General features: G+C 43.7%; 2 protein-coding genes and 1 long non-coding RNA gene across 10 annotated transcripts; 2 read left to right on the forward strand and 1 right to left on the reverse strand.

Moving 5' to 3' along the window:
* Positions 1 to 2,484: 2,484 nt before the first annotated feature.
* On the reverse strand, positions 2,485 to 3,050 carry LOC133710968 (cycloartenol synthase-like). The gene is made up of 2 exons (XM_062137122.1): positions 2,813 to 3,050; positions 2,485 to 2,734 (listed from the first exon to the last, which is right to left on the reverse strand). The coding sequence occupies exons 1-2, from the start codon at positions 3,017 to 3,019 to the stop codon at positions 2,531 to 2,533; spliced, it is 411 nt and encodes a 136-aa protein (XP_061993106.1). The 5' UTR covers positions 3,020 to 3,050; the 3' UTR covers positions 2,485 to 2,530.
* A 12,731-nt stretch (positions 3,051 to 15,781) lies between these two features.
* On the forward strand, positions 15,782 to 22,609 carry LOC133709266 (uncharacterized). Of its 8 annotated transcripts, none has more exons than XR_009846194.1 (7): positions 15,824 to 16,248; positions 16,970 to 17,133; positions 18,655 to 18,735; positions 19,208 to 19,299; positions 19,639 to 19,685; positions 20,931 to 21,129; positions 21,236 to 22,609. It is a non-coding gene; the product is annotated as an uncharacterized LOC133709266 (long non-coding RNA). The 8 variants fall into 8 exon arrangements; XR_009846196.1 differs by having other exon boundaries at positions 18,655 to 18,710; XR_009846193.1 differs by having other exon boundaries at positions 15,818 to 16,248; positions 18,655 to 19,299.
* Positions 22,610 to 31,999: 9,390 nt separating this feature from the next.
* LOC133710761 (probable small nuclear ribonucleoprotein G) lies at positions 32,000 to 32,426 on the forward strand. Its single transcript, XM_062136896.1, has one exon. It carries the CDS (start codon positions 32,051 to 32,053, stop codon positions 32,291 to 32,293), a length of 243 nt encoding a protein of 80 aa, XP_061992880.1. The 5' UTR covers positions 32,000 to 32,050; the 3' UTR covers positions 32,294 to 32,426.
* Positions 32,427 to 72,089: the final 39,663 nt, after the last annotated feature.

A 72,089-nucleotide genomic window follows, 5' to 3' on the forward strand; every position in this document is an offset into this window, starting at 1 on the left:
TTGGATATCGTGATTTGGAAATCCGCCTTTGAGCGTCAAATATGATTTCAAACATTACTTGAAGGGTTTTGTTTTGGACTATGATCATGGATTTGAATGCTGAATTGAGACACGAGCATATAGATTCCTTTATGAGTAATCTTGTTGATACATGCTATTGAAATAAGTGGAATGTTGATGCTGTGAAATATGCTTATTGACTGTTAGGTTGAGAGGACTTAAGCTTGTTGTTCTTGTTGCTAGTTTTTGAGTTACTCATACAAGCTTGCAAAAGCTTACCGGGTTTGTGTTTGCAACCCTGTGCACTATTCCATGGTGTAAGGGTTTATCCTGCAGGTTAGGGTGAGCGTGGTTGAAGTCGTAGATTTTCCTTGCTGTTGCAGTGATAGGTTTACTATCTAATTGTGTTACGCACTTATTAGTCTTCCGCTGTGTAATGAGCGTAGTGTGTGCAGTTACTTATTGAATTGATGTTTCAGTTTAATTTGTAAACTTTGCTTAATGTAATATGTGACTCTAAAGAGCAAGTCTGTATTTACATTGTGGGTTCGAGACATCGTTGATTGCCTTGTTTAAAGGAAAATTTTCTCAACTAATTACTATTGATGTCTGAACCATCACACCCGGTGCTCTGTATTTGATGTAATTGTATTATTATTGTGTTTGAAATTCAGGGCATGACATATTATCACAAAAAAACTTAACAAATCGGAGATGATTTATTCATATGTGCAATTGTATCAAAGAAGTACTGGATGGTTAGTTAAGAGATTATATGTTAATTTTTACTAAAATATACATACATTTGCTAGTTTCTTTTATAAAATGTTTCTTTCGAGAGTTAAGATTTTTCCGTCTCACTAATTGACTAATTAGGTGCACTTCTTTGTTCCTAACTTTCTTTTATAAAAAGTTTCTCACCCGGCCTAATTCGCCTAGCAATTTCAATAATATGTATTTAAATTGTTCTTTCATAGTACATCAATTGATAAACATAAATGTATGTAGGTGCTAAGGACCAAAAAACATTGAGCCTCAAGCTTTTTGAATATAAAACCTTCTTTCATTGATTTCAAAGTTTAGCGAGAAATTTGTCAAAATAATGAAGGAGGATATTAAAAAAGGAAAAGAGAGTAGGAAATAGCCCACATGCATGTCATATCTTCTCACATTTTTCTTTGGACCATCAATAATGTAACCTGTGTTCTATAAAATTATATAGTATTGGTATTAATCATACATACAAACAGACATTTGGTTGGTAGTATGGTATATATATATATAACATATAATACATAAATATTGATAAAGATGAATATGACTACGATATAGAATTCATCCATATATTATCTGTTGGGACCATTAAAATGATAACTGTAAAAGGAACAAAGAAAGGGTTTGCTTTTTCTTTGTAAACATCGATTGATCAGAAACTATATAGTAGATACTTTATTTTTCATCGTACAAATTATACCCATATATAATTTTGATCAAAAATGATTATGACATTAAATGCATGTATCCATTTGACATACACACACACACACACAGTCCTTCTTGGCTAAGGACGTCCTTACCTAAGTTTAGGTACGGATTTCCAGTTTTTGGCCACTTTTTGATCATATATTCACATCTTAACCGTTCAGTTTTTATGTCATAATGTATAGATCATCTCTACAAAATTTCAGCCAAATTGATGATCGTTAATGCATTCAAAACTGCAATTTACGACAATGTACACGAACGGTTCCGAATCGACAGATTCGGTTCGTTCGTGTAAATTGCAGTTTTGGATGTCTTAACGATCATTAATTGGACTGAAATTTTGCAGAGATGATCTATACTGAACGGTTAAGATGTGAATATGTGATCGAAAAATGGCCAAAAACTGAAAATCCGTTCCATAAGCTTAGGTAAGGATATCTGTACCTGAGAAAACATGTATGTATGTATCTATATATATATATCTGTGTGTGTGTGTGTGTGTGTGTGTGTGTGTGTAAAAGATGAAAATGAATTATTCATTTACTTATGTTATGTATATATGTATGTATGCATGAAATGATTCCATCTAATTTCATGGCATATACATGTCAATGACTCGAGGCATAATTCTTGCAAGCTAGAGTTAATCTACAATGTATTAAGATAAATAGTTCAAGCAAATCCTTTCAACACTGGCTGCGTGGATTGAATATCAATGATATTTCGAGATACATATTGTTGACCATTCTCCTAATAGCTTAAGTTTTGGAATAATTTAGTCTACATCTGAGATAGCAATAATTAAAATTTTGTTGGCAATAGAAGTCCAGGATACAAAACCTCCAGTAATCTATTATTCTTTTTATTTTATTTTGCATCTTAGGGTTGTTGGGGTTGTGTGAGTTACAAGCCAAAAATATGAAACGTGGAAGTCCATATATATATATATATATTGATTGGGAAGGACATACACATCCATACCTAATACGTACACTAAAAGGTCTAATTTATTAATTCAACAACATTATTAGACTAGGGTTAAACTTTACATACGTACCAAGCCAGGTAGAAGAAACAAAGGACCGCCATAGTCACCAGGCCAGAAACCATCCTCAACCTGAAGAGTTGAGTAAAATCTCAAGCCCCTCCTCAATGTGGTTGTTACTACTTCTTCATTAATTTCTTCTTCACTTTTTATTTTCACCTGTGCTGGTAGCTCCATTCGATCACTTTCTTTCTCCTTTGCAAACTACATAAACATTTGCACAAATGTAAACAACTTCTCAATGATGAACAATTACTCATTAATACATGAACTTGTACGTACCTGAAGTCTCATTAATAAATCAGAGCTATGTTTGGATCGAAAACGATTGTTATGAAAATCAAGACGTTCTTTTTCCACTTGAGCTCGCTCTTCCGGTGTTCCAAGATTTGGGTCGAACTCCCAGAATTGTCTCCCGATGTGATTATTCACACTTGTGAGCCATGGATTACCATCTCTTCCTCCTTCTGAAACCTTCAGCCTCCACATTTTTTATGGCCAGACAGTATGTTTAGTGTGAGAGATTGTGAATTTGTGAGGATGATAAGTTTATCACACTAGCTTATTTATATACATTTTGCAGGTGATAGGATTACCAAAGTACCCCATGCTATCCATATGTTTTCGGACTGTTGAGTTTTGTTTTGTCCAATGGCACATGATCCTCAATCAATCCATCTGTCCATCCTAATCAGTGGCCCTCCCGCACAGTAATTATGATTAAGGATACACTATTTTTATTGATCCGAAACCTAAAAGGCAACCTTAGAGCATCTCCAACAATGGAGTCAAAAGCCAAAGTCATTTGCAAAATTTGACTCCCCTAGTGTCATCACTGTTTATTCATATTTTGCATCTCCAACCTCCTTTAGTCAAAAGGCAAAATAAAATCATTTTAGACAATTATTTAACTACAATATGAATTAGTAATGCAGTGTGTTTATTGTTATGAATAAAAATGAGATTAAAAATATTTTTCTGATTTTTTAGAAAATTTTCTTTTATTTTGTCAAGGTTTTTTTGGTTTAAAACACAATTACTTCATTATTAACCGTTGATTTTAATCAATGACATTTTTCCACCGTCAGATCAGATATTAGTAAATATATATATATACTTTTTTATTTTTAGAACGAATTAATCTGGGCCTTTCATTTTAAATAGAATTATTGAAGACTGAATCAAGGCCGTTGGTTTTATGACCGTTGGAAGCCACCAACGTCTTTTGTCGCACGTGGGGGCCAGTGTCGGCCACCATTGTCTCCATTCCAATGCGTGTAAGGCGCATTTCATGCCATCATTTCCGTTTTTTTGTCGTGTTGCGCGAGTAAGGGACTTAGCCTCCCTCTGGCGCGTTGCTTCTGACGTCCACTCTCCTTCATGTGCAGCTAGGGCCCATGTATCCTCCATCTGAAGCCAAAATGGTTTTCGTTCTTCATTCCATCGTCAAAATGGCTAAAGTTTTGACTCATAAGTCAAAATGACTACACAAGCTCATTGGTTGGAGATGCTCCCCACAAAAACCAAAGCCAAAATGGCTTATGACTCCACCCGTTGGAGATGCCCTTAGAAAAATTGGCTAAGAAAAAAAAAACATAGAACTCGGTCAACAAAAGTCCTCAATTTTTTTTAAGGGGTGGATTATAACCCTCATAGTCACATAAGCTTTTTCAGAAAACACGAGACAACAATTTCATTAATAACAAGAAAAATTATAAATAACTAGTCTTCCTCCACACATACTTTGCATGTGCAAGTATTTCAATTTTTTTTTTCAAAAAATAAAAAAAGAAAAGACAATGGAAAAAAACGGTTATTGCAGAGAGAAATTAGTGGGAGAGAAAAGTGGGTTGTGGGATTTATTTTGTTTATTTTTCTTAATAAAAAAATAATTTGTAATTGTCATAATTGTCCATGTGATTTAATTAATTCTCAAAGTATTTTAATCTCTTAGGATCATTTCTGTCAAAATTTTTGATTTTGGTTAACAAAATATATTCTCTTAATAATAGTATAGATGATCAACCCGAAAGGAATGTAAGAAAAAAAAATTATCTACCTAATTATTTTCGACACACAACATGGAACAATACAAAGAAATAAAGTAAAGAGAAATCAAATATGGCACGTCTGCTTCAACCTCGTGAAACCCTAGAGACGCCCAACAGTGACGCTGAGCATCATGACGGCTGTCGTCGCCGCCCTCGCACATAGCATCGAGCTTGCCTCAGGATTGGATCCCTTCTCATGCTGCTTATCTACTTTTTTCATTCCTTGGCTCCGACTTCAATTGGATCCCTCAGATTCTTTACGGCTGCTATGCCCCTGATGGAGACTGTTTCCACTAGAGCGTGTCTGTCCTCTAGGGTTGATGACGGCGGGACAAACGTTGGTAGCTCTTGGTGGCCTCCCGGCGGGTTGGTTTGGCGGCGGATGACTAACGAGGTTGGAATCAATCTGTCTCTTCTTGTTCCTATACCAGACGGTGGTTTGAAGAGGTCAGCTGCGGTGCTTGGTATTCGAGCGGTGAGTGGTGGTGGCCCTATGAGGGCGGGACTCGGCTTCTCTGCTAGAATATGACTTGCTATAATATGCTTGAATTTTACTCACAGCCGTCAAATATAGATTTAAGGGCAAGATGATGCCACATCAAGAAGCATCAAGAAGTCACTTCAAGTTCATCCCTTGCAGTTTTTTTTCTAGCAAATTATAGTTCTAGCAGAGAAGCCAAATCCATGAGGGCGAAGCTTTCTAGTGGATGTGTTGGGTACTGTTTTGGTTTTCTGGAGCAGTCAGGGCTGCTTCTGTCGTTGAAACCTTCATGGTTCAGGTACATGGCAGGTGGTCTGCAGGGATCTCATTCGAGTGTGGCAGCGCAATCGAGGTTCACCGAGATCTCAAGCGGATGAAGGGGGCGGAGAGAGACGGCGCTACAAATCTGGCAACCCCAGTCAATTGCTGGTCTTGGGCTTTGTCATGGGGCCACGTTGCAGCCAGGGTTTGGTTATTGGACTTGGGCCCTTCCTCAAGCTTTGGACTTATTTTTTTGGTTCTTGCTGTTATGGCTATTGATGATGTCTCTGGATTTCTTTACTCTTGTAAGATTGCGAGCTCCAATCCCCCTGAAGGGAAAGAGTTCGTAGTTGCCTAGTTGTCTTAGTTAGTTTTTTTCTTAGTCTATGCTAGTAGAAGCTTCTCTAGAAGCCTTTGTAGAAGTATTTGACGTTAGCGTACCACAATTGCGTGCTTGGCATCTAGGGTCAAATAGAATAAATTGCCTACGAGGTGAGGTAATTTTGTTAGTATAGACTACTCTGCGCTGTAATTGTCCAAACAGAGTAGTCCAATTTTTTGTACTATTTAATCTATGAACAAAGGTCATACTTTTGGTATGAACTCTTTATTTCAAAAAAAAAAAAAAAACAAAGAAATAAAGTTGAACCTAGCTAATCCCTGGTCAAGCTTTTATTCATCATAATCAATGTTCTAAAAAACGGCCTAGGCGGCAAGGAACCGCTCCGATTTTGGCCTAGGCGTTTCCCTTAGGCGCTGGGCTACTAGGCGGGCTAGGCAGGGACTAGGCGGGCTAGGCGGTGGTGCTAGGCGGGGACTAGGCGGGGACTAGGCGGTTCTAGGAGGGGCCTAGGCGGTCGTAAACCCTAATTTATTCTATATTTTGACTATTTTTATATTTATAATTAGTTTTTAGACTTTAAATATTGTTATTTATATTATTATATGTCATAAAAATAATTTAAAATTAAAAAAAAAGATTAATTTCAGTTTACCTACCTGAACTTTTACCCATTCTTCATTTTAGTCCCTAAACTTCCAATTTGATCAAGACTACCCCTGAACTCTCAATTTTAATCAACCGTGCCCAATCCTTCACACTCCATCCAAATTATCCGTCAATTGATGACGTGGCAAGAGACATATGGTTAAATTCCTATAATACCCTCGTCAAAATTTTCCACTTTGTTTACATCCTCGTAAAAAAAAAAAAAAGAGCTTTGTTTCCATCGCCCTCTCTTTCTCTCTCTCTCCCTCCTCCCCCTCCCCTCCGATCCCAAACTCAGACAAGCCAATTTCAATAAGAAGAAACCACAAAAACTCCAAGCACAAAATTTCATCTGGGTTTCCTAAGAAGAACCTCAAACTCCGATTTAGGTAGTGAAATCTACCCAATTCCTTATCTGGGTTCTTCTAATTTCTTCACAAAAGCCTCAAATTTGATTTGGTTATCAAATTCTACCTCATATCTATCTCATCTGGGCTCTGCTCATTCTTATGATTTCACGACAGCGACGATGACGATCTCAGCATCGACCCGTTTAGAATTCTCTCTCCCAAGACACCCAAAATTCAATTTCAATTTCAATTTCTCTTCATCACAAGACTCGTCCTCGCAATGGTCGCAGTTTGATTCAGAGCCCTATTCGTTGAAGAGGCCCAATTCGCAAAACGCCGATGTTCAGAGATCGAAGAAGGCCAAGAAGACTCGCAAAAGCTGCGGCGGTGCTGGCGACAGCGACGTTGATGGAGGCACAAGAGATCAAGGAGATGATGGAGCAAGTCGACGGGGTCAATTTCGCTCTGGATGGGCTGATTTGAAGGGTCAACCGGTTCGGATCAGATGACAATGTCTTGGAGCTCGACGACCCGGGAGTTCGAGGCTTCAGGTGGCTGGCTGAGGAGGAGGAGTGGGAGCAGTTTTAAGGATGAGATCTTCGTTAATGCCAGAGCCGCTACGGTAGACGGTGGCAGATTGTCTAGCTTCGTTGGTGGCCTGCTCGCACCATGCCAGCAATTCATCATCTGCTGCTCTCTGAAGCTTCGAGAATTCTGAGGGTGAGTGAATTGTGAGTGTGTGGTTTTGTGGTTAGTGATTTCATTTTTTTGGATCTTTGAAATGCTGGCTTGGTTTGTGGAATCTGGGTCTTACTGTGTGTGTGATGTAGCTTTGAATTGGTGGAATTTGGGGTTGCGGAGCCGAGGATGAGGAGTAGTAGAAGGAGTTTCCAATTGGCGGCATAGTGGTGCTCCTTCATCTGTGAGAGATTTTGATGAATAGGCATGAGAAAGAGAAGGGCGTCAATGTGCAAGTTCTTGTGCATTGCAGGTGAGTCAAGAGTCTGAGTTGGACTCATGGCCGAGTTGAATGAGTTGTTGTTTCGAGTCATAAGCTCATGAATTGATTGAGCTGTGTTGTTTGTTGGAGTTAAAAGATTTCCCGATTTCCCTATCTGTGAGAGGTTTGAAGTTGTTCACCAAAATGATCGAGGCTTTACAAAAACGCAACTGATTTGTTTAAAAAAAAAATGCAAATTGTCTATTTTAGCCCTCTCTGTGGATCCGACGGCTTAAAAATTTGCTTGCTGACTCGCCCCACGTCAGCAGTAAACGGAATTTTTGGACGGCGTTAGGAAAGTTGGACATGGGTGATGGAAATTGAGAGTTCAGGGGTAGTCTTGATCAAATTGGAAGTTTAGGGACTAAAATGAAGAATGGGTAAAAGTTTAGGTAGGTAAACTGGAATTAATTCTTAAAAAAAAAAAAAAACCGCCTAGTCCCCGCCTAGACTCCCGCCTAGGCCCCTAGGCGCTAGTCCCAGGGTCACCTCCCGACTAGTGCGTTTTTTAGAACCTTGATCATAATAGCCTCACTAACTAATTTGATTAGTTAGTTGATATTAGTCGTTCAGTTGATATTAGTGGTGGTTTATTTTTGGGCCTTCATTAAGCCCCGTCATTGATCAGGACACCACTGCTAGAACAACGATGAAATCAATGTTAACTAGTTTGGTTGCTGCGTTCGTACTGGCTAGTTGCATTTGGCTCCTAATTTTTCATTAGGATGTACTTATTGCTGGGTCACTGCCCAGATAATTCAAGCTGGCCAGTCCTTGCACTTTATGAATAACTTTAAAGAAAACAAAAATGAAGAAAAAAATAAAAAATAAAAAAGAGAAGAAGAAGGAGTGGAATCCCTTTGTACTAATACTTTGTTATTATTTTCAACAGCCAAGAAAGATCAAGTCACACCCAAATAGACTTTGTACCTTAAGAAAAGGAGTGAGAGGTAACCTCATTAAATCTTATGTTGTTATGTATGTTTGTTATTCCGTACGTTAATTACTTTCTCGATATTGTGTATTGTTGAACAATTTGTTGCCTGACTCCGAGCACTATTTTGAACAGTGGCGGACCCATGATTTAATTTATATGGGGGCGTAATGAATTTAAACAAGAAAATCAGAGACAATTCGTTGTTTAGCACAACTTGTAAACAACTAAATATTGAAATTCATAACAATTCGAGTAAGTATTTAATAAAAAAAAATACAATCACTTTACAATCTTACAAAAAAAAAAAAAAATCGCTCAAACATTTAAAGATAAATCAACCAGATAATTTTTTGAAGGGGGGGTAGAAGCCCATTAGATGTTATTATTGATGGAATTACTATACCAGATAATAAAAAGAAAGAAATAATTGTAAAATTCAGGGAAGACGAAAATTTCACTATTGTTCATACCGCAAAAGTAAAAACACATACTCACAGAGGAAAAAAAATTTTGCTTTTGATTTTTGTTTTTTAATAGTGCTTCATTTCCACCGGACAAATGAAAATTCTCTTCTGGTATTAACTTTTGTGGCTCCCTATTCTTCTATTTCATTTTGAAAATATGGAAGCCTTTGATAGGTAATAAATATAGTCAAGTTCGTAGGGGGATGAAATCAGCTGTCCCCAATACACTATCCCTATGCTGTCCCCATGCATTCATTGGTCCACAAAGATTAAAAAAATATTTTCTTAATCTTTTTTTTCATTTTTTATTTTTTGTGGACCAATGAATGCATGGGGACAGAATGGGAATAGTGTAATTGGGAACAGCTGATTTTATCCCGTTCGTAGGCCTTATTTGGCCTTCTTCTTTGATTAAATGTTGTTTAATAGCACTTTATTCAAAAGAAAGTCTTTTTGGCTGCTGCAATAATAGCACTTTAAAGAAAGTCTTTTTGGCTGCTGCAAGCCTACAACTTTGGGACTTGTCATATCAATTTGTATTATATATATTAATATATTATTTGAAGCATTGGGGCATATCTCTTTATTTTAGAGTTGAAAGCATTGGGCTGTGGGGGCATCCATACGCTGGATAATCTATATGTGCTAGTATAACTATGCTTATGGGAGTTATGACAAAGAGTCAGTGGGCGCATAAGCCCCCGGTTGTCCTTAATTAGGTCTGTAAATGATTTTGAATACAGGTTAAAGTCCTACAATCTTAATTATATTTATTCAAAACCTAACTATATTGTTATGTATGTCTGTTATTCCGGCTGTATGTTAGTTACTTTCTCGATATTATGTGTTGTTGAACAATTTATTGCCTGACTCCGAACACTCTTTTGAATACAGGTTAAAGTCCTACAATCTTAATTATATTTATTCAAAACCTAACTATTTAAAGGATTCAATCATAAGTCTTGAGTTCATTTAGTTTCTAAAATCTATAATAATAAATTGAATATTAGACAATTGTAAGACCTCAGAAATTTGTTATTAATTCCTAAATATTTTCTGGGATTAATAAAGTGTTCGTTTGTACGATTTCGTGGTTCGAGGGTGGAGTGGAATTATTTTCGGACGAATAATTATTCGAAGTGCGCGTTTTAGGGGGGTTACGAAGTTTGACTTTTCATACTTTAGGATTTTGCGGAAACTTCCTTCACGAAAGTTGTAGAGCGCGTCGATACGAGTTCGTGGACATGTGGAACGCGGAAATCGGAGTTCGTATGAGAAAGTTATGAGCGATTGAAATTTGGGGAAAATTCTATAAATATAAGAAAATTCTGGATTTTTTCATAAATCCCAAAAGTTCCGAAATTCTCATTTTCTCCCCCAGAATTCTCTCTGTTCTCTCTCCTCCGCGCGACCCGACCCGAGACGAAACCCGGTTCCCGACCCGACTCGTTCTCTCTCCTCCGGCCACCTCCGACAACGGGACAAGGCAAGGAACATTCAGACCAGCATCGTGAGCCGCCTTGTGGTGGTGGTTTGCGCCGTGGTTCGCCGGAAACAGCGGATCAGAGCGCCCAAAGTTTATGCTTTCGGGATCCGACCGGTTTTCCTATCTCCGACGACTTCCCGGCCGATTTCTTCACGGTTTTGGAATTTTCTCTTCCTGCTGATCATCCCCATATAGGCCTTGCATCACGATTTGGTGTGTGGAGCAAAAGATCAAGGTGTGAAGCTTTCGACGGCTCTGGTTGAATCTGGAAACGTGATCAGACGACCAAAATTGATCCAACTTCCAAGCTTGATCTAGGACGATCTAGACCGAATCTCACTTAGCTCCAGGTATGAAGGTGGCTCATCTCTTCATTTTGAACATGTTTGTTGTTGACGACTTTTGCAACGGAGGTGGTTGACTCGGCGTTGACCACCGCCGTTGACCGCCTGCTGACCCGTCGCTTGTGGCGGCTCGTCAGACCATATTTTTGTGTTCTGTTTTCAGTTATGCATCTACGCATCGATATGGTCGTTTTGATATATTATAAGGTTATTTTGGAGAAAGTTGATGCATGTTAGGGTTTTAGGGTTTTCGATTCGTTTCGGTTTTCGATCCGTAAGGATTTGGCCGTCCGATCGACTTGTAGTTTGATTTGTTGATCGTAGAAGTGTTCTGAAGACGTTGGATGGTCTCGGATGAGGATCCGACTGTTGGATCGTCGTTTAATTGTGTTTTGTGAATTGTGTGCTTTGTGTTGTATTGAGTGTGGCCTTGATTTGGTTAGGTGATTGATGGTTTGAGTTGGCGGACAATTGTGAATCGTATCTTGGCTGTTAGAGAAGACGCAGCAGGATTTGGAGGTGAGTAAATCTCACGGTGTTTCGGTTGATAAATTAGTTATGTTTAATTTAGTAGATTTAATTGTTAGCATGCAAAATCATATTTATCAAAATAAATTATTTGTTTTAAATTATATGAACTTGATCGACAACGGTTCATGGGTAAGTTAAAACATGGTTTTGATATAAAATGATTTTCGAGTAGTTAATTTATAAAACTATAGTTGGTATTAGTGGTCATTCCTGCGTGAATGAGTACGTATATATATATTTACGTGAAATATATATATAGATGGCGTGACATTGTGATGTGCGTATGAACTGTGAATTATTCAAAATGTGGTTTTGCGCGTTTACTCTTTGTGGAAAATTCGTTATATTAGGGGCTTGTTGATTTGTCGTGTTGATAGAGAAATTGAATTGGGGTAACATTTTGAGTCATGTGGGATTCTTTGTAAATGTTTTCTGATCTTCAGATCTAGAGTCACAGTGGTGACCGTTTTCTGATCTTCGGATCTGGAGTCACAGTGGTGACCGTTTTCTAATCTTCGGATCTGGTGTTTATTGGGAGTTGATGGGTGATCATCTACTTTAGTCTGAGTCGATGGGTGAACATCGACTATCGACTTTAGTTTGGAGTTGATGGGTGATCATTGACTTTAGTGTGAGATGTTGGACTTCTTCATTGATTTTCCTTTTCCTTCTAATTGTTGTTTTTTAAGTAATCTCCTGAACTAAGTCATATGCAGGGATTACTGTCTTTTGAATTGTTTGTTTTAATGTAATCTCCTGAACTAAGTTATATGCAGGGATTACCGCTTTTTGTATTGTTTGTTTTAATGTAAATTCCTGAACTAAACTCTATGCAGGGATTTATATGATTTCTTTTGTTTGTTTTCATGTGATCTCCTGAACTAAGTTTCTATGCAGGGATTGCTGATTTTGCTTAATTCTTATTGTGGGTTGTGATCTGTAGTGATTGGGAAATGAGTTGTGAGGTCATCGATTTGACAAATGCTTTATGTTGAAGGGAAGTGAGTGTGATTTGTCGTTGTGATGATATGATATGAACTTGATGTTTGGTTGTGTTTTGTGGAATTAAATATTGTTGCTTTAATTATCTCACAAGCTGAGAAATTATAAGCATGAGTGACGTGAGTCATTTTAATTGAGTTTACTCATACGGGCTGAAATGCTTACCGGGTTTGTTTTGTTCAATCCCGGTGCACTATTCTATGGTGTAGGGTTTATTGTGCAGGTTTGAATATCGTTTATTCGTTATCAAAGCTGAGGTGTACGTTCGATGGCGTGGACATGGAAGGGTGCTCTTAGTTTTAAGTCTTCTGCTGGGTAGTGAGTTGTGGTGGGTGTGTTTACTTATTGAATTGTCATTCAGTTTGATTTGTAAACTATCTGTAATGTAATATGTGACTCTAAAGAACGAGTCGGTATTGACATTATTAGCTCAGTTTGTTTAGTTGCTTGATTTATTGAAAAATTTTCTCTTTGTGTTTTCTTGTTATTGTTATGTTCTCGCGTTTCAGATTTGAATTTCTTTATTCAAAATTCGGGGCGTGACAACAATAATAGCTCTTTCTCAACAACTAATTTGGGGTCCTAAATCTCCTATCAGAATTCTGAAAGAAAGAGAGCCATCACTTTAATAATAATGGGTGGATGATACCTAGAGGACTTTCAAATGCAATGCACTAGAGTCCTTTTAGGTAAGGCAGATGGTAGAGAGGGAGCATGTGCTATGTTAGAATGCCTAAACTTCTAGAACATTGGGTTCTTCTTCATCCTCTTGTATTTAAATAAGGTCGGCAGTATTGTTAATTGTCCATTACATTTTTGTGGTGAGCGTTGTCATAGACCCTAAAAAAGAAAATTGATTCACATTATTGAGCTTAGGTTATCAGTCCCAAGCTAGAAGCCATCATCGTCATCCACCTTAAGAAAAGGATAGTAGTGCATTGCGTTGAGTGTAGAATTTGTAGAGATATCTATATCTAGTATTGAGAGTGAGCTAAGATGGATGTACTAGGGTTCAAGGGATCGAATTTGAGATATAAACTTGTGTGATACAGTTTGTACTACTACTTTGTTATTATTTTCAACAGCCAAGAAAGATCAGGTCATACCCAAATAGACGTACCTTAAAAAAAGGAGTGAGAGGTAACCTCATTAAATCTTATATTGTTATGTATGTTTGTTATTCCGTATGTTAGTTACTTTCTCGATATTGTATATTGTTGAACAATTTGTTGTCTGACTCTGAGCACTATTTTGAATACAAGTTAAAGTCCTACAATCTTAATTATATTTATTCAAATCCTAACTATATTGTTATGTATGTTTGTTATTCTGTATGTTAGTTACTTTCTCGATATTGTGTATTGTTGAACAATTCATTGCCTGACTCCGAGCACTCTTTTGAATACATTTTTTTTTTTAGGGAAATGGAATTAAGTTCTATTAATATAACGACCTCTCTCGGTCAAGTTAGAGGAATTCGAAAATCCCTCATATTACATCTCGATGACCAAATCAGACTGCATATAGCAGAGCTACCAAAAACAAACAAACCAAACTAAAAAATAAAATGTAAAAAAGAAAAATGTAAAAAATTCCTACACCTATCCAACCCTAAATCAGAGCCACTAACTTAATAAGCGTTGACGCCTAAGACCCTCATGGTGTACATCGTCACTCATCAACCAGCAAATAGCTACAATCGAGGGCAGAACATGGTGAGGATAATTAATTAATTATTCAAAGCAAAAGAACATAATTAGGGCTCTGCCACCCCCAAAAAGACCCCCAGGCCCGATCCAAAGGAAGAAAGAAGGAATAATGGAATGACCCAGAAGGCAAACGACAGGCCTACTGCCCCAGGCCCAGAATACAGGTTAAAGTCCTACAATCTTAATTATATTTAGGGTGGTTCTAGTTAGACCTCCAAATTTGATATTTGAACTTCCAACTTTTTTCAATTATTAATAGACTTTGTCAAATTATATGAAAAAACAAATAAGGACAAAGAGATTAAAAAAAAACAAATACTCTTCTTAGAGCATCTTTAGCAGACTCTCTATTTTGACTCCTTAGCTATTTTGGAGAGCGTGTTTAGCTTTTTATATATTTTAGCAGCTGCACCAGACTCCTAAGTGGCTCTCTATTATAACTTTTAGATATCTCGCTCCTAAATATAGAGAGCGAGATGAGCCTCTCTATAATTTAAAACATTCTATTTGAGTTATCTTATGTAACTTATAAGTATATTTAAACTATTTAATCTTCATTTAAAAAATAATATAAATTCAAAACTAGCTAAAATAGAGAGCACTGGTACAGATGTATTTCTAAAGTGGCTAATCAAAATGACTTTTTAGCTACTTTAGCTAAAATTTGACTAAAAAATAGCTAGCATTGCTAAAGATGCTCTTACCTCCCCAAATATAACATTCAATTAATTTTTTTTTCCGAAATTTCCTTATATTGCCTAAGTAGTTTTATAATTTACCAAAAATAATAATTATAAATGATAAAAGTAAATTAAAAACAATCTGATATAAAATTTCCTTAAACTAAATTCATTCAATATTGTGATATAGTTATTACTCGATCTTTCAACCCAAAACCCTTGAAATCCTTCTTTTAGCAAATTCAAAGGGATTCCAGCAACATATCAAGATCGAGAACCAACTTTCTGATTAATTTTGGTGGAGGAGAGACCTACTCATAAGAGAACAATATCATATGATTTTAATTCATTCTTTTTCTCGTGGTTGAAGATACATATAAAAAGTAGAGTAACAGATTGTTGTATCTCATGTTCAAGGGTGTTTTGGTAAAGATAAAGATGTCTACTTAGCTTTTCAAGTATTCTAAAAAGTAAATTAGAGGTGTACTAAGTATGAGAGGTCCAAATAGAAAATTTAAGAGGTTCGATCATAAGTCCTGAGTTCACTTTGTTTCTAAAATGAGTAAAATCTATAATAATAACTTGAATATTAGACAATATTAGCTAATTCTCAATGACTAATTTGGGGCCCTAAATCTCAGGGTAAATTGAGAAAAATTGAGAAGGCACTAGGTCCAAATCCAGGTGACCCAAGACCACTTTGTGTAGTAGTAAAACCAGGACCCCTGTTTCGTGGGTTAATTGCTTAATACAGAGACAGAAGTTGAATTACTTGTAGCAATTAATAGAAAAAAGACAAGCATAGGTTTAACCTAACTACATGGGATAAATATAATCATACTTGTAGCAATTAATAGGAAAAAGACAAGCATAGGTTTAAACAATTGACAGGTCTACTGCTCCATGCCAGAATATAGGTTAAAGTCCTACAATCTTAATTATATTTATTCAAAACCTAACTATTTAATGCATAAACCCTTGTAGTAATGGGTTGTGTTGCTCGGAGGAGTCTGGAATGAACCAAAAGATTTGTAGACCAACAGATGCCGTCTGCTTTTCCGTTACACTGACCGAGTCAACTCGAATAGGACAAGTTAGATGAAACTGTAAAGTATGAAGTTACAGAGGGGGCTTTTAGGGGAGAAGGAGAAGGCAGCTGCATCGAGGAGGAGATAAGGTTCCAAGACTAAAAACCCTTCTCCGTAGTCCTTCATTTCTACAAAACATAAAATTCCCCTTTGAAGAAAACACAAATTTGCAAACAATAGGTCATTTTGAGAAGGGCGGTTCAAACGAAATTGCGACCTGGAAAGGAAGCGACAGTCCGAGTTTCAGAAGTTGCGAAATAAGGCAAAACTTTTGGTGAGGGTGGAATCAGGAATGGCGTGAAATCCCTAATCAAATCATCTTCCTCACACCGCCAAATGGATGCAGGTTTCTCTTCTCAACTTTACCCAATTGTTTTTCGTTTTACGTATTACAATGATTTACGTTCATCGCTATATTTCGCTTTTCGAATTCAATTCTGCAGAAAAGGGCATAGCTTGTGGGTGATTGATTATATTTGGTTTTTCTGGTTTCCCCCCTATTGAATTCCATTCCGGGGATTTATTCTAGTTGCATAGATTAGTTAACCTTTATTCAGATGCATAAACCAAGGCTTAATATTATTATTATTCATCCCCCATTTATGCTACATGGTTTGCCTTTCAACACAATTTCAGCTATTGTTTGCACCATACAACTACATTGCCCTTGGATGCTATAATCTAGCAATAACAAAGAGGCTTTTCAGGCAATCCAACACACCTACAAATCAATTGAACTCAGATTTTTCGGGAGCATAAGCCAATTAGACTACAATGAGAAACCAAATGTAACACTGTACTAGGTAGCCTGCATTTCAGTCAAGTTCCCTGTCGGTGAAATTCTGACCATATTTTACCAATGAAGACATTGTGTTGGTTCAGATGGTGTTCATCTTGTCATCTTAGCTTTACAGTAATGAGTCTTCTGCATAAGTGAATATGTTCCCTCTTCTTCTTCTTCTTTCACGCTTTTGCACCTTCTTGTTTGCTTTTGATTTTGTCTTGTTTTCCAATATCTTGTTTGGTTGCCGATGAGGAAAATTGAAACGGGGCGTTTTTGTGCTTAGAGTACTTGTAGTATGAGGCTGGCGGGGATGGAGGACACGGCGGAGCTGCTGGAGAAGAAGCAAGCGTCGGAAATTTTGAAGATGAGCTTAGAGGAGGCACTCACTCTCGCTCGTGCTTTCAGCCATTACCTCAAATTGATGGGCATTGCTGAAGTTCATCACAGGTCACTGAACGACTTGGGAAAAAAAAATAGGGTTAAATTTCATATATCTCTTAGTGACATATTTTACAACCAATCGACTCTTGCTTGCTTCATCATCAGTAGTAGCAACTCTTAATCCCCAATCTATGAATTAACTCCTGCTTTCTTCATCATCTGTCAATTTGTTAGTCTATGGTTGGTGAATGAATTTTGGCAGGCAATGTTGTTTTTGTTTTAGAGTTTCTGTCTGAATTGTCTTAGTTTTGTTTGATTTGGAATGTAACTGGAATATTTTCAGCATTGTATTTGATTTTTGATTATCATGGATCTTTGCCTTTTGGTTTTTTATGATGTATTAGCTGATATACTTGATATGCTAAAACAAATTTTGAGGGGATCATGGATCATTTTTTGTTGCAGCTCTTCATGCTTTGTCAAACTTTCATTGTTTATTTATTTATGTGAGTATAGTCAATCTTATTGACTAATTGGAGGTCCTGGATTATGTGTGGTTGCTACAGATAAGAGAGTTGGCTCTTTAATAGATGCATGTGCAATTATTACTTGATCCTTAAAACGCATAGAAGGTTCAAGTATTTCTTTCGGTCAGCATATTATTGGTGTTCCCATTTCTCTTGAATATATATATATAGGTCAATATTCGTTATGGGTTTTACTTCTGTTTGTTATACCGAAGAGGTTGTGATTAACTTCTATGTTTTATTTTCCATGGTTCTGTTTGTTCTGTTGATTTTATATAGTGTTAGAAGGCATGTTTGGAAACACATTACAGTGGTTTAATACAAGTGTTAATGATATTTTGTTATGGTTTCTGCAATAGCTACTGAAATTGTTTCAGTTCATATTAGTTAGTAGTGAGCCACTCATAAACTTTTTTCAATAAATCATTTTCTTGAGATTCATTTTGTCACTTCATGTGTCCAACAATCCAGATAAACTCTGCTTTGTACTGACAACTCACAGGAATTTAGGTAGTGTTTTAAAATGTTTTAGACTGTATAGAGAAGCAGCACTATAGAGTAATCAATGACTATGCAAAGCTGTTTGAGTTTTTATTTCTTATTTGTGTACTTTTGTTGTTCTTGGAATTCAAACAGAGCATGTGAGTTGTGAATTGGCTTTTCTAATTTAGTATTTCATATTTTGCATTGCTTAGGGTTTAGAATAGGAAGTGCTTTACTACATATTTAGCTTTACCAATGTGTACTGGTTTTGTCATGCTGCTGTAGAATATGTACTCCAAAGTGGATCTGATTCTGTTGGTCATGAACAAACTGAAATGTCTTGGGACTGCTATTAGTTTCTTCAAAATATTTTAAGTTTGAATTACTGTACATATATAATTAAACATGCTTTCAATTACTGTCTTCATATGCAAGTTCAATGTTTTACATTATGAGAAGGAGATTTTTTTGGTTTAAAGTATGAGAATGTGAGAATTTTGAAGTAGTTGTCTATTTGCTTATTATTTGCTGTGTTTACCTTGCAACAAATCAGCCATATTTGTTATTGTTGTGACAGAGTTTGTTTGTTGGAATGAAGAAGCAATCACCAGATGCACTTTCTTCTCATCCCAAGTAATATTTGTTCTTTCAAGCAATGGTAGATTTTCTACTCAAGAGTTTTAAATATGTATCTCATTATCTGGTTTACTAGGGGTTGAGGAAATTATTTGGTCAGTATCTTCTAAAGTTGGTATTTTTTCCCCAAGTTTTCTTTTGAACGTTTGCCATTGTTGTCTTTTCAAAATAATGTTGATCTAATATGCTTACTTAGGACTACATGCATATAGCCATGCATATCGCCTGAGCGTAACTAATTAATACAGAGACTTAGAATATTCTTATTCTGGAATAAGCCTTGGCTGGCTAGCTATTCTTCGCATATGTCCTGACCTATAAGGAACCTTATTAAAAAGGAATATGAGGTCTGCTAGCTCCTTCATATCAGCAAAAGTATTGTGTAGGCTTTGTTTCTTCAGTTTCTTTTTGGGTTTAGCTGTCTTCTTCCTGTGCCAAGCTTCTTAACTTTGCTTCGGATTTCCATTTTCATTTGTTTGTTTTATTGTGTTTAGTAACTTTTAAGGAGGTGAATCTCAACTGGATAATCTCATTAGGCACCAGAAGATTGTATCTTTCTGGCGAGTCCCTGTTATCTTTTGTATCGGTATGTATTTGTATTTATATTTTCTGTGCTTATGGCTAGGGGATAAATCGAATAAGTGCTATCTTTGTTTATAGATTGACTGTTTGAAATATGACTCAGTGAAAATGAGGGAGTTGGAAATTAGAAATCGGTATTGTAGACATGTGTCAATGAGCATACTTAAATTGTTTCAATTCACTATCATGCCTTATTTGAGTGATACATGAAATTTGCTTCTGTATGGACTATTTTTTATTACAAATTTCAGTTTATCATTTGATGATTAACATTTTTAGCCTTTTGCTGATTTCTAGCCCTTGCAATTTGATTAATTTGCAATATATTTGCACCCCTTTTCAGTAAGGATCAAAGAACATGCAGTTTTATATCAATCACTTAATCTTCAGGTATATACCCCTTCCATTTATTTCTTTAGATTTTGATTCTTCTTAATGGTACAGGTGCGTAGACTGCATATAGCTGCATTAGGTGCTTTTGATTGATGAGACATGCACTAGAATCTGTATTGTGATGGTATTGCTCTGCTAATGAAAATTAGTTAGCTTGGATTTGATTGATTAGCATTAGAAACTTCATTTGCTATTGGGTTTTTAGTTTCAGTCTCTGCTTCTGACATTGAAGTATTGGGATCATAAATTCTTAATTTTTTGTAAAGAAACAAAGGAGAAGAAATCCTGGAAGGAGTTTGATTATGTAATCCAATAGCAGATATATGAATCTCTGGTTTCTGTGTATGAATGTTGTTTTCTATCAATCTGCAGCTTTGATCTTCAATTAATTGTGAGGACAACAAGCTTCTACAATACATTTTTAAGTGATAGATTATAATATTTAAGTGCAACGTATTTGGTAATGTATGTTTGAATGTATGGCAATACATTATAAGATTTCTAAACTGTGTCCTTACTATTGAATTAGTGCTTTCCCTGTGGTAAGATAAAGATCTTCATGCTGATGCAACTTTATTTCGCATCTTTTACATTGACTCATTTGCTCTTTTTTCATATTTCTTTTGTTTTTTTGTTTTTGATAATCTCTTCTTATCGTGTGTTTCCTCCTGTTTTACAATGAAGGAATTCGATCTAAATACTTTTGCTTGGTCGTTCTTAAAAATTTATTGATTCTTATGTATTCCTAAGGAACTTGATTGATGATCATTAATGTTAATCTTGCCTAGAACTTACCGACTTCTTTTTCTTTTTCTCCAATTATATATCCCCTCTTGGCTTCTTTGATCAAACCCTCAGTTTACCCTTCTACCTTCCTATTGTGCATTGAAAAAAAACAGTAACTGTGTTTTATTTTTGGGAAAATCGTCCAAACAGTGTCTGAACTTTTCCAGACTATTAATTTTCGTATCTATACTTTCAAAAACATCAAAATGATACCTGAAGATTTAAACCCGATCCAATTTCCGTACCTGACAACAGTAATATCGTCAACGGCGTTAACTTTTAAAGGGTAAAATTGGTACTTCTGAAAAGAAAAAGAAAAAACTTGAAGTTAACCCTCTCCTTCCACCTGCTTTCGGATTCTTTTCTTTCTCTCTTTCTCTGATGGTTGATTCACTTCATAATAGTGCTAAAATTCTTCGGCCTCCAAAACCTTAATCTGGTTTATTCAAATTGAAGGGCTGGGGGCCGTGCATGGGCTGGGCGGGGCTGCAAGGGTTGAGCAGGGCATATGCGTGAGCTAGCGAGGCTAATGGACTCGCGGGGCTGGGCAAGCTTTGCGCAGGCGGGGTGTAGGCCGTGTGTAGCGAGGCAGACTTGCCCGAGCTCCAGGTTTTGCAGCTATTGGAGAACAACTTCACTGGGTCTATTACTCAAGGTATGGACAGAAATGGAAAACTTCAAATCCTAGACTTGTCTTTGAACAAATTGACAGGGCCTAATCCTCTATTTAATTAAAAAAAAAAAAAAAAAAAATTTGACAGGAGCTCTGCATCTTGATTCAAATGGGTGAGAACTTTCTAAATGGGTCGATTCCTAAAGGTTTCTTTGGTTGCCCAAACTCACTCAAGTGGAGCTGCACGAGATCGTCTGGGTCAGGGACTAAATTACCTCAATCTCTCAATAAACCATCTTGTGGGGAACATGCCATCTACCCTTTCGGCAATAGAGATATACTTGGCAAAAATCAATTTCCCAGTTCTGCTTGAAACCTCCTTCGCTGGAAGTAGAACCACTTTTGAAAAGTTCTTCCTTTATTTACTCCTCCTCTCTTGATCCTATAAAGGAAGTTCTTACTGTGGCCATACCTCATTTGCAACAAAGCTATTTCTAAACTACTATTTGATTAGACTACTGCAAAATTCTCAATCAACCTTCATTTCATGGATATCAACAGAACAAACAATTAAAACCTCATGAAGTAATCCAAAAGAAATTAAAGATATAGTTGATGCTCCGCCGCTTCCGGCCTTGTCATTCTCACCGCACAGGGATAAGATACTGTTCTCAAGCGGAGAGTTTTGCCACCGTTGACAGAACTTGCAAGACCAGAGGAGAATTTTGCTGGTGTTCGGATTGATGAAAAATGCAATACAAGGACTCGGATGTCGTTTTATACTGGGATTGGGATTCATCAATTGTTGTTGGTGTTGGTGAGTAATGAGGTTGGGGTGGTGAGGTGGCGGGGAGTGGAGAACGGGTCGTCGATGTCACTGGCGGCGCTTGAGGTGGAGGCGAGCTTGAGGGCATAGAGTCATAGACGATGTAAGTGACGGAGACGAATAGGATGAGCCAAGACGAGAAGTTTCGGGGTGGCTCCGCATCTGATCTCAAACCATATGAAGTACCAATTTTACCCTTCAAAAATTAACGCCATTGACGATATTACTGTTGCCAGGTACAGAAATTGGGTCGGGTTGAAATCTTCAGGTACCATTTTGATGTTTTTTAAAGTATAGGTACGAAAATTAATAGTCTGGAAAAGTTCAGACACTGTTTGGACGATTTTCCCTTTATTTTTTCACAATGATAGGGAAGCTAACATTGAACCAGCAATGTCATCACATACGGTGCACAACCCAACAAGCAGAAAACTGACTGAAGCAGCATGTCATTGCAATTCTTGCTCCACTTTTTGTTTAGATATTACTGGAGCAAGCAATTTTTTGATAGGCTAACACGTTTTGTTTATATACACCTAGACCAACTAGAACAACTACTTTTTGGAAAATATTCCAGCAACAACTGTAAATAAGTAAACCTTGGATAGCCTATTTTTTGAACACTCCACTATGATAAGATCATCCTTTGTTTTAGATGATCTACAGTAATGAAAACAGTTCTATCATTTATACTCACCTTTTAAGTTTAAGAAGTAGGAAAAGACATTATGGTTATGTTTCACATCCCGCAGCAAAGCGTGGGCACCGTTGCTAGTAATTTCTATTAATAACTCAGATCAAAAGGTGCAGAGCAGACGGTCCAGGTCACATTTTTTGAAAATTGTTTTCTAATAAATTATTTATATATTTTTGAGAATATTATACATAAATAACTTTTAAAATTCCGAAACTTCTAAAAATCATAATAAATAGCTCGGATGTCAGCAAAATCCTCATATGCCTAGTGATGTGGTATAACTTATATATTAGGTATATTACAAAATTATACCTTCCATGAGCAACATGGGAGGAAATATAATTTATCAAAATCGACCTTTGCATGATAGGAAGATATGGTTATGGTCAAAATTTCAGTTATTTTCGTGGTCGTTTGGGTCTTGATCTATTGGGTCAACTCTGAACCCTAAATACCACATAAAACTAATATGCTTATAGTCGGTCCTTCGCAATTTATTTTTTCGATCTATCAGCTCTCACACTCTCGTGGGTATGAGATATATAAACTAGTGTAAAAATTTCTAGAAGCTTATCTCGTCTTGGTATAGCTCCTTTTAGGGACGTATAAGTGTATAAAGAGTTGACCGCTTTGTTTGATGTCGAATTGACGGCGGATCGGGTTAAGTTTTTTACACAGTACTTATTGATACGCTATAAATATATGGGTAATCACAAATTTACCGATTTCCAGTTACGAATTTTTAGACCGCACAAAATTCTTATATGCTTAGTAATGTGGTCTAACTTGTTTATTAGGTGTATTACAAAATTATATCTTCCAAGAACAACATGGTGAAGAAAATATAATTTATCAAAATTAGCCGTTAGATATTATCATGATAAGAATATATGGTTATGGTCAAATTTCAGCTATTTTAGTCATCCTTTAGGTCTCGATCTACTGGGTCAACTATAAACCCTAAATATCACGTAAAACTAACATGCTCATAACCGGTCATTCGCAATTTATTTTTTCGATCTGTCAGCTCTCACACTGTCGTGGGTATGGGATATATAAACTAATGTAAAAATTTCTAGAAGTTTATCTCGACCTGGTATAGCTTTCCTTAGGGAAGTATAAGTGTATAAAGAGTTGACCTCTTTGTTTGACGTCGGATTGACGGCGGATCGGGTTAATTTTTTTACATAGTACATATTAATGCACTATAAATAGACGGGTAATCTCAAATTTATCAATTTCCAGTTACGAATTTTTAGATTGCAAAAAATCCTTATATGCCTAGTAATGTGGTCTAACTTGTTTCTTAGGTGTACTACAAAATTATACCTTCCAAGAGCAACATGGTGGAGGAAATATAATTTATCAAAATTGGTCGTTGGATGTTATCATGATAAGAAGATATGGATATGGTGAAAATTTCAGTTATTTTCATTGTCGTTTGGGTCTCGATCTATTGGGTCAACTCTAAACCTTAAATACCACATAAAAACTAATATGCTCATAACCGGTCCTTTGCAATTTATTTTTTCGATATGTCAGCTCTCACACTCTCGTGGGTATAAGCTATATAAACTAATGTAAACACTTCTGAAAGTTTATCTCCTTCTGGTATAGCTGTCCTTAGGGAAGTATAAGTGTATAAAAAGTTGACCGCTTTGTTTGATATCGAAATGACGGCGGATCAGGTTAATTTTTGTACACAATACTTATTAATACGCTGTAAATAGATGGGTAATCTCAAATTTACCGATTTTCAGTTATGAATTTTTAGATCGCACAAAATCCTTATATGCATAGTAATGTGATCTAACTTGTTTATTAGGTGTATTATAAAATTATACCTTCCAAGAGCAACATGGTGGAGGAAGTATAATTTATCAAAATTGACCTTTGGATGTTATCATGATAAGAAGATATAGTTATGGTCAAAATTTCATTTATTTTCGTCGTCATTTGGGTCTCGATCTACTGGGTCAACTCTGAATCCTAAATACCACATAAAACTAATATGCTTATAGCCGGTCCTTCGCAATTTATTTTTTCGATCTGTCAGCTCTCACACTCTCGTGGATATAAGCTATATAAACTAATGTAAACACTTCTGAAAGTTTATCTCCTCCTGGTATAGCTCCCCTTAGGGAAATATAAGTATATAAAGAGTTGATCGCTTTGTTTGATGTCGAAATGACTGTGGATCCTGTTAATTTTTGTACAAAGTACCTATTAATATGCTGTAAATAGATGGGTAAACTCAAATTTATCGATTTTCAGTTACAAATTTTTGGATCTCCCAAAATCCTCATATGCCTAGTAATGGGGTCTACCTTGTTTATTAGGTTTATTACAAAATTATACCTTCTAAGAGCAACATGGTGGAGGAAATATAATTTATCAAAATTGGCCGTTGGATGTTATCATGATAAGAAGATACGGTTATGGTCAAAATTTCAGCTATTTTCGTTGTCGTTTGGGTCTCGATCTACTAGGTCAACTCTAAGCCCTAGGACCACATAAAACTAATATGCTCATAACTGGTCCTTCGCAATTTATTTTTTTGATCTGTCAGCTCTCACACTCTCGTGGGAATGGGCTATATAAACTAATGTAAAACTTTCTAGAAGTTTATCTCCTCCTGGTATAAGTATAAGTGTGTAAAGAGTTGACCATTTTGTCTGACATTTTTTTGAATTGCGCAAGTGTTATTTATGAATAAACAAAATTTGGTATGCAAATTCAAAAATCTACCACCCTATAATAGCTTCCACCACTTCTCTTCATTTTCCTATCCACTTCACATGTCACTGTAGCAGTGGAAGCATATGCCATACGCCGTTGTGGCCCAATTATTTCAATGACAATGACTGATTCGGGAAAAAAAAATGCATGCCAATGTTTTTTGTATAAAAGCTATACAACAAGGGAATAAAGCTTGTACGAAAGGGAATGATACATTTTAATTTTTCTCATAAATGTTATAAAAGGAATGAAGCTTCTACGAAAGTTTACAAGATAATTGAGTTTTACAAGGTAGTTATCTCTCTCTACTACATAGGGTTCAAACTTTTACAAGGATCTTCCTCGTTCTACTTCACGTACCAATTACTTTAGTGTATTTGCTTGTGCCTCCTGCAAGAGCAACAGGTTTCGTATGAAAAATATGCATTTTCTCATATAACAAACAGTCTAAATTTCAATCAGATTAGATCAGAAAGTCTACAAAAGTCTTTTACCATCTTCAGCCTGGAAGTTTATCCAGCTTTTTGTATATGTCCTTTCAGTTTAATCAACTGTTTTTGAAAGCAGACAACATAATCAATTGGTATTCAATTCAACAAATAGTAATTGAAGTCTCATTTTCTTCTTCAGCTTCCTTTATTTACGAAATACATAAATTTCACAGAATTAAACAGTTGCTGATGAGCATAACCATTGTTCATGCAATTTTTCCTGTAGATTTTTATCACAATCTCATCCTAGGAGCCAAGACATCCTAGAATAAAAAACTGACCTAGAGAGGGAAATAAAAGAAAACATACACTAGACACAATTATCCTTCAAGCCACAATTACCAGGAAAAGATCATGGTTAAATCAGGTTCATGATGCAGGGGCAATTACCATAAGAATGAGACCGTAAACTATAGTCCAACATCAATAGAAACACAAACATTACTATGCAACGAATGAAACTAAGCATATCAATAGAATTATTTTCATATTAGATTGCTTGATCATTGATGAATCAAGATCAAAAAAATTTGACACAAACAATCAAGAGCTGTATAAAAGTCAACCAGTAAGCAGGATACAGAAACAGAAATGATAATTACCTCTGCTGCCACTTTCCTTCACTCTGCCAGATTTGCTTTATTCCCAGCTAGAGCCATGACCATACTTAAATTGCCTTGTCATAAGAAAATGATCTGATTAGATAGAATTAGCCATATTGAGAACACAAATTAGCATAAAGAAGTTAGTATACAGAGTGCACCACCTAAACAAAACTGAAATTAAAGTTATAGCCTAAGATTAAACAGCCAAGGACTGAGTGATGTTTAGACAGCAAGAAAGTGTGAGCAATATTTGCTTGTCCTTACAATTGAAAAAAGAGTATCTTGTAAAAGAGTCCATCCCTAAAAAACAAAGTTCAGGCTACTTCATTCAATATAGAGGAGAAAAGAACAAAGTGACAAGGACATATCAGTTTATAGCTCTTTCCATCAGCAACTAGCAAGCTGATTATACTAACATGATGGTATTCTAGGTACTTATGGGGGCAGCAATACCTTGTTACACTGAAACTCAAATATCGTGTCAATTCCTCTGTCAATAACCCTACAGATGCAGCACATATCCAAGACCATCCTTTAAGACAAAAGAATGCTCACAGTCGCCTTCACTCATTCTCTCAGGTGGAATACCTATTCTTAGTTCTTTTCTTGTGTATTTTACGAGTATTCCCATCCATCGAGCTAACAATTAACCTAGAATGAAATTCTGTAACGGATAATTGAGCAAGAAATACGTCAGGTGGAAAACGAGAAGCTCCAACGGGAGCAAACGCTGGGTGCGTTCTGGGAACATATGCCTGCTATCGATCCTATTATCATACGAGATCGTATGCTCTTTCTCCAGAACCGAATTCGCGAAGAGAAAACATGCATCAATGTTTCTAGCTGCATATCTAAATGGAAATGATCATCACTTTTCTAAGTAACTCGAACAAGAGATGGGTCTTTCTAGTGTATTTTTTTTGCACTAATCTGTTAAAACTATTTAAAAGCTGGTCTTATCAAAACCAACATAGAAGTGCACTGAACAGAAAACAAAAAAACTGAAAACACACAAATGGTACCACAAAGTATGTGCAATAAACTACTTACCTAGCCAAGAACAAAAACAGAACAAAAAAAAGGCTCATCAGCTGAAGATGACAGGTTTGGCATTCATGAATAACATCATCATTTGACTGATGGGTTTGGCATCACTTGAATAACAGTCATTTTGGGTTTGTTTAGGACTGGAAATATAAAAGTAATAAACAAGAGGATCATCTCAGCTAAAGATTTAAGTCAGCTTGTTCCAAATAAAGTGAAGAAAAGTCATAAGAACCAAGAGAAAGATTGGGTGATGTAGAATCGGATCAAAGCTGTATAAAGGCGTACACAGTTATAAATATACCCCAGAACTCTATGAAATACAATTCATTGGATCATCAGCTCAACCGCCCAACTTTACTACTTCTGACTCATAAACCCCACAGTTGGTGGCTTTAAATTGCCAAAGCTGCTTGATCTAAACCTACTAAGGCTTGGTTTCAGTCAGCAAAGCTCGCTATCGCTAAAGAGCAGTCATCTCAACTTTGATATGTAAGTATCACATCATAACCAAACTCTGTAACTGTAAAGCAAAACTCTATCTGGAAATTTGTATTATGCAAGTCATAATAGTAGCATATAGTTTGTATAGAAGAAGCAAATCGGAAGAAATCATTAGTTATTCTCAGGACTAGACTCTGGCACATATATTTCTATATATTCCGAATCTCTACAAAATCTTGTAAACAGATCCCAACCAACAACCAGCTCAGAGACATAAAGATAGTGCATGGCTTCCAACTGCATACCTCAAGTTGTTCATGAAGCTGCTTTTGGAGTTCTGCCTGCAATCGCAATGCTTCAGCAATACTCATACTGCTCCTGCAGGTACACAGGAAAAAGTTTCAAGTTCATTAAACCAGTAGACAGATTGGTGAAATGTTTTTGCAGTAGCTACCAATACATTGAATTTGCATATTTGAATTCAAAAATTTCTCCAACCAATTAACGAAAATATGGTAATAAAAACCAGTAACTACAGTTGTACAAAAACTTTAGCTTTCTTATATAAAATAGTTTGGTCCTACAAGTGGGACAGTCTCTCAACTAATCGTGCGCACTGAAAGTTACACAATACATGAAACTTTTCTAACAGACATAGCAATTGCTTCAAAATACAGAACATAAAAGAGGAAAAAAAGAACGGAGATAAAAGTAAGGTACATGATCTTCAATTTTCTAGGTGAGAAAAAATACATACGTTTTGCTATTCAAACTTATTCGAAAGTAAAAAACTAAACATCGGTTTGTAACTTTCCACAATAAATTACAAACCTTAGTATCAATATCACTGCAAAAGTGCAAGCCACAAAAACCCAATTTGAGATCAAGCCAAAACACCAAGAAAACACCAAGAAAGGTTAACATTCCAAAACAACCTTAGAAGCAGTAGTGAAGAAACAGCAGGGAGATTTGGTGAAGTAGCACTTATCCTATTTAGCACCTGCAGTCACAACCAGTCACCTATGAGCACACGTAATTTCATTTATTGAAGCTAACAACCCACCCAGATATAGTAGTAAGAAACAATAGACAGGTCCAGTCTTGCATTCTCAAGCAATTTCCAAATCCGAAACAGGTATTTAATGATCCTGAATTTACAGCAGAAGGATCCAATTCATAATGAATTGACGCTTGGTTTTGAAGAAGATGATATGCATCCACAAAAGGCAGCAAAAGAATATATATATAATGCCTCAAATTTGGATTGTGACTAACCTAAAAACTTTCTCAGTGTCTGCATGATTCTTCTTCTTCTTCAAATTAAGATCAAGGACTCAAAATCGATCAAACCTTTCACCCCGTAATCACTACAGGCAGAAGAGAACATTTCAAGACAATCAATGATATACAATTCTCAAAATTCCGAATACAAACAACCTCTACAATTCTAGAATCTAGACACAAACTAACAATCAAGACTTTCAGTCAAACCATAATGTAAACTATATTTAGCAAAAAAGCCAACAGCACATCAAGACCACACACCAACGTCTGGCTGAACCAATAACCTCAAACCACATTCCAAGCTAAGCAAATCTTATAAGGCAAATCAGCATCAACTAGATTTGCTTAAAAATTAAAGGACTAATCCTTCTGATTCTATTAATCACGAAGACTAAAGTTAATAAAACAAACAAACAAACAAAATTTCAACGACAAAATTTAATAAAAATTGCCTCTGGACCTTGCTCTGCGTCCTGATGACTCTGACGTCGATTACAGGTGTTGGGCTCGCGTCTTCAAAACTTGGTACGTGTTCATGCTCAGATCTAAAAGAAACCCCAAAATAAAACTCATTTGGGTTCTTACCCATTACCTACAAATTGAAATGGAGAGAAGGATAACCCATTGGCTCCGAGAGAGAGAGAGAGCGCAGGTTTTGAAGAGGGTGGCGATTGTGCAAGTAAGTGGAGGACTGTGGTGATGGGAAGAGAAATGAAATGAATCTGACAGCTAAAATGGAGGGAAGTGAAATTGCACAGGCTGCCGAACGCGGGATGTTGAAATGTTAAACCACATTCCAAGATATCTTTCCTGGTTTTGATCCTCTCATCCCAGATGCCAAAATACCAGAAACCCCTCGGCCTTTCACCACGACGGCACACAAATTACAGTTAACGTCTCATTAACAGTCAACAAAAAGTAATCAGTTTGTGAGGATGTTAACTGGCCACGTCACTGGGGCCCCCTTGGTCTACAATTCGGTTGGTTCATTGCAGCCTACTCCTGCTTGCTCTCTGGGCTTTAGTTTAGAAAGTAGTAAGCATAATGAATTGTTTAAGCTTAACCATAACTTGAAGTTTCAAGGACCTAATCAGGACCAAAATAAAATTATGAAAGAAAGAGAGCCATCGCTTTAATAATAATGGGTGGATGATACCTAAAGGACTTTCAAATGCAATGCACTAGAGGACTTTCACGATTCAAATTTTCTCACCATCATCCCTTAGGTGGTGATACTATCACTCAATAAAAAACTGCCACATGTAATAACTCATTACTATAGCTAACCATAGTTAACTTAATTAGCAGAAAAGATAAAAAGAATTTTAATAATAACAAAACTCTTAAATTTTATTATTTAATTATGGACAAATTACTGGTCACACCCTGTACTTTGGGTGCGTCCGACAGTTCAGTCCCTAACATTTTAATTTTAACAAATAACTCCCTAGACATTCAAATCTCACACAATTCGGTCTAAAATGACCATTTTACCCCTCACTTCATTTTTTTTCCCTCATCTCTTCTCTCTCTCTCTCTCTTCTCTCTCACGATCTGGCCAGATCCATTGATATATCTCGGAGGGCAAGCCAATCTGAAACTGCCGCAAATGCTGCTGATTAGCATTAATCCACTTGATAAGAGGGTAGCTTTCACAAATAGTGACACAAGCTTTCCCCGTAACTGCATGATACAAAGTCTCCAAGTCAGTATCCACCACTATATTCTGCAAATCCTTTGAGATAACCCCTCAAAAGCAGCAAATGCCTTGAATTGCAGAGCAGTAACAGCTGCCATTCTATCAACCACCATAAAACTAGAAGAGAAAAATTCAGCTACCCTCCCCAAACTATGTTGCCAAGGCCAATTTGATACCCGAACTCTCAAAAGTATCAATGTGATACCCAAACACATATTTTGACATCAACGTGATACTTCCGTCAAAAATTCGTGACGGTTCCGTTAAAAAAGTGACGTGTCAAGCACATAAAGACCAAAAACAAAGAAAAAGACCAATTTACCCTTTTCTTTTGTTAATTAACTTTTTTTTTTCTTTTTCTTTTTCCTTCTTCTTCATCTTCTTCTTCATCTTCTCTCTTCCGCATCGACCCGACCTGACCTCTCTCTTCCGCTCTCCTTCTCTCTGCCATCACCGGGAAACCCAACTTCCGGTTACCACCTCACGTCACCGCCACCATCCTTCGAACCAGCTCCCAATTTCGATCAAAACCCAAAGGCAGCTACCCCAACCGACGGTGGAAAATCGCCGTACACACCACCGCCGATGGCATCGAATCTGCATGCCTTCGTTCTCCAACCTCCAGTCCAAATCGAGCTAAACCACCTCCATAAATGGAATCAGCGCCTCACTACCCACCAATAGCCCATAACCTGGACCTCCGATTTCGACCGGAGCCACCCAGCACCGCCGTGAGAGCCACCGACTTACCTTTTTCGTTCGGTAAGCTATATTTCGTCCTCTCCCTTTGGATAATGCCATGAGTCATTGTGAATCGAAAAGCCTAATTCACTGCTCTCTGATTTGGAATATGAGGTTTGTGGAATCTGGAAAATTGAAGCTTTGGAGAAGAAATGAGCTACTGGGTCAGTTTCGACTGAAATCGAAATAAGGAATTCAGATGGTTAATGGATGTGGATTTCTGCGTTTTTGGAGTGTTGGAGGAGAGGAAGCTGCTGGGTTAATTTCAGTTGAAACTGGAAAAGGTGTTTACATGATTGTTGATGGTGAATTGTAGTAATTGGAATTAACTTCCAAATCTGGTAAAGAAGAATCCTTCCTCACCCAAAACCTCTCTCTCTCTAATCCTTCACCATGAGCAGGTCAGGTCAGCCCTCGGATCTGAAGAAGTACATGGACAAGAAGCTTCAAATCAAGCTAAATGCAAACCGAATGATTGTTGGAACCTTGCGTGGATTTGACCAGTTCATGAATCTGGTGGTTGATAACACTGTAGAAGTGAATGGTGATGAAAAGACTGACATAGGCATGGTGGTGATCAGAGGAAACAGTGTGGTTACTGTCGAAGCACTTGAACCTGTGGCCAAAATGCAGTAGTTTTTGTTTTAAAAAAATTTATCTGGATGTAGGATGCAAAGGGAAACTCTGTAACTTTGTTATGATGGTGAGGTGAATTCTATATCACCCTTGCCACCAAGCAGATTGTGATGAATGTAATTCTGTCGTTCTATATGGAATAGCAGTTAATTGAGTGTAAGATACAAAATGTGGTAATGCTACTGCTTTGACTTTGAAAAAAAAAAAAAAAAATTGGATACTTGGTAACTTGGATCTGTTACTTGGTGAAGTTGTTAAAAATCAGTAGAATGTTGTTTGTAGTCTCGTGAATGGGAAAGTGTTAAAATGGTGATAAAAAAAAAAAAAAATTTGAAGATGAAAAGCATATCTTTTTTTTTTAATATATATATATATATATAACAAAATTGGTGTAAAAGTACGACTTTGCCCTTAAAATCTAGTCACATGTACGACACGTGATCATTTTTAACGGAACTGTCACAAATTTTGGACGGAAGTATCACGTTGATGTCAAAATATGTGTTTGGGTATCACATTGATACTTTTGAGAGTTCAGGTATCAAATTGGCCTTGGCAACATAGTTTGGGGAGGGTAGCTGAATTTTTCTCAAACTAGAATCTAGGGCATAGGAATTATCTCGTTCTGAATTCCAGTTGCTAGAAACTCAAAACTGCAGAAGAAACCATATAAATGACCGCAACGGGATTGGGAAAGTACACTCACACACTCCCAATTAACTTTCGAGATGGTCCACAAAGTAAAAGCTAACCAACACTGAATCCACCTACAACACCATATCAGAAACCAACTAATTAAACACTTATCCCAACCAACTATCAAATGTAGTGATTTGAGCCAGTTTTCTCTATAATTCATAGGTAGACCAAACGAAACCCCCATTTTCCGAGGGAAAATAAAATAGCACATGCTCTGATGTTTCATGGTAATCCTTACAATCGCAACCCACACATAGTTATGACTCGTATTCCACTTTAATTATAACTAAGTAGCTCAAGTTTGTATCATGATCATAAACACGAAAATTCAAAGTGAACTTCCCATTTGCAGAAACTAATAAGCTTGAAGAATCTAGACTGCAGAAATCAATCTCTCCCTAACAAGTAAATGGTCAACTGCAGCCAGCGGGACAGAGCATCACAAAAATTAAAGCTATTTTGAGCATTACAGATATGACCTTTCATTCTCAGTGAGGACTTTCAATGGTGGCTGGAGAGCAGACAAGCAAGATCGGAGTCATCCTATGCTCGGACGGGTCGCAAACGGCTCCGTGATTGGTTCGAGTTGGGGTCGCAGGATCGGGTGGCGGCTTCGCTGGGATCTACTGGTTTTCGTTCGGATCAGGTCGGTTTTCGCTCTGATCAGATCGTTCCGATCGAGATTGGGATGTATAGCTCCGATCTAGGGAGGGGTGGCGTGTCTTTGCCGGAATAGAGGTGATGATGGATGGTGGAATGGTCGGATCGCGCTTCCACGACGTCAAGTTGGCAGCGGCACGACGAGGGAGGCTCAGGCGAGAGAAGAGAGAGAGAGAGGAGAGAGGATTTCGTCTTTCTGAGCCGAGAGAGAGAGAGAGAGAGAGAGAGAAGCAGAAAAAATCAAAAAATAACAAGAAAAAAAAAGAGGAAGTGAGGGTAAAATGGTCATTTTAGATCAAATTGTGTGAAATTTAAATGTCTGAGGAGTTTTTTGTTAAAATTAGAATGTTAAGGACTGAACTGTCGACGCACCCAAAGTACAGGGTGTGAACAGTAATTTGCCCTTTAATTATTCATTAATTAAACTAACCTAAACCCTTTTATCTTCTACCATCTCCATCGGCCATCTCCATCGTTCATCATCATCTTCTACTTTGGTCAACCTCAGTTCAATTCCATCCTCATCATCTTCTACCCAGAATCCAATTAGCCTCAGAACCTTTAAATTCCTTGAAAACAATCAGAATCCGTATTTGGGTTGGGTATTTACCAAACAACGTTTTTCTCAATTGGGTCACTCTACTTTCACTGACAAGAAATGAATTTTCAGGAGCTTAGATGAGTTATGGGCCTTCTATCTTGGATGGTAAGAAGCAAGCAGGAGGTGAGAATGACAATCAGAACGGCCATGAAACCTGTAAACTTGTAATTATTACTCTTGCTATGATCCTGAAATCCTTAGAACTATAAGGAGGGTACTTGTGTGTCTACTGTTGATGGATTGTCAAAGCACTTTCAAGCTAAGCAATCTTCTTGCTCAAAGATCAGTTCTTAACTATTGTTAATGCTCAAAGTCTGGCGGTAGCCAAACCTTCGTTTAACGCTGGTCCGGTGGGCGGACCGCTACTCTGTAGACTTGGTGAACTTCGCTAGCTGTCAAATGAAAGACATGGCGTCAGAGGGAGACCGCGTTGGGCGGTCTTCACTTCTCCGATGCCTAAGTCAGTCCAAACATATAGACAGCATAACAATAAATGAGTAGTAAATGCGTAATTAATGAGGAGAGAGGAGAGAACCTTTTATATGTGAGGAGGAGGTTGATCTTCTCCTTGTTTTCGATGTGGGACTGATGTGCTTCAGTCCCCAGCTTTAGGAGCTTCTGGTGCTATCTTGGCACGGCGCGTGGCGGCGCGTCGGCGGTGATCTGGGGTTGATCCGAGGCTCAGGCTGTAGCCCGCCTGGCTGTGTATCTGTATGTCATTCATTTGGCAGGAATTAGTACTTCTGGCGGTACAATGAGCGTAGCCCATTATAAATTATGCTTGCAAATTGTTAATGCTCAAAGTCTGGCGGTAGCCAAACCTCGGTTTAACGCGGGTCCAGTGGGCGGACCGCTACCCTGTATGCTTGGTGTTCCTTGCTGGCTGCCAAATGAAAGACAGGGCGTCAGAGGGAGACCGCGTTGGGCGGTCTTCACTTCTCCGATGCCTAAGTCAGTTGATATATAGGTAGCACAATAATAAATGAGTAGTTAATGTGTAATAATGAAGAGAGAAGAGAGGACCTTTTATAGGTGAGGAGAGGTCTGATCTTCTCTTTGTTTTCGATGTGGGACTGATGTGCTTCAGTTCCCAGTTTCAGTAGCTTCTGATGCCGTCTTGGCAGAGTGCGTGGCGGCGCGTCAGCGGTGATCCTGGGGAACTCTTGTGCTCAGGCCGTGGCCCGCCTGGCTGCCTATCCGTGGGTTACTCCTTTGACGGTAGTTGGTATCTCTGGCGGTACGATGAGTGTGGCTGATTATAGCTAATTCTGCTTTGCAAACGTACATGTAGGTACAAGTCCCCCAAGTCCCCAGTCAAGGAGGGCAATCTTGGTTGGGGAGTTGATTGGCGGTTTGAAGCGTTTTCTTCCGCTAGACTTTTGCAAAAGCATAATTAGCGTCAGTGCGTTGTCAACCATGGATATTACTGAGCAAACGCTTTATACCCTTTCGGGTGGGCCCCTACTAGGCCCCCCAGGGAGTCCCCCACTCCCCGGCTAAGATGGACCTCCGGATGGTCGCAAAATTTGTTTGGTGAGGGGGAGCTGCACGGAGCAGAGGGTGTTGGGTAGCGAACCCAATCTTTAGTACCCGAGTGACGGGGGTCAACGTACCTGATCAGGGCCGTCGTAGACTGTTGACTAGTCCCCGTGTCCCGTAGGGACAATCTGACTGTAACGCCGCGTGGCGGTCATTTGTCAGAATGAGGCGTAGCCTCGGGATCCGCCGCTGGTTTATAGCGGTAAACAGCGTCCAGTGGACGTGCTTGGCGTTACTTTATTGAGCGGTACCGCGCTGAAGAAAGTACGCGACTTGCCAGATAAAAGGGGTTTCCGCTAGAGGTGTGTAGCGGAAGGCGCCCCGTTTGTATGATGACAAGGGAGAAGTGCCGCTGTTGGGAGACTTCGTGAATAAGGGCTAGTGAAAAGTTCCGCTGGCGGGGTTCCGCCCAGCGGAGACAGTCACGTGTAGGAGACAAGTGAGAAGTTCCGCTGGCGGGGTTTCGCTCAGCGGAGATCGTCACTGGGAGAAGACAAGTGAGAAGTTCTGCTGGCGGGGTTTCGCTCAGCGGAGACCATCACTTGGAGAAGACAAGTGAGAAGTTCCGCTGGCGGGGTTTCGCTCAGCGGAGACCATCACTTGGAGAAGACAAGTGAGAAGTTCCGCTGGCGGGGTTTCGCTCAGCGGAGACCATCACTTGGAGAAGACAAGTGAGAAGTTCCGCTGACGGGGTTTCGCTCAGCGGAGACCATCACTTGGAGAAGACAAGTGAGAAGTTCCGCTGGCGGGGTTTCGCTCAGCGGAGACCATCACTTGGAGAAGACAAGTGAGAAGTTCCGCTGGCGGGGTTTCGCTCAGCGGAGACCATCACTTGGAGAAGAGCGTACTTGTGATTGCTTCCGTGATACGCCTCGTCTGACGGCGGTTGACACGTGGCCAATAACTAGAGGGTTAGCGTGTGGAGACGCGTCTCCTCAGTCCGGCCGTCTTCTCGTCATTAATGCGAGTAATGATGGATTTCGTAACCGAGGCGACGCCTCGGTTAACCCGGAGGGTTAATGCGAGCAGGGGACACGTGTACGGCTGGGGAGTGATGTCGTTTTCTAGCGGACGGCCCAGAAGCCTCTGATGTTGACATAAAAAGGGGGGGGGGAACGCATCGAGAAGGGACCTCACAAAATCCATTCGAACCTTAGTCGTCTTCAAGCTCTGTCCATCCCAGATTGCAGAGAGAGAGTGCCGCGCGTTGGTGGAGTTCTCGTGGTCGGAGAGACGAAAACTTCCGTCGTCGGGGCACAGCGAGCATCAGTACGCCGGAGCGTTTACAACTGAGGTTAGTGTTCTGGTTATCCTTTTTGTCGGTTTCGTGTTTTTGTCGATTTATGGGTTTGGTGCTTGTTTCTGGGATTGGTGTGTGAACTGGGTTTGTTAATGTTCGCCGGGGGTGTAAGATGAGATTTGGGGGTAGGTTATGGTGTTTGACAGAGAGTTGTCAGTTAGGGTTTTACTAGATGGTTGAATCTGGGTTGAAGGGGTTTGTTCATATTTTGGTTTTTTCTGGGTAGCTGTTCGTGGTGTTTCTGTGCTATACCTGATATAGGGATAGGTTAGATCCTTCTGTGGACTAACTGATTTGGGTTTTAGGGTTTGGGATGGCCACCGTCATAGAGATCTCGAGCAGTGAGGACTCCGGGTCTGACGTGTCAATCAGTGCGGCGGATAGGGCTTTTATTGACTCGTTGCGTCCGTCTGCCCGTGCAGGAACCTCACTGCCAGAGCCGCTAGATATCGAGCCGCTACAAACCATACCCTGGGAAGTTGTCATGGGCCATACGTCGCGTCCGGAGAGTTCTAGGGCGGGTGAGAATGCTGCTGCGCGGGATAGGGATGAGGAGCGGCTAGCAAGTAACAGTGCCTCCAGTGGTTCCGCTGACGAGGGAAACGTGTCGGGGGAGGAAACAGAGTCGGCGTGGGTTCTCCAGGATGGGACCCCCGTTGACGAGGCGGGAGGGCGGATGACTGCCGCTGCTGTCAACCGGATGAAGCGGATATATCGGCTGCCGGGAGTGGTGAGACTTCGTCAACCGACGGCGGACAAGAAGGCCTCAATTCTTCCAGCGGGGTTCGCCGCTGTTCACGAGGCAATATTCCGCCAAGGAGTGACATTGCCGCTTGTACCCAACCTTCAGATCTTGGTGTGCGAGTTCAGCGTCGCCTTTGGGCAGATCTGTCCCAACATGTGGCGGTTGATGCTGGCGATGAACTCCTTGTGGCGGCTATCCGGGTGCGAGGGGCCGACGGTGGCGGAGGTTTTGCACTTCTACGAACTGGTGTACGTTAATCGCCAAGGCTGCAGAGGGCAAGTAAATTTGAGCCGCCGGCAGGGAGCGCCCTAGCTGATAGAGAAGTTGAGGGATTCGATGTCCTACTGGCGGGGGACGTTTTGCGTGGCCATGACAGGGTGGGAGTACCAGTCGGGGTCGAACGAGAGGGAACCGACGTTTAGGATTAAGTCGGAGTTTCAACCAATCCGAGGTTGTCCGTCGATCTCCGCTGAACATAGTTGGCGGTTTACCGTATACGTATTTCAACTGTTGTACTGACGCCTTGTTTCTTGTTTTGTAGCGGGACTGCGTTATAACCTGACGCGTGAGGAAGAGTGCCGTGTTGCGCGCATCAAAGGCTGTTGGAAGAATCGCAATTTGCTGGACTTCCGTCTCCTCACCGGCTGGGAGCTGTTGGTCGATCAGCAGCTAACGCGCGCTATTGGTAAGAGATCTCCGCCACATTGTATCTCTTGGTAACTTGGTTAAAGCTAACGGATGTTTGCATGTTCTCAGATACTCCGCCAGGCAACAAAGCGAGCCGTGACGCCTTTGACAGAGCCATGGACTGTGCGGAGATAGACAACTTCTTGGAGGCGATGTACGCGTCAGGGGAGGTGGCCCAAAGAACAGTTGTGAACCCGGAGACTCTGGAGGTGAGTGCATCCGAGGTTCCGGTGGTGCTGCCCATGCCGCACCACTCCCACCTAGGGGCCGACGGTCTGCCCAGCGTGCAGGGGGATGGGAATGTGGGCGGGGGAAAAAAGGGGTCCTCTACCGTGCCGCAGAAGGAAAGAGTAGTTGCCACTCGACGTGGGCCACAGAAAGAAAGAGTTGTGGCGCCGGCGGGGGCTGCCGCTACTGCGGTGGGGAGACAACCGCCGAAGGGGTCCAAGGCTGCGCCCGCTGGAGATACACGGGGGATCCTGCGGAAGCAGCGCCAGTGTGACTCGGCCGGGGAGGAGGATGATGATGAGACCCTTGAGGTCCACAGGCAGAAGAAGGGCCGACAAGACCCGTCGAAGGCCCCTGTGACGGCCGAGAGAGAGATGCCCGTGAGCGATCTGGACTCTTTCGCCGCCTTCACCGAGTTCATGACCGACAGCGAGCGGGAGTTTCTCTATCACCTGTGCGAGCGGTTGGGGTTCGGCGGTCTGGCAGGGATGACGCGGCCAACGGCGATCGAGCGGTCGCCCTTTAGCTCAGCCTTTGGGCACCTGGCGGTTGGGCTGAACGAAATGTTCTTGGCGGCGTCCAAGCAACCCCGAATTGAGGGACAGCTTCGGGAGGAGGTTAAGAGGCTTGAGAGGGAGCTGGTGGATGCCAAGGACAGGCTGGCGGAGGTGGAGCGACGCCTGATGAAGGCGGATTGTGATGCTGCGGACGCTCGAGGCAAGCTAGACGTGGCCGTCCAGCGGGACATAGAACGAAATGATCAAGTCTCCAAGCTGGAGCAAGACATGGCCTTGCTGCGAGAGCGTGTGGCCGCCAAGAAGAAGAAAATTGATATCCTGCAGCGGGAGTCTGCCGCCAGGCAAGGGGAAGTGAAGATACTGGAGGGTGAGGTGATCCGGCTGAGGGACGATGGAAGCCGAGTCGCCGCCGCCGCGACTGTGGAGAAATTCAAGCAGTCGGCGGAATATAAGAACGCGATGAATGAATCGGCGAAGGCCGGCGCCCTAGCGAACGTCGAGATGCTGCAAGCGAAGGGTGCCATTGACTGGGCCAAGGCGTCCCTTCCCAAGGCGCCGCAAGTAAAAAATGTAGCGCCGACGAAGAAACCCCCGCCAGTACCCAGTCCCCCAGCAGGAGGTGGCAGCTCAGGCAGTGGGTATCATACTCCGGCAGATGGGACCATAGAGACGCCAAGTCCTACCGCTCGAGGGACTGACCAAACAAGCTGCGTACAGCCGCCGCAGTCCGAAGTAGGCGACGCCGGGGCCAACCCCTGAGATGCCGGACGTGCCCTGTTTTGATTGTGTAGCCGCTGAGGCTGAAAATATATGTACTCTTTTTTTTTTTTTTTGAATGTAAGGAACATTTTTGGGTGGGGAGTCCCAGCCCTGAATATATGAAGTGGAATTTTTGACGTTTGTGTGATGACATGTCTATACCGCTAGAGTTTTGACTTGGGATTTTCTTTTGCAATTAATGAAATATTAAAGGAATTAAGATTGGTCCAAGTGCACAACGTAGCGGACGTGGTCCGCTGACGATTGCTGGCGTTGCCAGCTGCCCTCAGTGCTAGACTTGGTAACAATGGTTTGAATAATTCCTCGTTTCATTGATAACTGACTGGTCAGTGTTAACAAAAGTGGGGATGTACCCGTTGGGTAGCTTCCCTTAGCTAAATATTGAACAAAAATTTAGCTAAGTCAAGATGCTCCTGGGTAGCGACATGACTATTTGTAGTAATACCGAAGGTGTTCGGTATTCCAAGGGTGGGTCGTAGTGATGCCATCCTTGTCCATTAAGTAGAAGGTGCCTGGGCTAACGACTTCTACTATTTTGTATGGACCTTCCCAAGTTGGGCGGAGTTTTGTTGGCGGTGGAATGACTTCCTTCATTACCCAGTCCCCCAGTTGGAGGTTCCGGGCCTTGACTCTGGCGTTGTAGAAACGCGAAACTCGTTGCTTGTTTTGCAGGTTTTGCAAATGGGCCTTGTGTCGTTTTTCCTCTAGGAGGTCCAAGTCCAGGTTGATGCCATCGCCGTTGGTCTCTGGGTGGTAGCACTCGACCCGAGCGGTGGGTTGAGTTACCTCGACAGGCAGAACGGCCTCAGTTCCGAACGTCATACAAAAGGGGGTTTCACCAGTGGTGGAGGATGGAGTCGTCCTGATGGCCCATAGCACTTCCGGAAGCTTTTCCGCCCACAAGCCCTTGGCAGTGTCCAGCTTCTTTTTTAGCAGCTTCTTTATTATCTTGTTTGCCGCTTCGACCTGGCCGTTGGTTTGGGGGTGGGCGACAGATGCGAAGCTCATCTTGGTGCCCAGATTGGCGGTGAATGAAATGAGCTCCTCATTGTTGAACTGTGTGCCGTTGTCTGTAATGATTGTGTGTGGGACACCATAGCGGCAGTAAATGTTTTTCCAGAGGAAGTGAATGACTTTGGCGGTAGTGATGGCCGTCAGTGGCTCTGCCTCTATCCACTTGCTGTTGTAGTCGATAGCAACAATGATGTACTTGAACTGTCCTTTGGCGGTTGGTTATTTTCCCATCAAATCGAGGCCCCATGTAGAGTGAACCCATGGACCGATGATGATTGAAAGTGGTTCCGCCGGCGCATGTGGGAGATCAGCGAACTGCTGGCATTTGTGGCAAGATCTTGACACCTACCGGGCGTCCTCACCAAGCGTAGGCCAAAAGTAGCCCTGTCGCATTGTGCGATTGGCCAGGGATCTGGCGCCCGAGTGGTTTCCGCACTCCCCGCCGTGGATTCCTGCCAACACGACCTTTCCTTCCTCCGGGGTTAGACAGCGGAGGTTGGGGTGAGTGAACCCCTGGCGGTAAAGCTTGCCATTCTGGATATTGTAGCGGGTTGCTCTCCGCTGAATTTGGCGTGCCTTGACCTTATCCTCTGGTAATGTGCCGCTGCGCTTGTATGCAGTGATCTCGTCCATCCAGCTGGGGTTGATTTCAATGTTGAAGATCTCTGCTAGGGTCTTTGTGATGCTTGGCTTGTCAAGGCATTCCACCTTTGTGTCCGCTGGACTTTGATGCGGCTGGGCGGTTGCCAGTCTCGCCAGTGAATCAGCCTTGGCGTTCTTTTCCCTGGGGATTTGTGTGATGGTGTGAAAGTTGAACTTTTTTAGCAACGTTTTGACGTATCCCAAGTATGCCGCTAACTGCTGGTCCTTGGCTTGGAAGCTGTCGTTGACCTGGTTAACGACTAATTGAGAGTCGCTGAATATGTTGACGCTGTCAGCCCCTGAGTCAATGGCGAGGAGTAGACCGGCGATAAGTGCCTCGTACTCCGCCACATTGTTTGAAGCTTTGAAGTTGAATTTCAACGCGTACTTCGCTTTCAGTCCCCCGGGTCCTGTTAAGATGACTCCGGCGCCGCTGGCTTTGGCGCTGGCGGACCCGTCCACATGTAGGTTCCATTCTGACTGGAGGGGACTCGCCTCCCCAACGGTTACCACTTCCGCTCCGGGCAATATCTCCATACCGGGTTCAGGTTGTCGTTCGGTGAGTTCAGCGATGAAGTCCGCCACTGCCTGGCCCTTCATGGCGGTTCTTGGTTTGTATTCTATGTCGAACTCGCTGAGCTCGATGGCCCACTTGCTGAGGCGCCCCGAGTGTTCAGGGTTTTGCATTACTTGCCTCAGCGGTTGATTGGTTAACACATGGATCGTGTGGGCCTGGAAGTATTGGCGGAGGCGCCTGGCGGCAACGATAAGTGCAAGGGCCAGTTGCTCCAAGGGAGGATACCTTGTTTCTGCTCCGTTCATGCCTCTGCCGGCGTAGAAAACTGGGAGCTCATCTTGGCCTTCCCTTCTGACAATTGTGCAACTTACCGCCGAAGCGGATACCGCTAGGTATATGAATAGGGTTTCTCCTTGGACAGGGACAGAGAGGAGAGGGACTGACGCCAAGTATTCCTTCAGGCCCTGGAATGCCGCCTGACATTCTGGATTCCAGTCGATGACCTTCTTGTGCGTTGTTTTGAGGAGTTTGAAGAATGGGGCACACTTATCAGTGAGTCGAGAGATGAATCGAGAAAGGGCGGTTAACTTGCCCTGGAGGCACTGGACGTGTACCTTATACTCGGGGTCCGCCAGGTCAAGGATGGCCTGGACCTTGTCTGGGTTAGCCTCGATGCCCCGCTCGCTGACAATGTATCCCAGGAATTTGCTAGCGGTGACTGCAAAGAAACATTTTTCCGGGTTGAGGCGCATACCATAGGCCAAGAGAATGGTTACTATGATCCTGAGGTTTGCCACATGTCCGCCGGCCTTTATGCTCTTAACTAGCATGTCGTCCACGTAGACCTCGATGATTTTTCCCAGATGCTCTGCGAACATGGCGTTCATTAACCGCTGGTAAGTGGCACCGGCGTTCTTCAGACCGAAAGGCATGACATTGTAGCAGTAGAGGCCTTTGTCGGTGGTGAAGGTTGTGCATTCCTGGTCGCTGGGGTGCATTTTGATCTGATTGTATCCGGAGAAAGCGTCCATCATGCTGAGGAGCTCATGTCCGGCGGTTGAATCAACCAACTGATCGATACGGGGTAGCGGGAAACTATCATTTGGGCATGCCTTGTTGAGGTTTTTGAAGTCGACACACATCCGCCACTTGCCGCTGGGCTTTTTGACCATTACTAAATTTGAGATCCACTGGGGATAGATGACTTGGCGGATGAATCCAATGTCCTGGAGTTTGGCGACCTCTTCTCCGATTGCCCGGTATTTTTCCTCATCAAAGGCCCTCCGCTTCTGCTTGATGGGATAAAAAGAGGGTTTGATGGTCAGTTTATGAGTGATAATCTCAGGGGAGATACCTGGCATGTCCGCGTAGGACCATGCAAAGACGGAGGCGTTATGACGTAGGAATTGAATGAGTTCTGCCTCTACTTCTGGGTCTAGTTGGGCGCCTATGCGGACTGTCCACTCAGGGTGCTCGTCCGAGATGCAGACAACTTTCAAGGATGTGTCCGGGTTGACCGGCTCCTTCCTTACATACCTCTCCTCCTCATCCCTAGGGTCCTCGAAGATATTTGGTGGCGGTGCCTGGTTTTCCACTGTCAGGACATCATGGCGGTGTGCTGACCGTGCCATAGTCGTTGAATAACACTCGCGTGCCAACTGCTGGCTTCCCCTCACACTGCCCGTGCCGTTAGGTGTGGGGAACTTCATAAGAAGCATGTATCCGGCGATAATGCACTTAAGCTTGTTGAGCGCCGGTCGTCCGAGGATGGCATTATATGAGCTGAGACAATCAACGATTATGAATTCTGTATGTACCTCCGCCATACATGGACTAGCGCCAATAGTCAACCGCATATAGTCAGAACCGAGCGGCTGTGTGACGTCACCAGAGAAGCTGAGCAGTGGCTCATGGTCCTGGAGCAACTTGTTATTCCGCTTGAGATGGCTGTAGCAACCGTTAAAGATGACGTTGACAGCGGACCTGCTATCTACCAATATTCTCCCCACTGAGAACCTACCAAGAATGGCGTCGACCAAGAAGGGGTCATCATGGGGTAGGTGCACCCCGCGCTCCTCCTCCTCAGAGAATCCTCCTCCTCAGAGAATGTAATAGGTTCCCAACCCACCTTTGGGACTTTGGCGGATCTCTCGTAACGGATATGGCAGACCTCTTTTGGGTGATTAATGCGTGCATAACACCTCCTGGCTCTGTGAGACAAGCCCGTGATTGGAGCACTGCCGTCGATTGTGTTAATGCGGCCCAACGTCTCTACGTTGGCGATCACGGGTGGCGGTTGGCGCATCTTGAACTGTTCCATCTTGCCTTCACGGTACAAGGTCTCAATTGCCGTCTTCAGTGCGTTGCAGCTGTTGGTATTGTGGCCGCTGTCTTCATGGTATTTGCACCATCTGCCGGTGTTTTTAGGTTTGCCCGTCCTTGGGTATTTTGCTGGAGGAGGTGGCGGGATTTGATCCTTGCACTGATTGTATATTTCCTCGTACGAGGTTGTGAGGACCGTGAATACTGCATACCGTTGAGAAGACTCCGTTTGTCTGTTGCGGTTATCTTCCTGGGTTGGGCGGTTGCCCTTGTGGTATTGATCCTTCTGCCGCTTGCTCTGGTAGTGGCCCTGTGGCCATTCCCTCTTCTTGTCAGTTGGCGATGCGGCGGGTGCTTTATTAACGGTCTCATGCCTGGAGGTGGGCAGTGTTGCCTTTGTTGGCGTTGCCGGTGGCGGTGGAGCTTCTCCATATGTGATGAACTCCGCCTGGGCGTGAATGACCGCCTCACTCATGATATGGTCATATGCCGCGTTTGGATGATTGTAGTTGAGGTGATAGAGGAACGGCCCCTTGAGGAGTCCTTGCTTGAAGGCCGCCGATGCCATCGATTTGTCCAGATCGCGGCACTGAGATGCTGCCGCTCGCCACCTTGTGACGAATGCCTTTAGTGATTCGTTCTCTCCCTGCTCGACGCTGAACAGCTGACTCGTGTTATGATGTCCGGCGGACAATAAGATGAACCGGGAGAGGAAAGTATGTGATAGCGCGTTGAATGAGTCAATGGATCCTGGCGGACATTCGAAGGACCAATTCATTGCCTCTCCGTCCAGTGTTTCGCTGAACAAGTGGCACAGAGTGGGGTCGTCAAATCCCTTGTTGTTGGTGACCTTCTTGAAGGTGTCCATGTGGACGAAGGGGTCGGTTGTACCGCTGTAATGCGACATCTTTGGAGTTTTTGCGTACGCAGGCCTGATAGCTTGTAGGATTGCAGCGGTGAAGGGCCCTGGTCTGGACGTAAAAAGTGGACTTTGAGTTGGCGGAGTGGCGCCCGACTCCGCCCGGACCAACCTTTGTTCCAACTGTTGCATCCTCTCCAGAATTTGGGCTGTTGCGTCGCCGGCGGGTTCGGCGTATGTACTCCGCTGGGTCTGCCTACGCCTTGGCGCAGGCGGATCGCCCTCAGTTCTTGCCCTAATTTCCGAGCGGTTGGTGCGTGGTACCGACTCTGCCTCCTGCTCCAACATGAGTTGTGGAATGGGCGGTGGTCCCATCCCCAGTAGTTCAGGGGGATCCAGCGGGACCTGCATCTGCACGACTGGTTCTGGTCCCAATGTACCAGCGTTAGGATGACTACGCCTTGTGCTATGCGAATGCTCGCTCTGTGCCGGGTTGGCGGTTCTTTCCAACGTCCTCTTCAGGTTATCAAAATGCGACATCAGCGTAGCCCCCTGCTTTTGGGCCTCGGTCTTCTCTCTGCGCTCCTCTTCACGCTCTCTATTTGCCTTGTGAAGGTCTGCCAGTGCCAGCTCGTACATGGCGGCGAGGTCCTGGCCTGGTGGGCGGCTGCTGCTTGGATTCGTCTCACCGCCGGGGTTAGTTGGGGTGTTGAATAGTGCGCGGTTAACACCTACCGCTGGATTGGATGTTTGGGGGATGGCGGATTGGTCTGCCTGCTCATCGGCGTTTCCCCCGCTACCGCTAGTCATGGTAGTTGTGATGGGATGACCTCTTGTTCAAGGGTTCCCACAGACGGCGCCAATGTTAATGCTCAAAGTCTGGCGGTAGCCAAACCTCGGTTTAACGCGGGTCCAGTGGGCGGACCGCTACCCTGTATGCTTGGTGTTCCTTGCTGGCTGCCAAATGAAAGACAGGGCGTCAGAGGGAGACCGCGTTGGGCGGTCTTCACTTCTCCGATGCCTAAGTCAGTTGATATATAGGCAGCACAATAATAAATGAGTAGTTAATGCGTAATAATGAAGAGAGAAGAGAGGACCTTTTATAGGTGAGGAGAGGTCTGATCTTCTCTTTGTTTTCGATGTGGGACTGATGTGCTTCAGTTCCCAGTTTCAGTAGCTTCTGATGCCGTCTTGGCAGAGTGCGTGGCGGCGCGTCAGCGGTGATCCTGGGGAACTCTTGTGCTCAGGCCGTGGCCCGCCTGGCTGCCTATCCGTGGGTTACTCCTTTGACGGTAGTTGGTATCTCTGGCGGTACGATGAGTGTGGCTGATTATAGCTAATTATGCTTTGCAAACGTACATGTAGGTACACAAATGTACATGTATGTACAAGTCCCCCAAGTCCCCAGTCAAGGAGGGCAATCTTGGTTGGGGAGTTGTTCAGCGGTTAGAAGCGTTATCTTCCGCTAGACTTGAAACTGCATAATTAGCGTCAGTGCGTTGTCAACCATGGATTTACTGAGCAAACGCTTTATACCCTTTCGGGTGGGCCCCTGCTAGGCCCCCCAGGGAGTCCCCCACTCCCCGGCGAAGATAGACCTCCGGATGGTCGGCAAATTGTTTGTTGAGGGGGAGCTGCATGGAGCAGAGGGTGTTGGGTAGCGAGCCCAATCTTTAGTATCCAAGTGACGGGGGTCAACGTGCCTGATCAGGGTCGTCGTAGACTGTTGACAAGTCCCCGTGTCCCGTAGGGACGGTCTGACTGTAACGTCGCGTGGCGGTCGTTGTCAGAGTGAGGCGTGGCCTCGGGATCCGCCGCTGGCGGATATCCCCCCGCTGACTGTAGCTGGAAGCAGCGTCCAGTAGACGTGCCTGAAGGTATTTTATTGAGCGATATTGCGCTGAACAAAGTACGCAGCTTGCAAGATGAAAAAGGGATTCCGCTAGAGGTGTGTAGCGGAAGACGCCCTGCTTGCAGGACGGTAAGGGAAAATTTCCGCTGGCGGAGTTTCTTTCAGCGAAGACTTCGTCACTTGGAAGGTGACAAGGGAGAAGTTCCGCTGGCGGGGTTTCGCTCAGCGGAGACTTCGTCACTTGGAAGGTGACAAGGGACGAGTTCCGCTGGCGGGGTTTTGCTCAGCGGAGACTTCGTCACTTGGAAGGTGACAAGGGAGAAGTTCCGCTGGCGGGGTTTCGCTCAGCGGAGACTTCGTCACTTGGAAGGTGACAAGGGACGAGTTCCGCTGGCGGGGTTTTGCTCAGCTGAGACTTCGTCACTTGGAAGGTGACAAGGGAGAAGTTCCGCTGGCGGGGTTTTGCTCGGCAGAGACTTCGGACGGTTGGTGATTTCTTCCCAAGTGGTTACTTCCATTAGACGCTTTGTCTGATGGTGGTCGACACGTGGCCAACTAGTAGAGGGTTAGCGTCTGGAGGCTTGTCTCCTAAGCCTGGCCGTCTTCTCGCCATTAATGCGAGTAATTATGGATTCCGTAATAGAGGCGACGCCTCGGTTAATCCGGAGAGTAAGTGGAGACATGGGACACGTGTACGGCTGGTGTGTGATGTCATTTTTCAGTGGACGGTTTAGAATTTGTTGATGTTGACATAAAAGGGGGGGGGGAACTCAGCGAGATTTGACACTTTGCTAAGGCTTCAAACTCTTACTCGTCGTCTTCACGCTTTGCTCGGCCGAGACTCAAGAGAGAGGCTGTTGGAGTTTGGTGGAGATATCGTTCCCGGAAACACGAAGCTTTTTCCCACTGAAGACTATTGCTCACCAATACACCGGAGTTTTCGCCACTAAGGTTGGTATTTTGATTCTTTTCCCTGTTTCATTGGATCTGTTGGTTTCTGGGTTTTGTTGTTTCTGGTTTTGGGGTGCTATCTATTCTTCTCTGGTGTGCTCTTAGGGTGTGAAGTGAGATTTGGGGGTGGGTTATGGTGTTTGGCAGAGGGTTGGTGTTTAGGGATTTGCGAGATGGTCGAATCTGGGTTGAGTGTGTTTGCTCTTGTTTTGGTATTTTCTGGGTAAACTGTTCTTGATGTTCTTGGCTATAACTGATATAGGCATAGGCTAGATCTTGTTTGAGCTAACTGATTTGTGTTTTAGGGTTTGGGATGGCTAACGTCGTAGAGATTTCGAGCAGTGAGGATTCCGGGTCTGACGTGTCGTTCAGCGTGGCGGATAGAATATTTATTGATTCGTTGCGTCCGTCTGCCCATGCAGGAACATCACTGCCAGAACCGCTAGAGGTTGAACCGCTACATACCATACCCTGGGAAGTAGCTATGGGTCGTGCCTCGCGTCCAGAGAGTTCTAGGGCAGGGGAGGCTGCCGCTGCCAAAAATAGGCGTGACGAGCGGTTGGCGAGTAACAGCGCTGCCAGTGGCTCCGCTGGTGGGGGAGAGATGGCGGGGGAGGATGCTGAGTCAGCGTGGGTCCTCCAGGACGGCACCCCTGTTGACGAGGCAGGAGGGCGGATGAATGTTGCTGCCGTCAATCGGGTGAAGCGGATGTTCCGGTTGCCAGGTTCGGTGAAGCTGCGTCCGCCGACGGTGGACAAGAAGGCATTGATTCTCCCAGAGGGGTTTTCCGCCGTGCACGAGGCGATATTCCGCCAAGGAGTGACACTCCTGCTGGTGCCCAACCTTCAAATTTTGGTGTGCGAGTTTGGCCTTGCTTTTGGGCAAATTTGTCCCAATATGTGGCGGTTAATGCTGGCCCTAAACTCCCTATGGCGGCTGTCCGATTGCGAGGGGCCAACCGTGGCGGAAGTGCTGCACTTCTACGAGCTGGTGTACGTGAAGCGCCAAGGTTGCAGAGGGCAGGTGAACTTGAGTCGCCGCCAGGGGGCGCCCAAGCTGATCGAGAACTTGAGGGATTCCATGTCCTACTGGCGGGGGAGCTTCTGTGTTGCCACGGCGGGGTGGGACTACCAAGCTGGGTCCAACGAGGGGGAGCCGACGTTTAGGATTAAGTCGGAGTTTCAACATATCCGAGGTTGTTTACCGGTCTCCGCTGAACATAGCTGGCGGTTTCTCTTATGCATAGCCTTGTATTTCTACTAATGATTACTGTTTGTTTGTGCAGCGGGCTTGCGCTACAACCTGACTTGTGAAGAAGACTGTCGCGTGGCACGCATCAGAGGTTGTTGGCGGAATCGCAACTTGCTGGACTTTCGCCTTCTTACCGGTTGGGAGTTGTTGGTCGATCAACGACTGACTCGTGCAGTTGGTAAGAAATATCTGCCAGATTGTACTTATGATCAGAGTGCCTCAGGCTGACTGGTTTGTTGTTTTTTTTTTTTTTTTTTAGAAACTCCGCCAGGTAACAAAGCGAGCCGCGACGCTTTTGACAAGGCTATGGACCGCGCAGAGATCGACAACTTCCTGGAGACCATGTATGCCTCCGGGCTGGCGGCCCAGCAGACGGTCGTGAACCCGGAAACGCTGGCAATGAGCTCGTCAGAGGTTCCCGTGGTGCTACCTATGCCGCACCACTCCCACCTTGGTGGTGACGGCCTGCCGGTCGTTCAGGCGGGGGCCAATGTGGATGGCGGGAAGAATGGATACGCTGCCGCCGCGCCACAGAAGGATAGGGTGCCTGCTAACAGGCGCGGCTCTCATAAGGAGAGAACGGTGCCGCCTGCGGAGACCGTCACCGCTGCAAGGGAGGAGCCGCCAGCGAGGGGATCGAGGCCTGCTGCTGGGAACACGAGGGTGCTCCAGCGAAGGCGCCGGCAGAATGACTCCCCTGACGAGGAAGAGGGGGACGATGTGGAGACCATTGGGGCCCGCCAGCAGAAGAGGGCTCGGCAAGCTCCGCTCAAGGCTCCCGTGGTCGAGGAGAGAGAGATGCCCGCGAGTGACCTGGACTCGTTCGCCGCGTACGCAGAGTTCATGACGGACGGTGAGCGGGAATTTCTCTACCACATCTGCGAGCGGCTGGGGTTTGGCGGCCTAGCGGGGATTTCGTGCCCAACGGCCATTGACCAGTCGACCTTCAGCTCGGCCTTCGGTCACCTGTCGGTTGGGCTGCACGAAATGTTCCTGGCGGCGTCGAAGCACCCCCGGGTTGAGCGGGAGCTCAGAGAGGACGTCCAGGGTCTTCAGAGAGAGTTGGCGGAGGCAAAGGACAGGCTGGCGGAGGTGGAACGGCGCCTGACAAAGGCGGACTGTGATGCCTCAGACGCCCGCGGCAAGCTGGCGGTGACCATCAAGCGGGACTTGGAGCGGAATGCCCATGTCTCCAAGCTGGAACAAGACATGGCCCTGCTGCAGGAGCGGGTGGCCGCCAAGGATAAGAAGATTGACATCCTGCAGCGGGAGTCCGCCGCCAGACTAGCCGAGGTGAAGAAGCTAGAGGGTGAGGTCGCCCGTCTGAGAGCTGAGGGGAGCCGCGCTGCGGCCGCTGCTGTTGAGGCATTCAAACAGTCGGCGGATTATAAAAAAGCAATGACTGAGGCGGCGAAGGCTGGGGCCCTAACCAATGTGGAGATGCTGAGACAGAAGGGTGCTATCGACTGGGTGAAGGCGTCCCAGCCCAACGTGCCGCCAGCTCAGAATGCCCCGCCGGCGAAGGGTGTGGTCCCCGCCCAACCTGAAGGCGCTCGCTCGGGAAGCGGAGAGAGTGGCGCACGCCCGGCGGATGGCTCCCAGCGGACTCCTCCTCCTACCCAGTCAGAGGTGTCCCGTGCTGGTTTCCTGGCGGCTCATACCCGGGCAGATGGTACCATAGAGACTCCAAGTCCCACCGCCCGAGGGTCTGACCAAACAAGCCGCGCACAGCCGCCGCCGCATGCTGAAGGTGAAGATGCTGAGGCCAACCCCTGACAGATGTTGGAACTTCTCTTTTTTTTGTAGCCGCTGAGGCGTGAACTTTTTTTTTTTTTTTTTTGTAATGAACATTTTTGGGTGGGGAGTCCCAGCCCTTTATATGAAATGAAGTTTTGAATTTTGGTGTTTGTCATGATATGCTTGTATCGCTAGGGATTTGACTTAGAGTTTTCTTTTGCCAATCAATGAAACATTAAAGGAATTAAGATTGGTCCAAGTGCACCATGTAGCGGACGTGGTCCGCTGACGATTGCTGGCATTGCCAGTTGCCCTCAGTGCTAGACTTGGTAACAATGGTTTGAATAATTCCTCGTTTCATTGATAGCTGATTGATCAGCGTGTACAAAAGTGGGGTAGTACCCGTTGGGTAGCTTCCCTTAGCTAAATATTGAACAAAAATTTAGCCAAGTCAAGATGCTCCTGGGTAGCGGCATGACTATTTGTAGTAATACCGAAGGTGTTCGGTATTCCAAGGGTGGGTCGTTGTGACGCCATCCTTGCCCATTAAGTAGAAAGTGCCTGGGCTAGCGACTTCCACAATTTTGTATGGACCTTCCCAAGTTGGGCGGAGTTTTGTTGGCGGTGGAATGACTTCCTTCATTACCCAGTCCCTCAATTGGAGGTTCCGGGCTTTGACTCTGGCGTTGTAGAAACGCGATACCCGCTGCTTGTTTTGCAAGTTGTGCAAATGGGCCTTGTGTCGTTTTTCCTCCAGGAGGTCCTTGTCCAGGTTGATGCCGTCGCTGTTGGTCTCTGGGCAGTAGCCTTCGACCCTAGCGATAGGTTGAGTTACCTCAACAGGTAGGACAGCCTCTGTTCCGAACATCATACAAAAAGGGGTTTCGCCGGTGGCGGAAGTTGGAGTTGTCCTGATGGCCCATAGAACTTCTGGAAGCTTCTCCGCCCACAAACCCTTGGCGTTGTCAAGTTTCTTTTTCAGTAGCTTCTTGATTATCTTGTTTGCTGCTTCGACTTGGCCGTTGGTTTGGGGGTGGGCGACAGAAGCAAAACTCAACTTGGTGCCAAGGTTGGCGGTGAAGGATATGAGTTCTTTGTTGTTGAACTGTGTGCCGTTGTCTGTAATGATTGTATGTGGGACACCATAGCGGCAGTAGATGTTCTTCCAGAGGAAGTGAATTACCTTGGCGGTAGTTATTGCCGTCTGTTAACGTTAGTGATCCGTAGGGATCTCTAGTTAGCTATAAATAAAGAGAGAGAGAGAGAGAGGGATTGACACAAGATGTATAGTGGTTCGCCTCCGCATGAGCGGGAGACTACGTCCACTTGAAAGCTATACTAGTGTGTCGAGCCTTGCGGCCTAACAAGATTACAAGAGATGTAATGAATGTGTTGAGTTGTGGGAGGAGGCATTCCTTTTATAAGTCAAGGAAGCCATCTCCTTTACTTGTTCTTCGATGTGGGACAAGTTTCCACATATTTCTAGTCTATTTAACATGTAGAAAGCCATGTTGTGGAGGCATCTTGGCAAGGGTGGAAAGGTGGCTTCCCGGTGGCGGATTTGTGACTTCCGGATACCGCCGCGTAGCCTGAACATAGGGCTACACGATGCATGTCTCGGTTGGGCCTTGCCATGTCTTGTGGATGTCCCAAAGTGGGTGTTACTTATGCTTGGTGAGGTAGTAAATACTCCATATTATTGGAGGTATGTACAAGTCCCCGAGTAAGAGTAGCTTCTTGGTTGGGGAGTTCAAATCATGAAGTCATCAAGCATAAGTAACCGGGCGGTATGGAGCCCCTACAAGTCCCCGAACTCCGTAAGCAAGAAGGGACTCGTTAACCTGCACAACAAAAACAAAAAGCAGGCATACGTAGAATGCTCGTTGCATTGAGCAACAAAATGTGAATTGTATGGATATGCGTGGGCATATATAAACGTATGGGGAGCGTGATACATGTTGATGTATACACGCGAATGGCGCCGAGTACGATCGATTTATGACGGACAAACTCGAGAGAGCGTATGGTCGTGTGAGCATATGGATTGCATATGATAAATGTAAGTTGTATGAGCGCTGCGAAGGTAAGCGTTTGTAACGTGTAAATGATGAGTACGTGAACGCTTGTGTTGGTTTGGTTGTCGCTCGTATTAATGGAACGCGAAAAGAATTCAATTTGTCGGGAGCGACAAATGGTAGAAGAATTCCATGTTCCATTAACGTGTGGAGTGACGAGTAGAATGCCGGGAAGGCATGAGCGGGAAGCTCAAGGGGGATGAGCGGAAGCTCAATGGGTTGCCGGGAAGGCATGAGCGGGAAGCTCAATGGGTTGCCGGGAAGGCATGAGCGGGAAGCTCAATGGGTTGCCGGGAAGGCATGAGCGGGAAGCTCGTGAGCGGAAGCTCAGGGGGTGCCGGGAAGGCATGAGCGGGAAGCTCGTGAGCGGAAGCTCAAGGGGTTGCCGGGAAGGCATGAGCGGGAAGCTCGTGAGCGGAAGCTCAGGGGGTGCCAGGAAGGCATGAGCGGGAAGCTCGTGAGCGGAAGCTCAAGGGGTGCCGGGAAGGCATGAGCGGGAAGCTCAATGGGTTGCCGGGAAGGCATGAGCGGGAAGCTCGTGAGCGGAAGCTCAGGGGGTGCCGGGAAGGCATGAGCGAGAAGCTCGTGAGCGGAAGCTCAAGGGGTTGCCGGGAAGGCATGAGCGGGAAGCTCGTGAGCGGAAGCTCAGGGGGTGCCGGGAAGGCATGAGCGGGAAGCTCGTGAGCGGAAGCTCAAGGGGTGCCGGGAAGGCATGAGTGGGAAGCTCGTGAGCGGAAGCTCAAGGGGTTGCCGGGAAGGCATGAGCGGGAAGCTCGTGAGCGGAAGCTCAGGGGGTGCCGGGAAGGCATGAGCGGGAAGCTCGTGAGCGGAAGCTCAAGGGGTGCCGGGAAGGCATGAGCGGAAAGCTCAATGGGTTGCCGGGAAGCTCAATGGGTTGCCGGGAAGGCATGAGCGGGAAGCTCGTGAGCGGAAGCTCAGGGGGTGCCGGGAAGGCATGAGCGGGAAGCTCGTGAGCGGAAGCTCAAGGGGTGCCGGGAAGGCATGAGCGGGAAGCTCAATGGGTTGCCGGGAAGGCATGAGCGGGAAGCTCGTGAGCGGAAGCTCAGGGGGTGCCGGGAAGGCATGAGCGGGAAGCTCGTGAGCGGAAGCTCAAGGGGTGCCGGGAAGGCATGAGCGGAAAGCTCAATGGGTTGCCGGGAAGGCATGAGCGGGAAGCTCGTGAGCGGAAGCTCAGGGGGTGCCGGGAAGGCATGAGCGGAAAGCTCAATGGGTTGCCGGGAAGTCATGAGCGGGAAGCTCGTGAGCGGAAGCTCAGGGGGTGCCGGGAAGGCATGAGCGGGAAGCTCAAGGGGTTGCCGGGAAGGCATGAGCGGGAAGCTCGAGGGTTGGGCCCCTGCTAGGCCCGCTAGAGAGTCCCCGACTCCCCAGCCATGTTTGTTGAGGGGGAGCTGCACGGAGCAGAGGGTGTTGGGAAGCGATCCCAATCTTTGGTACCCAAGCGTCGGGGTTAACTGCCGGATCAATGGCTGCCGTAGGCTGTGTTAACTAGTCCCTTGCTGCCGGATCAATGGCTATTATGAGGCGTTGCCTGACCGCTTGGCGGTTTTGGTCGTAGACCGTGGATGTGTACAGTATGTATTTGCATGAAAAAATGACAAACACATAGAGCAAGCATGTACAAGTAGTAAAGTGGCAAAGAACATGTCGTAGGCATGCGTAAGGGTCATGGAGACATGTATAGACATGGCATCGGCGGTAGCTCAAATTGCAAGAGCGTAAGAGATAAGAGGAATGCACTTATCTTGTGCCGATTTGGAGCGAGTTGAAGTTGGAGTTGTCCAAGCATGACGGTCCATCGCTTTGGTTGGCCAGCGGAGGTTATCCGGCGGAGGATGTCTGGCGGAGGTGGATAGCCAGCAGCGGATGTCCAGCGGAGGTTGTCCGGCGGAGGATGTCCAGCGGAGGTGGATAGCTAGCTGAGGTTGTCCACTGGAAGTGGATAGCTAGCGGAGGATGTTCAGCAGTGGACGTCCAGCGGAGGTGGAAGGCTGGCGGAGGAAGCTCGCCCAGCTGAGGAGAAATCTGTGCTAGCTGAGAAGTCCGGCGGAGAAAACTCGTCAGCGGAGGAAGAAGGTCGGCGGAACTCGGAGCTCAGCGGAGGTTTTGAGTTCGGCGGAGCGGAGCTGGGTGTTGATATGGAAGGTTGGTGGAGAACGAGCTCAGCGGTGAAGCTCGAAGTTCGGCGGTGAACTTCCAGCGGTGCCGCTCGGCGATGAAGTTCGAAGGTCGGTGGTGAACTTCCAGCCGTGCCTCTCGGTGGTGATGAGGCTGGCGGAGCGGAGCGTGGTTAGCGGATGTCTGCCAGTGGAGCTCTTGGACGGCGGAGTGGAGCTTTTGTCCAGCGGTGTGGATGACGGTCAGCGGAGGGACCGTGGCATAGGGAGGCTCGGAGGAGGCCTAGAGCTCAGCTGAAGTGGCCGTGACTTTGAGCTCGGCGGAGGCTCAAAGTTCGGCGGAGGATGTCTAGCGGTGGCAGCTGGTTGGCGGAGCGGATCTTTGCTCGTGGTCTTGTAACCTGGGAAAGTTTGGCGGAAGATGCCGGCGGTGAACAGTACAGCTGAGCGGAGCATGGTGCTCGGCGGAGCACTTCGCCGGTGGAGTCTTGGCCAGACGTGGACCTCTGGACAAGCTTGGTGGAGCGTTAGCCGCTGGATACGCGTGGCGGATCACTAGCCGCTAGGGCTGGGCTGTCGGTGCTGGAACTGATGCTTGACGTTTGTCGGCGACAGGCGAGAGTCAAGAACCGCTGGGTGATGAGCGACAGGTGCTGGGTGACGAGCGAACCGCTAGGCCTGCTTGCTATATTAACGCCAATGTTTGGAGTCAGACACTGCAATTTGAACACTAGCGGTAGGGGTTGCTGGCGGTGCGGAGCGTGTGCTGTGGTGGCGCTGATGCTGGCGTGCTAGCAATGGGCGCTGCCTGCTCTAGGCTGGGCTGGCGGAGGAAAGGCTCAGCAGGTGTATAGTCCGACGGAGGCTGTCCGGTGGTGAAGTTCAGCGGAGGCTCTACACTTGGAGCTCAGTGGAGATTGGAAGTTCGGCGGAGACTCGAGTTCGGTGGAGCTTGAGCTCAGCGGAGGTTTTTGCTGGTCAGCTGAGGCTTGCTGGTGGTGCCTTGACCGGCGGTAGCTGCTGTTACTCAGCGGCGGTTGTGAGCTCAGCGGAGGCATTGCTTGCTGTGGGCGCTGGCATGCCGGCGCTGGGCCGGGCTGGCGGTCCGGTGGTGACCTGGTCTGGCTGCTCAATGGTGCAGCGAAGTTTGCTAGCGGAGGTGCCTGGGTGCCATGGCAGCGAGTTGTCAACTGGAGCTGGCGGAGGATGATGCTTGGAGGTGGCCGGTGTCCAGAGCAAATCTCTGGGTGTCCAGAGAAGATTTGCCGCCAAATTTTTTTTTTTTTTTCAGAGTTGGTTGGCGTTGACCGGACGCTGACGGGCCAAAGCTCGTGGTAGGTGACGAAGCCTTTGTGTTGGCTTCCGACAGACGGCGCCAATGTTAACGTTAGTGATCCGTAGGGATCTCTAGTTAGCTATAAATAAAGAGAGAGAGAGAGAGAGAGGGATTGACACAAGATGTATAGTGGTTCGCCTCCGCATGAGCGGGAGACTACGTCCACTTGAAAGCTATACTAGTGTGTCGAGCCTTGCGGCCTAACAAGATTACAAGAGATGTAATGAATGTGTTGAGTTGTGGGAGGAGGCATTCCTTTTATAAGTCAAGGAAGCCATCTCCTTTACTTGTTCTTCGATGTGGGACAAGTTTCCACATATTTCTAGTCTATTTAACATGTAGAAAGCCATGTTGTGGAGGCATCTTGGCAAGGGTGGAAAGGTGGCTTCCCGATGGCGGATTTGTGACTTCCGGATACCGCCGCGTAGCCTGAACATAGGGCTACACGATGCATGTCTCGGTTGGGCCTTGCCATGTCTTGTGGATGTCCCAAAGTGGGTGTTACTTATGCTTGGTGAGGTAGTAAATACTCCATATTATTGGAGGTATGTACACCGTCAGTGGCTCTGCCTCTATCCACTTGCTGTTGTAGTCGATAGCAATAATGATATATTTGAACTGGCCCTTGGCGGTTTGGAATTTTCCCATCAAGTCGAGGCCCAACGTAGAGTGAACCCATGGGCCGATGATGATTGACAATGGCTCTGCCGGTGCATGTGGGAGATCAGCATACTATTGGCATTTGTGGCAAGATCTAGATATCCGCCAGGCGTCATCACCGAGTGTGGGCCAAAAGTAGCCTTGTCGCATTGTGCGGTTGGCCAGGGATCTGGCGCCCGAGTGGTTTCCGCATTCTCCGCCGTGGATCCTTGCTAGCACGACTTTTCCCTCTTCTGGGGTTAAACAGCGGAGGTTGGGGTGGGTGAACCCCTGGCGGTAGAGCTTGCCATTCTGGATGTTGTAGCGGGTTGCTCTCCGCTTGAGCTGTCGCGCCTTGACTTTGTCATCTGGAAATGTCCCGCTACGCTTGTACTCGATAATCTCGTCCATCCAGCTGGGATTGACCTCGATGCTGAAGATCTCCGCCAGGGTCTTTGTGATACTTGGCTTGTCAAGGCACTCCACTCTTGTGTCCGCTGGACTCTGGTGTGGCTGGGCGGTTGCCAGTCTCGCCAGTGAATCAGCCTTGGCGTTCTTTTCCCTGGGGATTTGTGTGATGGTGTGAAATTTGAACTTTTTTAGCAGTGTCTTGACGTACCCCAAATATGCCGCTAACTGTTGGTCCTTGGCTTGGAAGCTGTCGTTGACCTGGTTAACGACTAATTGAGAGTCACTGAAGATGTTGACGCTGTCAGCACCTGAGTCGATGGCGAGGAGTAGGCCGGCAATGAGTGCTTCATACTCCGCCATATTGTTTGAAGCTTTGAAGTTGAATTTCAACGCGTATTCAGCGTTCAGTCCCCCGGGTCCTGTTAAGATGACTCCAGCGCCGTTGGCCTTGGCGCTGGCGGAGCCGTCCACATGCAGGTTCCAGTCTGAATGTAGGGGATCTGATTCTTCAGCGGTTACCATTTCCGTTCCGGGCTCTGTCCCCGCGCCGGGTTCTGGCTGACGCTCGGTGAGTTCAGCAATGAAGTCCGCCACCGCCTGGCCTTTCAAGGCGGTTCTTGGTTTGTAATCAATGTCGAACTCGCTGAGCTCAATGGCCCACTTACTGAGGCGCCCCGAATGTTCAGGGTTCTGCATTACCTGCCTCAGCGGTTGATTGGTTAACACATGGATTGTGTGGGCCTGAAAGTATTGGAGGAGGCGTCTGGCGGCAACGATGAGTGCAAGAGCGAGTTGCTCTAAGGGAGGGTATCTTGTTTCTGCTCCGTTCATTCCTCTGCCGGCGTAGAATACTGGGAGTTCCTCCTGGCCCTCACGCCAGACAATGACACAGCTTACCGCTGATATTGATACCGCTAGGTATATGTACAGTGTTTCTCCCTGCACAGGAACGGAAAGGAGTGGGACTGCCGCCAGGTACTCTTTCAAGTCCTGGAACGCCGCCTGACATTCTGGGTTCCAGTCGATGACTTTCTTGTGGGTCGTTTTGAGGACTTTGAAAAATGGGGCACACCTATCAGTGAGTCTGGAGATGAATCGAGAAAGGGCGGTTAACTTGCCCTGGAGGCACTGGACGTGTACCTTATACTCAGGGTCCTCCAAGTTGAGGATGGCTTGTACCTTGTTCGGGTTAGCTTCGATGCCTCGTTCGCTGACGATATAACCCAGAAACTTGCTGGCGGTGACGCCAAAGAAACACTTTTCTGGGTTGAGGCGCATACCATAGGCCAGGAGAATGGTTACTATGATCTTGAGGTTTGCCACATGTCCGCTGGCCTTTATGCTCTTGACCAGCATGTCGTCCACGTAGACCTCGATTATTTTTCCGAGATGTTCCGCGAACATGGCGTTCATCAGTCGTTGATAAGTTGCACCGGCATTCTTTAGACCGAAAGGCATCACATTGTAGCAGTAGAGGCCCTTGTAAGTGGTGAAGGTGGTGCACTCCTGGTCGCCGGGATGCATCTTGATCTGATTATAGCCGGAGAAAGCGTCCATCATGCTAAGGAGCTCATGCCCGGCGGTTGCATTAACCAGTTGATCAATGCGGGGTAGCGGGAAACTATCCTTTGGGCATGCCTTGTTGAGATTTTTGAAGTCGACACACATCCGCCACTTTCCGCTGGGCTTTTTGACCATGACCAAGTTGGAAATCCACTGGGGATAGATGACTTGGCGGATGAACCCAATGCCCTGGAGCTTGGTAACCTCCTCTCCTATTGCCCGGTACTTTCCTCATCAAAGGCCCTCCGCTTCTGTTTGATGGGATAAAAGGATGGTTTGATGGTCACCTTGTGTGTGATGATTTCAGGAGAGATACCTGGCATGTCTGCGTATGACCATGCCCATGCAAAGACGGCAACATTGTCACGTAGGAATTGAGTGAGTTCCGCCGCCACCTCTGGGTTTAGTTGGGCGCCTATGCGGACTGTCCGCTCAGGGTGCTCGTCCGAGATGTAGACAATCTTCAACGACGTTTCCGGGTTGACCGGCTCCTTCTTTACATACTTCTTCTCCTCATCTCTAGGATCCTCGAAGATATTTGGTGGCGGTGCCTGATTACCCACCGTCAGGATTTCATGGCGGCGCGTTGACCGCGCTATAGTCGTTGAATAGCATTCTCGTGCCAACTGCTGACTTCCCCTCACACAGCCCGTGCCGTTGGGTGTGGGAAACTTCATGAGAAGCATGTATCCGGCGATGATGCACTTGAACTTGTTGAGTGCCTGCCGTCCAATGATGGCGTTATACGAGCTGAAACAATCGACGACTATGAACTCTGTATGTACCTCCGCCATGCATGGACTAGTGCCAATGGTCAACCGCATGTAGTCGGAGCCCAGCGGTTGCATGACGTCGCCGGAGAAGCTGAGCAGTGGCTCATGATCCTGGAGTAGTTTCCTGTTCCGCTTGAGGTGGTTGTAGCAACCGCTGAAGATGACGTTGACAGCGGACCCGCTATCCACCAGGATTCTCCCCACTGAAAATCTGCCAAGAATGGCGTCGACCAAGAATGGGTCGTCATGGGGTAAATGCACTCCGCGCTCCTCCTCCTCTGAGAAGGTAATAGGTTCCCAACCTGACCTTGGGAGTTTGGCAGATCTTTCGTAGCGGATGTTGCAGACTTCTTTTGGGTGATTAGCGCGTGCATAGCGCTTCCTTGCCCTGTGAGACATGCTAGTGATTGGGGCACCGCCGTCGATGGTGTTGATGCGGCCCAAGGTCTCAAAATTGGCGATCACAGGTGGCGGTTGGCGCACCTTGAACTGCTCCATCTTGCCGTCACGGTACAAGGTCTCAATGGCCGTTTTGAGAGCATTGCAGCTGTTGGTATTGTGACCGCTGTCCTCGTGGTATTTGCACCACTTGCCGGTGTTTCTTGGTTTTCCCGTTTTTGGGTATCTTGGTGGGGGTGGCGGTGGGATCTGATCCTTGCACTGATTGTATATTTCCTCATACGAGGCTGTGAGGACTGTAAACACTGCATACCGCTGAGAGGACTCCGCCTGTTTGTTGCGGTTATCCCCATGGGTTGGGCGGTTGCCCTTGTTGTAGTGCTGGTCCCTCTGCCGCTTGTTCTGGTGGTGGCCCTGCTGCCACTCCCTCTTCTTGTCAGTTGGCGGCACTGAAGGGGTCTTGTTAGTGGTTTCCTGATGACTAGAGGATGGCTGTGTTGACTTTGTTGGTGTTGCTGGTGGCGGTGGGGTTTCTCCATATGTGATAAATTCCGCCTGGGCGTGAATGACCGCCTCACTCATGACGTGGTCATATGCCGCATTTGGATGATTGTAGTTGAGGTGATAGAGGAATGGCCCCTTGAGGAGTCCCTGCTTGAAGGTCGCCGATGCCATTGTTTTGTCTAGATCGCGGCACTGAGACGCTGCCGCTCGCCATCTTGTGACGAATGCCTTCAGTGATTCGTCTGCCCCTTGCTTGACACTGAACAGCTGACTTGTGTTGTGATGTCCGGCGGACAATAAGATGAACCGAGAGAGGAAGGCGTGTGATAGTGCATGGAATGAGTCAATGGACCTCAACGGACACTCGAAGAACCAGTTCATTGCCTCACCATCCAACGTTTCGCTGAACAAGTGGCACAGGGTGGCGTGGTCAAATCCCTTATTGTTGGTGACCTTCTTGAAGGTGTCCATATGGACGAAGGGGTCAGATATGCCGCTGTAATGTGACATCTTTGGGGTTTTTGCATACGCTGGTCTGATAGCCTGCATAATCGCAGCGGTGAAGGGCCCAGGTCTGGAAGCGAAAAATGGATTCTGAGTTGGCACTGGGGCGCCCGACTTCGCCTGGATTAATCTCTGCTCCAGTTGTTGCATCCTTTCCAATATCTGGGCGGAACCAGCCTGGATATTCCGATGGACCTGTCTGCGCCTTGGCGCAGGCGGATTGCCTTCAGTCCTCGCCCTAGCTTCCGAGCGGTTGGTATGTGGCAGTGATTCCGCCTCCTGCTCCAACATTAGTTGGGGGATGGGCGGTGGTCCCATCCCCAGTAGTTCAGGTGGGTCCAGCGGTACCTGCATCTGTATGACTGGCCCCGGTACCAATGTGCCGGTGCCGGGCCGACTACGCCTGGTACCAATTTGCCTCACTGCCGGGGTTGTTGGCTGGGGTGGTGAATAGTGCGCGGTTAACGCCTACCGCTGGGTCGGGGGGTTGGAGAATGGCGGATTGGTCTGCCTGCTTTTCAGCGTTTCCCCCGCTACCGTTAGTCATGGTGATTGTGGTGGGATGACCTTTTGTTCAAGGGTTCCCACAGACGGCGCCAATGTTAATGCTCAAAGTCTGGCGGTAGCCAAACCTTCGTTTAACGCTGGTCCGGTGGGCGGACCGCTACTCTGTAGACTTGGTGAACTTCGCTAGCTGTCAAATGAAAGACATGGCGTCAGAGGGAGACCGCGTTGGGCGATCTTCACTTCTCCGATGCCTAAGTCAGTCCAAACATATAGACAGCATAACAATAAATGAGTAGTAAATGCGTAATTAATGAGGAGAGAGGAGAGAACCTTTTATAGGTGAGGAGGAGGTTGATCTTCTCCTTGTTTTCGATGTGGGACTGATGTGCTTCAGTCCCTAGCTTTAGGAGCTTCTGGTGCTATCTTGGCACGGCGCGTGGCAGCGCGTCGGCAGTGATCTGGGGTTGATCCGAGGCTCAGGCTGTAGCCCGCCTGGCTGTGAATCTGTATGTCATTCCTTTGGCGGGAATTAGTACTTCTGGCGGTACAATGAGCGTAGCCCATTATAGCTAATTATGCTTGCAAATGTACATGTATGTACAACTGTAATTCCCAACAATGACAATTAGACCGGCCAAAAACATATCCAACACTTTTAAAATTGAGGATTAATTCTCTGTATTTCCATGAACCAAAATATTTTCTCAAATATTGTTTTCCTTGTTGCACTTTGTCGCGAACAAGACACTTCAAACATCCATTGCATCATGAAACTGTCTGACACTATAATTGGCTAAACCAATTAACAAAAAGATATGCACATTAAGTTTCGGGAACATCACTTTGCAGAGGTATAGAGTTCATGGCAGAACTGATAAACCACAGAAGGTGAGCAATTTGAATCCCTAGTTTCATCGCGGTGAGCAATTTCAAATATAAGAGTTAGAAGACGAATATAGCAGTGAACTGGAGAAAAAGAAAAACCAGAGTAGAAGATCAATGATGATAGCTAGGCCAGTAAAATTAGAAGACCAAAAGGTTTAGCTTTTGTTTATTTAATGAATAATCAAATGTTCACTCACTGATTTGCACTATGACGTCCATCCAACAATTACTCCTCGAACTCGATCTACACGTTGTCCTAAACAAATTGATATTATGAATAATTGATTTTGAGAACCGAAATTAAATTGACGAGAATAAAATCAAAGCCCTAAATCGATAATTCGTCGAATGCTCAAGATCAATTAGAACAAGCTCAAACTTCATAGGTTACGTCGACTTAATAATTATAACATTCTATTGAAAAATGGGATCGATCTAACAGTAGGATCTTCCCGACTCAAAACCCAAATTTCTGAAACTTCAGAAATTCCGATCATCTTCGTAACGTGCACCAATCGATACAAAGTTCATACCAACATGTCCATAATCCTACGCTCTATCTAAGGGCATCTCCAACAATGGAATCAAAAGCCAAAATCACTAAGGGGCTTTTGTTTCACCATTTCCAACTCAAATCAAAATGGTGTCAAAATGGATTTTGAGCCATATCATGAGTCAAAATGACTAGGGAATGAAGTTAGAAAGCCAAAATGGCTTAGGAGAAGAAGGCTGGGCCCCACCTTCCACTATCCAAAATGAGCGGCTCTGATTCACTCCTCATTAACTCAATTTAAAATGGAAGGCCAAGATTAATTGATACCAAAAATTAAAAAATAAATATATAATTACTTAATTTCTAATATGACGGTCAGAAAAATGTGATGAATTAAATTCAACGGCTAATAATAAAGTAATGTAGTTTTAAACTAAAGAAACTTGAAAAAATAAAATAAAAATTTCTAAAAAAAAATTTAAACGATGATATATTATATAAGATTATTATGTATGATATATAAATTCATATTGTAGTTAAATAATTATCTAAAATAATTAAAATTATGAAATGGCTATGGCTTTTGACTAAAAAGGGTTGTAGATGCAAAATATGAATGAATAGTAATAACACTAGGGGTGTCAAATTTTCCAAATGACTTTGACTTTTGACTAAAGGGTTGGAGATGTCCTAACAGACCAACACAAGAGGTCTAAAGTGGTCGGATGCACCCCCACACGCCGCCACTCCAACCTCGAATTGGGTCATGAAATTTCATCACCATGATCATCTCTTCATCACCAACAACTTTCTCAACTACAATATTGATCAATTTCAAGTCTATAAGTTGAAATTTACCTTGGAAATCTGAAATCCCTAGATTTTTCTCCGATCGTTGATTCTCCTCCCTCCGGCTAAATTGGAGTTGATAGCTGGGTGGGTTCGAACCACAACGAGGAAAGCTTCAATTCTTGGGTGGTGGCACCATCTAAGGTGGCCGAAAAAAAGAGTTTCCGGTCGGGTCTTCAAAACGGGTCAATTAGAGTTTTTGCTCGCTACGCCGTCCACCGCAGCAATCGTCTCACGCCGCCACCACAGAAAGGAAGAGGAAAACTCGGCAATTCAGATGGGACCGGTTTCATGGCCTAAGGTGACGAGAATCGGCTAGGCCTGGGTATAACCAAATGCAAAACGGTTTCCCGACCGTTTCGAATAGAAAAATATGGTTCGGTTTCTGAACCGAATTAAGAAAGGAAAAAACCCATATTTGCCGAACCGAAACCGACTATATGCAGGTCGGAATCTGTATTGGACTTATTACTGACCGTTTGAAAACCGACCCGACCGATTTTTCTAATATATATTAAAATATATAATTTATATTGTGTGTCAATATTTGATTGGTTTTTTTTTTTCTTTCAGTACACCTTACCTCACTGAATCTAAATGAAAAAGAAAACCTAATACCTCTTACCCACACAGCCGATCTCTCATTTGAGACACTCTCGAGTTGAGCTGCCACTTTCTCTCTACTCTCCGAATGAACACCACTGATCTCTGATGTCTCTCTCAGCCATCTCCGACGTATCCCTCTTCTCTGATGTCTCTCTCTTCTCCGAGCTCCGGTATGTGATGAAATGAGTCAAATTGGGAATTTAGATTTAGGGTTTTCTAGTTTTCTACTTTGATTTTTGATAGGATATCGTTTGTGGGTTTTACATCTTTGGTTTCTACTTTGCTTTTGATTGTTGTGGTTAAATGACATTGGATTGTTGGGACATTGTTTGTGAGTTTTGTTTTTGATTATTGTGTGCTCAAATTATGAAATTAAGGTCACGAACTTGATTTGTTTTTTATTGTTGACCTGTTGTTTGCTCAGATTATGAACTTGATTTTTGATTTGTTTATGCTTATTATTGGGATATTGTTCTGATTTGTTTCATTTGCTTCTCAGAATGCTTTGTTACTGAAATTATGTGCTAATGTTACTATTGCTTCTTGTTTTTGATTGTTTGCTTACTACTGCTTATTGTGTGCTACTTTGTTACTGGCTTACTGCATATAGTTAAAGAAATTGTTTCTTATGCTTGTTCAAAACATCTAAGGCTAAAATTGTGTTCGATATTTTTTGCAGATGATGGAAGGAACTCAAGGAACTCCAACTGATGTCACTAGATCAAGCATAGGCACCACTCAATCCAAGCTGGATCCTACTGCAGCTATGGGAGTTGTTCCATTAGCCCAACCTGCTTCTTCTACTACTACTACTACTACTACTACTACTACTGATACTGCAACGTCTGAGCAACCTGCAGCTGTTCTGCGCCAAAAAGGAAGAACAAGAGCATAGCATGGGATCACTTCACTAAGCTCACCAATCCTGATGGTTCAAAGATAGATAAGCCTTGAGCAAAATGTAGCTATTGTCCGCAAACATATTATGTGCACTCCAAGTCAAATGGGACTTCAAGTATGAGGAACCACATGCTGTATGCCTACCGGAAGTGTCCCTTATACATACTATCGAAGAAACAGAAGCATCTGGTATTTGATCATGCTGATAATGGAGGTAATATTACTGCACTTGGATATGAAGAAAGCAGATCTAGACTGTTTTGTGCTAAAATGATCATTAGGGATGAGTTACCCTTTAGTTTTGTCGAGGCACCAGATTCTATTGATTTTGTTAAGGTAACTCAGCCTTTATTTAAACCACCTTCCCGTAGGCAAGTAGTTAGAGATATCTGGGATCTCTACCAAGGTGAGAAGACTAGGATTAAAAACATTTTAGCCACCTACTCTCAGAGAGTCTCACTCACCACTGACACTTGGACTTTGATCCAAAATGTCAATTATATAATTCTCACAGCCCACTTCATCGATGAAAATTGGGTTCTACACAAGAGGATCTTGAATTTCATTGTCATTCCTAACCATAAGGGTAAGACTATTGGGAAGCTTGGGGAGTCATGATTGATAGGATGGGGAATAGAAAAAGTTTTTATCATAGTTGTCAATAATGCTAGCCCGAATCAGGTGGCCCTCGATTACATGAAGGAGAAGATAGGAAATTGGAAGGAGCTGGTCTTAAATGGTCAGTTTTTGCACATGAGGTGCTACTGCCATATTCTTAACTTAATTGTTAAGGATGGCATATTGGCATGGAGGAGTTGGATTCATTCATCGATGCCATTAGGAAATTTGTCAAATATATCAGGTCTTCTCCTGCAAGATTGGAAAAGTTTAGAAAGTGTGCTTCGCAAGAAAAAGTTGATTCCAATGTCTTGATAGTTCCGTTGGATGTTTGTACTAGGTGGAACAACACTTAGTTTATGTTGGACATTGCTGTTAAGTTCAGAAAGGCATATATGAGATTGGAGGATGAGGATTCTCAATTTGAAAGTTATTTTCAAGAAAGGGTTGGTCGCAAGAAGAAGGATGGGCCTCCACTTGTTGCTGATTGGGACAAGACAGCAAGGTTGGTGAAGTTTCTGAAATTTTTTTATGATGCAACACTTTAGTTTAGTGGAACCAAGGTTGTCACAGCAAATCAGCCCATGTTGTGGATGTGCACCATTCTCGGAGAGCATAAGTATCGATGATCATCTATTAGCAAGCATTGGGACATCTATGAAGAAGAAGTTTGACAAGTATTGGAGGAAAATGGAAGACATGAACAAGGTTCTCATGATTGTTGTTGTCTTGGATCCTCGATACAAGCTACTTTATCTTCAATATTTCTTCCCCAAGCTTCAGGAAGATAGAGATGGTTGCAGCCTCTGTTGCTGACATCAAAAGCCTCTTTTTGGACATGCTTCAGGAGTATTTGCAGGCTGATCCAGAAGCTGCCCATGCTTTTGCTCATGCAACTATTCCCAAATTCGACACTGCAGCTGTGGATGCTTCTGAACAGGACAGCCATGCTCAAACCATGCATGAGTTTATGCTTTTACAACAATATAAAGATGTTTTGGAGATATGTGTTTGGAGTTCCAGCTTCAACAGTAGCATCTGAAAGTGCTTTCAGCCTTGGTAAAAGGGCTATCGATCCTTTTAGGGCTAGCTTGACAGCAAAGATGGTTAAATGCTTGGTTTGATGCAGTGACTGGTTAAGGACTAATGGCGTGGCCCAATTATATCAAGAACCTACTAGAACTGAGTTGGAGATGTATGGTGAGCTGGAAAAGCTTGAATCAGGTAAAAGTTTGTTTAATTTCAGTCATTATATGTATTTGACTATTTGCATCTGTTTTTTAGTTTTTTTGTCTACATGTTCTTTTATCTGTTTTCTTTTTCTTGAACTACAATCAGGGGTTACTCAGGTCACCACATCTGAGGAATGAACTGCTTGTGATGATGGCATGATGAGTTGAGCTGCTGAAGGCCTTTGTTGATGGTAGCAAGTCTATGTTTTTTTTTTCTACAATGCTGTGCTTTCTTTCTTTTTCTGTTGATTGTTGGCAGCATTGCAGCAAAACTTATTTAGCTATTTGGTTTGTAATAACTTAACTTATTTAGCTTCATTGCTTTGAACTTAATTGAGAGACTGATGTTGGACACTTGAACATCTTAGTGATGTCTAAAATTCTAGGTTTGATTCATTTGAATTACTTAGATTTGGGTTTAGGTCTTTTACAAGTTTGAATTTTGAAATGGTTATCATTTGTTGCAGGTTTGTACTATTAGGATGATGCATTTGCATATTTGAAATGTTGATAACATAATATGATGATTGATGCATTTGCAGATGTGCTAAGTAATGATGTTATCATGTTATGAGTTATGACTGAAATTTTAGGTTATCATCCATTCATGCTTAGATTTTGCAAGTTTGAGAGCTTGGATTTTGAATAATGTTTGTAATGTTATCTAAGCATTAGATTTTTCAAGTGCTTAGATTATATGCACTTGGATTTTGTGATGCTTCTCTTCACGTTTGTGAAAGTGAAAATGGACTGAAAAAGTCATTATGGGCTGAAAATTGACTATAATAGGCCTAGAAATAAGATTTCACATTGGGCTTGAAAATGAAAATTTAGGCCCATAATAAAATCGAAACCGACCAGGGCCGATTCCGAAATTCGGCCCAATCCAGCAACAATATGGTGTTCGGTGTCATAAATGGGATTTCCAATTGGATCGGTTCGACTTCGGTTTGGGCCTGAAACCGACCCGGCCCTACTATGCCCAGGCCTAGAAACAGCACCAGCGAGGCCGAGAAGGTCGGTCAGCGATTTGGGAGTTTTCTGGGTCTCTCTCTCTTCGACTTCCGGAAATGGAAGTCCCCAAAATAGTAGTTTCCAATTCTTGAAACATCCAATTATAGTTTAAGGAGTTTCCAAAATTTACAAAACTGCCACTTAGTTTTATCCTCTATAATTTCTTCGTTAAACTCCGATTTTTGTGTGTCGCGTGTCCACAAACTCGGTTTAACGTCCTCTATTACTTTCATGAAGGAAGTTTTATCGTAAGATGAACAGATTAAAAAGTCAACTTTTAATACCCCTAAAAGTTCGAAACAGAGGTAACAGTAAAGATAATTATCGTTTACCGTCCAAATGACTAGTAAACGGGTAAATTTGGGTATGGAGTATAACAATCTCCCCACCTTATAAAAATTTAGTCCTCGAAATTTCATACAGTCAAAGTAGATGTGGAGTACACACAATTCTGAAGTACAAGTACAATATTCGAGAAATATAGGATTTGCCGATCTCACGGAAGAAGTGATGATGGCGCATTCAATAAAAGTGTAAGTGTACTCAATATAAGCAGAAGTGTTGCTCATGAATCAATCATGATGAGAGTTAGAAATGAATGACTGACATTTGATAATGATGACTTTCATGCTGAAATAAGGCCCATAATCTGATACCCAAAGCGTTCCCGTTGATTCCTACCTTCCTAACCAATAGATCTACCTCCTATGCCTGCGCAAGTCCCACTATTAGCCACATCATCGTACGTCTCACTCTATGTCACTTAAGGGCCCACTACGCTTTCACTGCGTCACTCTGATACTTAACTAGAATCTAGATCAAGCCTTAAACTAACATTCTGAATCAACTAGAATTGGATAACTAACGTCGAAAATGGATTGACTCTTATGCCGAAACACTGAAACTTGGCCTGAAGTCTGGTTGATTCCATCTTGTTCTCGCTAACCACTATTCACCTACATAATAAATCTACTTCAGATACCAGTATAATTCCTACTATTGAAAGCATCACCATCCATATTACTAGATGCCTGACTAGAATTCCGATCAAACTTCAAAATAACCATCTTAGTCAACTAGGAAAACTCTCACTTATAACCATTTCACTAGCCCGCATATAACATCTCCAACTAACTGTCTGACATCACCTCTACTGAAACTACAATGTCTCCAACAACACCAGTAATTGCTCCTACATTAGCACTTACTAAACAGGCTACGACCTGTAACACGTCTCTCAAAACTCAATTCTATGCCAGAGCACAATTGCTACATGGCATCATACCCCAAAATTGCTTCAAATAACATACTAAACTCGAAGGAGGAGATATCCTTGAACATCCCTATAATCTCAACTCATAACTCTAAGTTCGAGCCTGCGGATTCGTCGCACTCAATGGTTACCAAAAAATGTGCTAAACATCTATATCTTCCTCTACTCATAAAAAATAAAAAATAAAAAATCCCTACGACATCAGCGTCTATGAGGCATAGTACACAAGGAGAAGGTATAAACCAATCAACTGAAGGGAACGACATCAAGACACATACCTTACACACTTGATGATTACATCAGCACTGAAGAGTATATGATGGGGAACCGCTGCAATCGGGCCATCAGTCGATGGGTATTGAGTATCATCAACCATATAAGGTAAGATGAATGAAAGAAAGTCCATAGGACCTGACAACCTAATGCTTTGATACCAAATTGACAGGACCTACCCCAGATTTCACCCTAAAATCGGAAGTGGCCCTGCGGGGGTCAACCTTAGAAGATATTCTACCAAAAATTTGGCAGAACTTCCCCTAAAAGTGGACAACCCAAAACTTGTAAAAACATTATAACACTCCTCAGTAATCAAATCCGTTCTCATCTCCTGGAGCCTACGTGCTCCACACAATTCATAATCAACTTCCCAACAAGTAACATAAAACAAATATGATGAAACTCAAATCTTAAATACCAAACTATCTTTCTTATAACACAACTGAAACATGGTCATCAGAGCAATTTAAACAGTGAATTGAAATAAAGTACTAGTAGGTTAAGCACTTAACCCACAGGAAGTCAAAAGCGGATGAACACTATGCCTCGACGCCTACGCATGCTCGATCTCAACCTATCTGTAGACCGGGCATGAGAAACCGAAAAGTCCAGGGAAAAGCATTTGAAAACCCGTTAGAGATAGTGGACAAAAAATAAGTAATTCCAAAAGAAAAATAAATAAAACTTAATGCTTCCCCAATTTATTCTCTTAAAAACCAAGCATCCAGTAAAGTCTCAAAAATACTTTTAATCCTCCTCTTTACTGAAATCTCAAACACGCATTATAAAACATCTCGAAAACCGTCTCGAAATCTCTTTAAAATTTCATATGATAACTACCTCAAAATCATTCAGAAATCTCGTAGTCTCATAAATCTCGTTAATATACTCATATCTCAAAATAGGAGATGACTAGAGGGAACTGTCGACTAATCATCTCATGCCACCTGGAGGGAACTACCGACCAGTGATGCATCGAAGGGTATTGTCGACTGGACGAAGAGGTAATGGTTAGAGGGTACTGTCGACTAACTATCTCATGCCATTTGGAGGGTACTGCCGACCAGATGATGCATCGGAGAGTATTGTCGACCGGAATATTCTGGAAGGTACTGCCGACCAAAATATTGTCTGGAGGGTACTGCCGACGGAATATTCTGCAGGGTACTACCGACCAGACTATTACTTGGAGGGTACTGCCGACCAGGTCATGGATGCATGTGCTAACATATTTACCTCCTCGAATAAACTGAAATCATTAAATCATATAATAAGCTTATGAAATCTCGACAAATCGCTTATACTCAAATACTGGAATATCATGCTCATACTATTTAAATCTCCATTTTTCTCTCAATAACTCGGTACACAAAATCTCGATAGAAATCATCATAAAATCTCAGTAATTCAAATATCGGCAAAAACACTGAAAATCCTCTGTAACTCAAAATAAACTCATTGTCGATAAATCATAAATAACTCGTCGAAAACATAAATCATGAAATCTCGATAAAATATTGTCGTCGAAAACATAAATCATGAAATCTCGATAAAATATTCATACTCAAATATAATTATCAGTAAATCATCGAAACCATAAATCAAATACTCGATAAATCAAAGCTCATAAAACTCAATGACTCAATAAGCCATAAAATCATAAACAAATCTCATAATAAAATAAATGCTCGAATGTAGTATTGCATGCATAATTTATTTTAAAATCAAATATCCACTCACTGATTTGCGCTATGACGTCCGTCCAACAATTACTCCTCGAACTCGATTCACACGGCGTCTTGAACAAATTGATATTATGAATAATTGATATTGAGAAACGAAATTAAATTGACGATAATAAAATCAAAGCCCTAAAACGATAATTCGTCCAATGCTCAAGA

The sequence above is a fragment of the Rosa rugosa genome, chromosome 5 (assembly GCF_958449725.1).
Source record: "Rosa rugosa chromosome 5, drRosRugo1.1, whole genome shotgun sequence".
Lineage (NCBI taxonomy): Eukaryota > Viridiplantae > Streptophyta > Magnoliopsida > Rosales > Rosaceae > Rosa > Rosa rugosa.

Bases quoted from the DNA above. Each gene is read 5' to 3' on its own strand.
- LOC133710761 (XM_062136896.1), top strand. From the start codon at position 32,051: ATGAGCAGGTCAGGTCAGCCCTCGGATCTGAAGAAGTACATGGACAAG.
- LOC133710968 (XM_062137122.1), bottom strand. From the start codon at position 3,019: ATGTGGAGGCTGAAGGTTTCAGAAGGAGGAAGAGATGGTAATCCATGG. The intron at 2,735-2,812 runs GTACGTACAAGT...ATGTTTATGTAG, and splicing joins ATTTATTAATGAGACTTCAG to TTTGCAAAGGAGAAAGAAAG.